Source organism: Arvicanthis niloticus, chromosome 7 (assembly GCF_011762505.2).
Source record: "Arvicanthis niloticus isolate mArvNil1 chromosome 7, mArvNil1.pat.X, whole genome shotgun sequence".
In the NCBI taxonomy this organism is placed as follows: domain Eukaryota; kingdom Metazoa; phylum Chordata; class Mammalia; order Rodentia; family Muridae; genus Arvicanthis; species Arvicanthis niloticus.
This window is the reverse complement of record NC_047664.1, coordinates 6482458-6554546: the sequence shown is the minus strand read 5'-3', so window position 1 is coordinate 6554546 and position 72089 is coordinate 6482458. Positions and strand designations below refer to the sequence as shown.

At 42.9% G+C, this 72089-nt stretch overlaps 1 protein-coding gene, 1 long non-coding RNA gene and 1 pseudogene across 5 annotated transcripts; 2 read left to right on the top strand and 1 right to left on the bottom strand.

The window, feature by feature from the left end:
- Positions 1 to 5370: 5370 nt before the first annotated feature.
- LOC117712354 (protein BEX4-like) lies at positions 5371 to 5722 on the top strand (annotated as a pseudogene).
- A 25603-nt stretch (positions 5723 to 31325) lies between these two features.
- On the bottom strand, positions 31326 to 40556 carry Rsl24d1 (ribosomal L24 domain containing 1). Its single transcript, XM_034509489.2, has 6 exons — positions 40399 to 40556; positions 38998 to 39111; positions 37552 to 37624; positions 36150 to 36213; positions 33492 to 33577; positions 31326 to 32445 (listed from the first exon to the last, which is right to left on the bottom strand). The coding sequence occupies exons 1-6, from the start codon at positions 40477 to 40479 to the stop codon at positions 32372 to 32374; spliced, it is 492 nt and encodes a 163-aa protein (XP_034365380.1). The 5' UTR covers positions 40480 to 40556; the 3' UTR covers positions 31326 to 32371.
- An 85-nt stretch (positions 40557 to 40641) lies between these two features.
- LOC143443005 (uncharacterized) lies at positions 40642 to 54693 on the top strand. Of its 4 annotated transcripts, none has more exons than XR_013111658.1 (5): positions 40642 to 40980; positions 41090 to 41269; positions 42512 to 42630; positions 45642 to 45747; positions 54283 to 54693. It is a non-coding gene; the product is annotated as an uncharacterized LOC143443005 (long non-coding RNA). The 4 variants fall into 4 exon arrangements; XR_013111661.1 differs by having other exon boundaries at positions 45642 to 46914; XR_013111660.1 differs by lacking the exon at positions 42512 to 42630.
- The last annotated feature ends 17396 nt before the right edge of the window (positions 54694 to 72089 follow it).

The following is a 72089-nucleotide window of genomic DNA, read 5'->3' as shown; positions in this document are numbered from 1 at the left end:
AGGGCTAGTACCTAACCCTGAGCAAGTAACAGGCCTGGCTTTATGCAAATTGGCATGTGATGATATGTTAAAGTGAATGTTTTGCTGAAAAGTATCTGGGTTTAAATTGGTGTGTACACACACACACACACACACACACACACACACACACACGTGTCTCAAGCTAGCTCTCTCCTGCCACCTTGTGTTATTCAGGTGCACAAACGTCTCTACTTGCTGAGCCATCTTACTGGCCTATATAGGGCTTTTAAAAAAATGTCTTCTGGGTTCTTATTACTATGACAGCATGGCCCGCAAACCAACAGCAGGAGCAGCAGCTTGCTGGCAGTTGTTCGGAATCTCAGACTCCACCCTAGACCTATCAATTACAGTCTTCATTGTAATAAGGTCCATGTGGCAATCCTTATGCATATTCAAGTTTAGAAACAATTTTACTATGCATGCATAGCATTAGTGTATAGCTATTTAAGTCCTTTCTCCTATGTTCTCATAAACATGCTATCCTCTCATGAAAACTACAGTGGAGCCTTGCTCCCCTGCTTCAGGGGCCTGAGCACATCTGCTCCAATATCTATATCCAATACCATTATAGGACCCTGCCTCAGGTTCTTGTCTCATGGTCTGAAACCTCCAACCTCAGACCCCCACAATTCAAAGCCTGATGGTTCACACTATTCAGCAAATAATAAATAATAATAAAATTCCCCCCTCATAGCACTGCTGAAATTGTTTTTCAAATTACATTATTTATTTACTATATGTATCTGTGTGTATGGTGATTATGTAATGGCCACTGTGTGGTGGCTAAATATATGGACACTATATGATGTTCACTGTGTGTTGGCTTCTATGTGATGGCCAACTGGGTAATGGCCACTGTATGTGGCCATTGTCTGTATGACAGTCACTGTGTGATGGCCACCATGTGATGGCTTCTGGTTGATGAGAAGTTTCATGGTCACTGTGTGATAGCCAATGTGATAGCCACTATATTATGGACACCATTTGATGGCCACTCCATGATGGCCATTGTGTAATGGCCACTGTGTCCTGGCCAAATGTGTGATGTGTATGTACATGTGTAATATATATATATATATGTGTGTGTGTCTATATGTGTATATGTATCTGTGTGTATGTGTATATGTCAGTGTCTGTATGTATATGTGTATATGTATCTCTGTTTGCATGTTCTATATATGTACATCTGTGTATATGAATGTCTGTACATCTGTTTGTTTTTGTTTATATGTATGTATATATGTTTGTGTCTATGTATATGCATGTATGTGTATTCTGTATGTGTGCATCTGTGTATATAAGCTATTTCACCAGCCTCTGAATTTGTTTTTTATGTGATGTTTCAAAGTGCCATGACACTTTCATTCTTGGCCAAATGGTATCTGACCCAGACTAAACACTTTGTAGTACCATGTAACCCAGCTTGACCACCTTAAATAAACAGGAGGATGCCAGATATTCAACTGATCATCATCCAATTGGTAGGTTATAAAATTTGTCATTCTGTAATACTGACTGCAGAAAACATACACTATTAATATGGATTTCTGGGCTGCATTGATTGAATAGGGCACTCATGGCTGGAGGTAGCTCAGCCTTCATTATCCGATTATTCTCAATGATAGATTCAATCATGACCATGTAAAATTAGGAAGCATAACTCTGAAGTAGACTAGCTAATCTTCCCCATAAAGAGTCTGGGTTGGCTTTGAGAACGAAGCTAGCTGGAGTGATGAATGAGAGAAGATTCTCTCCCAGATAAGCTCTGGACATTGTTGCTTTATTTTGCAAATAAATTGGGTTTTCTATAATGAATGCAGGTAGAAGGAATTGAATTGCACCCTTTTGTAATCCTCTGGCATTTATTATAGAACACCAAGTAGTCACACGTGCCTCCTTCTGTACACCACCCTATGTTCTGATATGCACCCCAGCACATTGCTGCAGGGCCCACTTGCTGGTTGGTCAGAATTTAGCCAGGCCTCCATGTGTTTTCTCACCCAAACTCCAAGTCTGCTCCATGGAAATGCTCACTCTCCTCCTAAGCCTCAGATCTTTCCCTGGAGAAGAACCTTTCCTGCTGCCTCCAACAACAAAGAGGTGGTCTCTCTCCTTTCAGGTTCCTTGGCAGCTGCAGGGGACACAGCAAACTCTCACACTGTGTCCTGACCACTCTGTCTGAGCTCATTCCCCAGGAGTAGACAGTCTCAGGAAACACAGGAGAGTTGGGGGCGGGGGTTATGGAGGCACGTGATCCTGCCTCCTGACCCTCATGGTAAAGAGCTAGAGAGTTACTGAAGGGTCCCCAATGGCTCTCTTTAGAGACTGTCTTAGCTTCAGAAGATGGCGGCCTTAATGTTGGGCCCCCTTCCAGGCCCTGGCCAATGAAAGGCTACTTGCTGTGGGTGATTGGCACCCATCCTCTTATGCCAACTCAGAATCACTCAGAGGGTGCGTCAGCTGTGGAGCCAGCAAGGAGGCAGCTGACCACCACTGTTTAGACTGCACTGAAGGCCAGTGCTTCCCGCCGCCATTCTCCAAGATCATTCAGAGTTCAGTCCTCAGCATCATCCTCCATTCCTCTCCATGTTTTGACACATCTCTCACTGAACCTGGAGCTCCCGGATTCAGCTAGGCTGGCTGGCCAGCAAGCTCCAGGGATCATGATGTCTCCCATATAAGTTCATACTGCCATGCTTTTTACATGGGCGCTGGGATCCCTAATGAGAGTTAGAACTTCTGGATTGGAACAGACTAATGTTCATCAGGAAGGCAAGACAGAAGCAAGATTAGGGGCTGGATAGATGCCTCAGTAGTAAGAGACTGGGTACCAAACGTCCACGTGGAGGCCCACAGTTGTCTGTAAACCCAGTTCTAGGAGCTTTAATGCTCTCTTCTGGCCTCTGTCGGCACTATACACATGTGTTGCACACATATACACACAGGCAAAACATCCATCCACACAAAATAAATTTTTAAAAACTTTTTTTTTTTTAAGAAGCAGGATTTTCTGGGCAATGGTGGCACACACCTTTAATCCAAGCTCTTAGCAGGCAGAGGCAGGTGAATCTCTGAGTTTGAGGCCAGCCCGGTCTACAGAGGGAGTTCCAGGACAGCCAGGGTTACAAAGACAAGGAGGAGGAAGAGGAGGAAGAGGAGGAGGAGGAGGAAGATGAAGAGGAGGAAGAGGAGGAAGATGAAGAGGAGGAGGAGGGTTAAAAGTGGACATTTGGTAGAGACAATTCTCCTGGAAGACATTGTTCTATGAAACCTTTCCCTCTCCTTAGGAAGTAGAGTGTCAGCGGTAAGCGGGCCCCAGGCTGGTTAGAGCCTAAGGGCTCTTGAAGCCTCCTTGCGACCCCTGCTGGTGCTCAGCAGAATAATAATTTCCTGCTTGGGCAAAAGCTGTTTCTTTACTGGTGGAATTCACACATGTGTGCACATGCACACACAAACACAAATGACTGTCCCAGAGCCCAGAGGAGTTTCATTCAAGGACAAACGACATGGTTTCCCCTTTGTAAAATCTCAGAGAAGAACGGAGGAAACCCCTGCCAGGAGTTTGGGCGCACACTGGCTTTCCTGGGGCTGTGGGAGGAAGGAGTCACTGACACCCAAACTAGAACCATGCTGTCAAGGTAGGCATGGGAAGTTCCATGGGAGGTCCTGTGAAGAGCCCATGGCTTGGACACCTGCCACCAGATGGCTGAGACTCCTTCCCCTCCTCCTTCTCTCAATCCCTCATCCCTATCAGGAGAGGGAAACAAAACAAAACACTTACTGAGAAAACTAAGGAGAGAGAAGTGCAAAGCAGAAGAAAAGAACATTTTCCTCCTTCAAGCAGCCTGGGATGCAAGACAGAAGAACGTAACAATGGTTCAAGGTTAGTCTGTATTTTCAGCTGTCAGGAATTTGAATTATTTCTTAGCATTAAGCTGAGGTGGTGGTTATCCTTACACATTTGTGCCACTTAGGAGTTACCAAGAGGGTGATGGGTTGGTCATCAGGGTTTCATCCAGTGACAGGCAAATACCACTCGCATCCAGCAAGTGTGTGTGTGTGTGTGTGTGTGTGTGTGTGTGTGTGTAGTGTGTATACACAGGTATGTGCAAGTGCATGCACCCACATTCATGCATAGAAGACAAATGAAGATGGCTGGTATCCTGCTCTATCTCTCTGCCTTATCCCCTTAACATGGGGTCTCTCACTGAACCTGGAGCTAAGCGTCAACCAGTGATTACAGACATCCTCCTGTCTCCACTTCCCAGCCCTGGGATGATAGAAGCATGTGGCCAGGTCTGACGTTTTACCTGGGTGCTAATGATTCAAAATTAGGTCAGCATGCTTAAGCAGCAAGTGTTTTTCACACTGCGCCATCTCCCAAGTACCCTCCTCAGAAAGATTTTTAAGGGAGATGAGAGACACCAATGAAGTTGGATCTACAACACAAACTACATCCCCTATGTGGTGCTAGGTCAGTTTATTACTTACATACCAACCTATAAAGTGTGAAAGGGACTGATTCCATTTCTTAAAGAAACAACTGCCAGTAAAATACTGTGAGAGGTGGGGCTGAAAAGACGACAGTCATGAGTATGGACCTGAGGTTCCCATCACCCACATCAGGCAGCACACAACCCATAACTTAAGTCCCAAGGGCCTCTTCTGGACTATGCACATACATGCACACACACACACACACACACACACACACACACACACACACACACACACACGTGTGTGTGTACCACATGCACACATAATTAAAATACAATAAATCTGAAGGTAAAGAGATGGCTCAGTGTTTAAGAGTGGTTGCTGCTCTTCCAGAGGTCCCAAGTTCAATTCTCAGCACCCACATCAAGCAGTTTACAACTGCTTATAACTCCAGGAGATTTAAGACCTATAACCTCTATGGGCAACTAGAGTTATGTACCCACACATACACATAAATAAAATGTAAACCAAAGCTGACTGTAGTGTCACACACCTTGAATCCCAGCACTCAGGAGGCAGACACGGGCAGATCTCTGAATTTGAAGCCAGCCTGATCTACATAGTGAAGTCCAGGCCAACCAGGGCTCATAGAAAGACATGGTCTAAAAATAAAAATTAAAAAATAAATCATTACAGAATATAAATAAATACTATGAAAGGTAACCTGGCTCTCCAGCCTGCCATCCCTGATGGAGGCACCTGTTCCTGGTGGCCCAGAGGTCACTGGCCCCACCCACCGGGTGCAGAAAGCAGGAGGAGGAGAAGAGCAGGGCAGGGCTGAGGAGCCGAAGCTTTGCAGCGCACCTGGTGGTGCATCGCTAGCAAGAGAAGGCAAGGAGAGGCCCAAGAGTAATGGCGTCCAAAGTCAAACAAGTCGTACTGGATCTCACGGTGGAGAAAGACAAAAAAGAAACAAAGGTCAGAAGGCCTCCAAACCAAGTGAAGAAGAATCCCACCATCAGGAAGAGGTTGAAAACAAGAAGCCTGGGGGAAATGTCAGAAGGAAAGTCAGGCGACTTGTGCCTAACTTTCTGTGGGCCATACCTAACAGACATGTTGATCACAATGAAGGGGAAGAGGATGTTGGGAGATTTGTAGGGCATGGGACGGAAGTCAAGAGAAAGAGTAAGGAGCAGCAGACGAGGCCTTACAGGCATTTCCGAACAGCGGAACCTGACATCATTCCTTTTGCCTCATACCTTGAAATCTAAGATTTTTTTTCTGGGCTCATAAAATGGCTACTGTTTTACAAGCTTGTATCTAAGTGGGGTATTTTTTTTTCTGTAAACTTTTGGTGTTTCCACTTAACGGTTTCTACATAAACACTGTTTAATTGTCGCATTTAATTCTCAACATTCCTGTCAGCATGGCAATTCCATGCATTTTAGAAAAAATTCTTTTTCACAATTTGAAATTAATAAAGCAATTTTAAAAGGAAAAAAAAAGAAAAAAAAAGGTAACATGGTTCCATTTCTAAATCTCATTTTCCTTCTTATATTAAAATCACACTTAGTCACTGTTTCTGTACATTGTTGGTAGTCTCAAATTACTTCAAGATATAGAAAATGGATAGAAGACCAAGGCAGAAAGACCAGATGAAGGCAGATGCTTCTCTCCTTGCCCAGGTCTCCAGGCTGTGAGAGATGCATGAGGTGCCACAAAACCTGCAGGGAAGAATCTGTTTCTTTCTCTCTCCTCAATCATCACACTGAGAATAGTCTCAAAAGTTCTTTCACAGTAAATTGTTTTTAATAAAAGAAGTTTTGTGGGTTTTTTTTTTTTTTTTCAGAACTGAATTTCCTGAATCACATGGAATTAAAGGTGACAAATGACAAGTCTGGTAGTGGTGGCACATGCCTTTAATTCTAGCACTTGGGAGGCAGAGGCAACCAAATCTCTGAGTTTAAGGCCACAGAGGGTTCCAGAACAGGCAGGGCTACGCAGAAAAACCCTATCAAAAAACCAAAAACCAGATGACAAAGAGCTGGTGAGAGCAGAAAAGTGAAGACTCAGAAGTCAGAGGACAAAGGTGAGCAAGATGGCTCAACAGGGAATGTGCATGCCATAAATCTGAGGACCTGAGCTTCATACCAGGCACACACACACACACACACACACACACACACACACACACACGCACGCACACAGAGTAAGTCAATTATTAACTAAAAAAGACAAAAGTGGGCTAGGAAGATAGCTCAGTTGGTAAGGGTTTGCCTGCAAGCTCAATAGCCTGAATTTGATCCTGAAAAGCTATGAAAAAAAAAAAAAAAAAAAAAAAAAAAAAAAAAACAGCAAAAAAGCAGGCTACAGTAGTTCATGGTATAACCTCAGAGCTGGCAAGCCAGCCAGCCAGGCCTTTGGATCTTGGTGACCAGTGAGTGTAACCTATCTGGTTCCCAGCACCCATCCCAGGCAGCTCCAAAATGGATGGCCCACCTTGGGATAGGAAGGCCCTGTGGATAAAGGTGTTTACTGCACAAGCCTGGTGACTGGAGTTCAATCCCTAAGACCCATAGAGAGGCGGAAAGAACACACACTCCACAAAGCTGTCCTTCATCCACCACATGTGTGCCATGGCATGCATGCCCTCACACAAATCATGTACACACGCAATGTCTTAGTTAGGGTCACCATTGCTGTGACAACTCACGCATGACCAAAAGCAAATTGGGGAGGAAAGGATTTATTTGGCTTACTCTTCCACAGAACTGTTCATTGAAAGAACTCAGGACAGGAACTCAAACAGGGCAGGAACCTGGAGGCAGGAGCTGATGCAGAGGTCATAGAAGGGTGCTGCTACTGGCTTGTTCTTCATGGTTTGCTCAGCCTGCTTTCTTAGAGAACCCAGGACCACAGTCCTGATTTTATGGAGGCATTGTCTTTAGCTTGTGTCAAGTTGACATAAAGCTATCCAGCATACACAATAATAATTTTTAAAAATTATTTAAAACAGCATAAACAGTGCATGAGGAACAGTACCTATGGGTATCCTCTGGGTTCCACATATTCAGACATACACATATATGCATGTATACACCCATGTGCACTACACACACACACACACACACACACACACACATGTACACACAGAATCAACTTATATTCAGGATTTTAAGAGGGGAAAATAAAATAGATATATAAACAGTTTTTGTGTGAATCTTTTGCCAGCATGTACAAACATGTCCAATGTGTGTACCTGGTGATCACAGGGGTCAGAAGAGGGCATCGGGTCCCTTTTGAATGGAGTTTTAGACAACTGTAAGCTGCCATATGGGTGCTGGGAACTGAACCCAAGTCCTTTAAAAGAGTAGCCAGTGCCCCTAACCACTGAGCTATCTCTCCAGCCTCAAAAGCAAACTGTAAATTTTTTCAACTGACTGCAAATTCCCTAAACTAGTACAGTATTCTAAAATGCCCACTCAGTGTAAGACCATGGTTCACAGCTCACCCACATTCTTCATCCTGGAAGGATGTTAGCCTGGAACTGCTAACAGAATCCATACAAGTTAAGTAATACCTGAGAGGCTTGCAGGTCTGAGCAATGGGGACAGCATGTTTGAGGTCACACTACAGAGAAATCCCTAATCTAATGACTCCAATAGACATTTTTGAGAATCTTTGTTATGGCACCGGCTCTTTGTCATGGTGAGAAGTGAAAGCTCACTTCTATGCCAACTCAACTGGGGGGCACCCACGCCTACCGCCAACCTTGTGGACTAGGCAAAGAGTAAAAATTACAGGCCAGGGAGAGGTAAGCAGTAGATGGCCCAAAGTTATGGAAATGTATGGTCTTCCAAATAAAGCCAGAGGCCAGCTCGTACATACATGGCTTTGTATTTTTATCTCACCTCTCAATCGCCTCTCCATTACAATATGTATTTGGGAAAAGACAAGTTAGACATATCTTGTTGCTTACAACAGCGGGAGAGGGTACAAGAGCCCACGGGCTGACAACAAATGGCATGTTTCAGTCTCCTAGCGTGCCATTCTGACTGTCAGGAAGCTGACCTTTGTTCCAGTCATTGTCCTATTCATTAAAAATGAGACGTGGGATGGAACTGGAGAGATGACTCCGTGGTTAAGAGCACCAACTGCTCTTCCAGAGGTCCCAAGTTCAATCCCCAGCAACCACATAGTGGCTCACAAATATCTGTAATGAGATCTGATGCCCTCTTCTGGTGTGTCTGAAGACAGGGACAGTGTACTCATACATAAAATAAACAAATAAATCTTTTTTTAAAAATTAAAAAAAAAAAAGAAAACAAGAAGTGGGGTGTAGGGTAGTGGTGGTGCACACCTTTAGTCCCAGTACTCAGGAGACAGAGGCAGGTGCATCTCTGTGAGTTCAAGGCCAGCCTGGTCTACAGAGCAAGTTCCAGGACAGCCAAATCTGTCACACAGAAAAACTCTGTCGTGGGGGGGGGGGAGGGACTGATTAGAGAGATTATAATAGGTAATAAAGATGAATTTGTTTGGGGGTTTTCTGTTTGTTTATTTGTTTGTTTGTTTGTTTGTTTGTTTGAGACAGGGTTTCTGTGTATAGCCCTGGCTGTCCTGGAACTCAATTTGTAGATCAGGCTAGCTTCAAACTCACAGAGATCCACCTGCCTCTGCCTCCTGAGTGCTAGGATTAAAGACATACACCACTATGCCCAGCTAATAAAAGTAATACTTTCATTTAGTATGTATATGTGTGCAGACACATGCACACATGCACATTCCATGGCACATGCATTGAAATCAGAGAACACCTTTTAGGAACTGGTTGAGGTCAGGTATTCCAGGCTAGGTGGTCTGTAGCTCCTAGGTGATTCTCCTAGCTCCACCTTGCATCTCTCTGCAGAAATGCTGGATTTGCACATCTGGCTTTTTTCAAATGGGTTCCAGGGATCAGACTTGGGTAGTCAGGTTTGTATGGCAAACAGGTTTATCTATTGAGCCAACTCACTTGCCCCTATTTTATATTTTAATTTCCCTAAGTGCTCAGCGAAGGGCTGGATAAATGGTAAGTAGTTAAGCACTCATACTGTTCTTGCAGAGGACCTAAGTTTGGTCCCTAATACCCATATCAGGTAATTAACAATTGCCTGTAACTCCAGTGCAAGAGACTGGACTCCACTGGTATGCACAGATATCTGCACTTGTAACTGGTCCTTTGCTAAATTGTGAGTTCTTCTTTCTTCCATCCTTCTCCACCAGTTTTTCTTCCCTTTCAACCTCCTAACACAGGATAGGAGAGAAAAAAAAGGATAGAGGGGAAAGGGGGCTGCATTATCGTTAGACTACTTATTACTGATTAGGGGCATCAAATTCTTTGGGGCAAGTTTGATCTTCACTGCCAGGATATCTAATTTATTCTTACTGTTGTTTCTTCTTGGAACACAACTACTTAACAAACTGCCATCGACAGCAACCAACCAACAACCCACCAACAGCAACAACAACAGCCCCTTCTCTCAGAGCCCTAGCATTTATATATCCCCTGAAAAGTCCCCAGAATTCCAGTGTCTCACAATCACAGAAACTATCTGTAGTTGGCAAAATCACACCCATGCTAGAGTGTGAGGCAAATCATAATCAGCTGCTGTGGACAATCTGAAGCAGCCCCATATCCCACATGGGGAATTAAAATGAAAACATATTCTCATAATATTTCTGTGCTTTTCAAAGAAACCAAAATTGTAACTACATGCACTTATGTATACAAACCCATACATAAACACATATGCATATAAAAAATTTTAAATTTTTGTAATAATAATGATAATAATTATTATTATTATAACCTCTCCAATGATAAAAGGTAAAACATTGTAAATATTGAAATACTGACTGAGTAAGAAAATTGCAGAGACACCTGGCTGGGCTATTCCCATGAAGACACCATATCCTGAACCTTCCTAGAGCAGCTGGTAAGACCCCCCCCCCCCACAACCCTATACCCCAGAACTGCATCTGGGAGCCTGGGGCACTCTGGACCCATCACCCACCCAAACCCCACCCCTCCAGAATACCACTCCCCTCCCACCCCTTGCTTGGTCCTTTTGGCTGGGGCAGACACCTAGCCTGGGTCTACTCCTGTGAAGACACCATATCCTGAACCATCTTAGAGCAGTGGTGGAACCACTGCACTCAGAGCAGCAGAGGAACCAGTGTACTCAGAGCAGGATTTCAGGATCACAGAAGAAGCCTGAGTACCAGGAGCTCAGGATCACAGGATCACAGAGACATCTGGACTATGAGGAGTTCTGACACAAGCAAGATAACTGGAAAGACAGTCTCCAGTCACAGACAGTGAGTGCAGGTAGCACGAGAGTTAACCAGATGGTGAAAGGCAAACACAAGAATATAAGCAACAGAAACCAAAGTTACCTGGCATCATCAAAACCCAGTTCTCCCACTATAGCAAGTCCTGAACACCCCATCACACAGGAAAAGCAGGATTCAAATATAAAATCATTTCTCATGAGGATTACAGAGGACTTTAAGAAGGATGTAAACAACTCCCTTAAAGAAATGCAGAACACAGGCAAACAGGTAGAAGCCCTTAAAGAACAAACACAAAAATCCCTTAAAGAACTGCAAGAAAGCACAACCAAACAGGTGAAGGAATTAAACAAAACTGTCCAGGATCTAAAAATGGAAATAGAAACAGTAAAGAAATCTCAAAGGGAGACTACCCTGGAGATAGAAAACCTAGGAAAGAGATCAGGAGTCATAGACACAAGCATCACCAACAGACTACAAGACATAGAAGAGAGAAACTCATGCTCAGAAGATACCATGGAAAACATTGACACAACAGTCAAAGAAAATTAAAAATGCAAAAAGCTCCTAACCCAAAACATCCAGGAAATCCAGGACACAATGAGAAGATGAAACCTAAGGATAATAGGTATAGATGAGAGTGAAGACTCCCAACTTAAAGGGCCAGTAAATACCTTCAACAAAATTATAGAAGAAAACTTTCCTAACCTAAAGAGATGCCCATGAACATACAAGAAGCCTACAGAACTCCAAATAGACTAGACCAGAAAAGAAATTCCTGCCATTACATGGTAATCAAAACATCAAATGCATAAAAGAAAGAAAAAAAACCCTAAAGGCAGTAGGAGAAAAAGGTAAAGTAACATATAAAGGCAGACCTATCAGAATTACACCAGACTTCTCACCAGAGACTATAAAAGCCAGAAGATCCTGGAGTGATATCATACAGACACTAAGAGAACACAGATGCCAGCCCAGACTACTATACCCAGCAAAACTCTCAATCACTATAGATGAAGAAACCAAGATATTCCATGACAAAACCAAATTTACACAATATCTTCCTACAAATCCAGCACTACAAAGGATAATAGATGGAAAACTGCAACAAGGAGAGAAACTAAAACCTAGAAAAAGCAAGAAAGTAATCTTCCAACAAACCCAAAAGACGATAGCTATACAAACATAATTATACCTTTAATAACTAAAATAACAAGAAGAAACAATCACTTTTCCTTAATATCTCTTAATATCAATGGACTCAATTCCCCAATAAAAAGACATAGACTAACAGACTGGATACATAAACAGGACCCAGAATTTTGCTGTATACAGGAAACGCACTTCAGTGGCAAAGACAAACACTACCTCAGAGTAAAGGGCTGGAAAACAATTTTCCAAGCAAATGGTTCCAAGAAACAAGCTGGAGTAGCCATTCTAATTTCAAATAAAATTGACTTTCAACCAAAAGTTATCAAAAAAGATAAGGAAAGACACTTCATACTTGTCAAAGGAAAAATCTACCAAGATGAACTCTCAATTCTGAACATCTATGCTCCAAATGCAAGGGCACCCACATTCATAAAAGAAACTTTACTAAAACTCAAAGCACACACTGCATCTCACACAATAATAGTGGGGGATTTCAACACCCCACTCTCAGCAATGGACAGATCATGAAAGCAGAAACTAAACAGAGACACAGTGAAATTAACAGAAGTTATGAACCAAATGGATTTAACAGATATCTATAGAATATTTCATCCTAAAACAAAAGATTATACCTTTTTCTCAGCACCTCATGGTACCTTCTCCAAAATAGACCATATAATTGGTCAAAAAGCAGGCCTCAAGAGATACAAAAAGACTGAAATAATCCCTTGCATCCTTTCAGATCACCACAGACTAACGCTGGTCTTCAGTAATAATAAAAACAATGGAAAGCCCACATATACATGGAAACTGAACAATGCTCTACTCAATGATGACTTGGTCAGGGAAGAAATAAAGAAAGAAATTAAAGACATTTTAGAATTTAATGAAAATGAAGGCTCATCATACCAAAACTTATGGGACACAATGAAAGCAGTGCTAAGGGGAAAACTCATAGCTCTAAGTGTCTACAAAAAGAAACTGGAGAGAGCATACAGTAGCAACTTGACAACACACCTGAAAGCTCTAAAACAAAAAGAAGCAAATACACCCAAGAGGAGTAGATGGCAGGAAATAATCAAACTCAGGGCTGAAATCAACAAAGTAGAAACAAAAAGAACTATACAAAGTATCAACAAAACAAGGAGCTGGTTCTTTGAGAAAATCAACAAGATAGATAAACCCTTAGCCAGACAAACCAGAGGGCACAGAGACAGTATCCAAATTAATAAAATCAAAACTGAAAGGGAGTCATAACAACAGAAACTGAGAAAACTAAAAAAAATCATCAGATCCTACTACAAAAGCTTATACTCAACAAAGCTGAAAAATCTGGATGAAATGGACAATTTTCTAGACAGATACCAGGTGCCAAAGTTAAATCAGGATCAGATAAACCAGCTAAACAGTCCCATAACCCCAAAAGAAATAGTAGCAGCCATTAAAAGTCTCCCCACCAATAAAAGCCCAGGACCAGATGGTTTTAGTGCAGAATTCTATCAGAACTTGAAGGAAGGTGTAATACCAATTCTCTTCAAACTATTCCACAAAATACAAACATAAGCAACACTACCCAATCCATTCTATGAAGCTACAATCACGCTCATACCTAAACCTCACAAAGACCCAACAAAGAAAGAGAACTTCAGACCAATCTTCCTTATGAATATCAATGCAAAAATACTCAATAAAATTCTGGCAAACAGAATCCAAGAACACATCAAAACAATCATCCATCATGATCAAGTAGGCTTTATCCCAGGAATGCAGGGATTATTCAATATTTGGAAATCCATCAATGATATACACTATATAAACAAACTCAAAGAAAAAAAAACATATGATCATCTCATTAGATGCTGAGAAAGCATTTGACAAAATTCAACATCCCTTCATGGTGAAAGTCTTGGAAAGATCAGGAATTCAAGGTCCATACCTAAACATAGTAAAAGCAATATACAGCAAGCCAGTAGCCAACATCAAACTAAATGGAGAGAAACTTGAAGCAATCCCATTAAGATCAGGGACTAGACAAGGCTGCCCACTCTCACCTTACCTATTCAATATAGTACTGGAAGTCCTAGCCAGAGCAATTAAACAACAAAAAGAAGTCAAAGGGATACAAATAGGAAAGGAAGAAGTCGAAATATCACTATTTGCAGATGATATGATAATATACATAAGTGACCTCAAAACTTCCACCTGAGAACTCCTAAACCTGATAAACAACTTCAGCAAAGTGGCTGGATATAAAATCAACTCAAATCAGTAGCCTTCCTCTACTCAAAAGACAAATAGGCTGAGAAAGAAATTAGGGAAATGATACCCTGTGGGGCGCTGAGCTGAGAGACAACCAGGCTGGTCGAATGAGCTTCTGAACTCTGGAAACCCTTTGGGACCTCAGGAGTTCATCTCTGTTCCTGGCCCCCTGGCTCTCTCAGCTTCCGCCCTTCACAGCCCCTCCCACAGAGAGGTTGAGAGGTCTACGACCATCGACCATCGAGTCACTAGGAATGGTGCCCCAGGCTCTCCTCACATGCATATGAGGCATCCCCAAAACCTCAGACTAAGCCAATGAGGTTACCTGCTGCTAAAACCTTCACCCACCCCGAACTGTATATATTGAGCTTAATTGAGAAGTAAAACACACACAAGAATCATCCTGTTGTCAGAGAGCTTCTGTCATGGACCCTCCCCTCTTCGCCAGCTAGCTAGCTCCAGAGCTGTTAACAATGGGCAAGGGATCTACCCTCTTTCCCTGCTACCTAGCCAGCACTTTCCAGCTTAGCAAAGAGCTGTAACACATCAGAACCCGAGGCTCTCCCGGAACCTGCCTGGGACACCAGGCTGCCTCCTTGCCAGCTAGCCGGCTCCTTATCGGCCCAGCCTGGGCCTGGACCTGTTCAGTGCAGAGAGACGGGGCAACACCTGGGAGAGACCGGTCAGCGACAGGGCACCAGAGGCAGCAGCAGGAGCAGGCAATCTCCCCTCCCGCTCGCATTCTGTGTCCTTTTGGCCTCGGCCTCCCCATCAGGCTGGGATGGAGATCTACAGACAGCCAAGACGCAGGCTGGAGTCAGCGTGGAGACAGTAGTGAGCCCTCCCTGCTCTCACCCTGTCCCCAGTTGGGAGATTGTCGTGGGACACCCTCCAGAACAAGGGCCCTACAATACCTTCACAATAGTCACAAATAATATAAAATATCTTGGAGTGTGTGAAGCAGCTTGGGGCAGTGCGGGCTCTAACAATTTAGCCCCCAAGGCTTTTGGCAGTGTGGGTTCCAACACTGACAGAGTGGCCCGTGACATTTTGGCCCTCAAGCATGGGGCATTGTGGTTCTCAACAAACGGTTGTCTCCACTCCTCAATATCTCATTGATGTAGAGCTAAAGATCTGACTCAGCAGCTAACAGCAGTGGTTTCTCTTCCAGAGGGCCCTAGTTCAATTCCCAACATTCACATGGCAACGGAAAACCATCTGTAACTCCAATTCCAAGAAATCCGACACCTCTTATAGCCTCCTCATGTACTGCATGTATGTGGTGCACAGACATACCATGCAGGCAAGCACTCATAAATATAAAAAATAAAATAAAAAATTTAAATCCCTATGATTTGTTACAAATTATTTTCTTTGATTCCAGGGACACTGGGGATGCAGAAAATGGAGCTGAGCCAGAGAGCTCACCAAAGCATGACCTCCACAATGCTGTCAAAGTCTTTTTTCACCAGAAAGACCAGAGGCTAGCTGCTCAGGATACAGATGGCAACCTTTCAGCCTTTGATGTGAGGGAAGATCTCTGATAGGGGACCCTGGGGATAGATTGAAACCAGTAATGTAAAGTACATGCTGCCTGCAGCTGGCCAGGTCAACGCCTTGCTGGCATTGACAGACCCTGCAAAGCCTAACATGTCCATAGGAAAGGATTTTCTGTGGCCACACTGGGTCAGCTTGAAGTAGACATCAAAAGCACAGAATACCATGACTGTACCTCACAAGGCCAGTCTGGGCTGCCACCTGATTTGGTCCATGCTAAGGGCCATCACTACTGTGAACAACAACTAGATGAGACTATAATAGCCAGAGCCAGAATGCTGTCCTTGCACTGCGTAGGAAGTCGGGAGAAGGATGAGGATGATAATTATGCCTGGAGCAATATTCAGTAAATGTTAATAAAGCCCCCCTCTACAGTGTATACTCTATAGGTTTGTATTCTGTGTCAATAATAATAATAATAATAATAATAATAATAATAATAATGGCAGACCTAGAGAGATAGCTATCAGTACACACTTGCCCTATGAACATGAGGGGCTGACTTACCTTCCCAGCATACACATAAAAGCCAGGCACAGTGGCACACACTCATAAGCCAGGTGACAGTAAAATGCAGACAGGAGATGTCTACAGCTTTCTAGGCAGCCTAGTCAAGCTGAGTCAAGGGAACTCTGGGTTTGGTGAGAGACCTTATCTCAAAAAATAAAGTGTAAAACCAGGATGGTGGTGCACACCTTTAATCCCATCACTTGAGAGACAATGGCAGGCGGATCTCTGTGAGAGGGTATCGAGCTTCATCCAAACCTCGTATGAAGCCACTGGGTCAAGTTACTTAAGCACAAACACCATACCTGTCATGGCGGTGCCACAAGAACAGTGCCTGTTATGTTCTAACACTGATGCAAAGCAAAGACTCAAAACGTAACCATACTCTGCAGCAGAATTACAGTTGTTCGCTTTCATGTAGACACGAATATCCTACAAATTGAAAGGAAAGCCATAAAGGAGGGCGCTTTGGCAAAGCAGTCCTGCGTTCTGTAACCACCACCATTTATATTAACTGTCTGTTGCCACACTACGTCCTTTTGGCACTTACTGAATTTTTACTAGGCAGGCACTTATACCAAATAAAATTCTGGAAAACATTCTGTTCCTGTGTCATAATTCCAGCTCAAGAATAACAAAAATCTACAGTGTGAAAAGCAAAGATGCCGATGGTGTAATTTAAATGATAGCAAAAGACAGAAAAAAGTGAGACCCAACGCCAGATGGCCTCCACTCAGCTCCTGCACACAGTCCCTGGATCTGTGTGTGCCCACCATGTGGTGGCCATCGCCAGTGCTACCCCCTGATCTTGCTTTTCAAGAGACCACTATCTGACTTGATTTTAATTTTAGAATCTCTCTCCCCCTCCTCTTCCCCTTCTCTCTGCCACATTCCCCCCCCCCCGTGTGTGTGTGTGTGTGTGTGTGCCACATGTGTGAAGGTGCCCTCAGAGGCATCATGCCCCTTGGAACTGGAGTTACACAGTTAAGAGCCACCTAACATGGGGTGTGATAACTGAACTCAGGTCCTTTGAAGGAACAGAAAGTGTTCTTAACTGCTGAGCCATCTCTTCACTTGTAGTATTTACCAATGCCTCTCTTCTTCCCACTTCCCTAACTCTCTTGAAAGAATTTCTTTGTTTCCTTGCTTTGAGACAGGGTCTCATGTATCTCAGGCTGCCCTTGAACTCACTATGTAGCCAAAGATGAAAGTGACCTCCTGATACATCTCCTAGAAATGCTGTAAATAACTCTAGCCTAAGAAAGCAGAAGCAGGGGCTCCCAGAGCAAGCTGGCTAGTGGGACTAGCCATATCACTGAGCCCTGGGTTTGATTCAGAGACCCTGACTCATGAATAAGATGGAAGAGTGGCCATGCATGCCAAACTTGAAGACCTGAATTTAATTCCCAGGACCAGGTTCCATTTCCAGAGCCGACAAGGCGGCTCACAACTGTCTGTGCTCCATCTCCAGGGGATCACAGCACCCTCACCTGGCTTCCGCCAGCACTAGGCATTCATATGATGAACATATATACACAAAGACAAACATAAAATGAAAATGTTTAAAAGTATTTTTAAAGAAATGTTTTCTACAAAAAAAAAAAAAAAAAAGCATCTTTAAACCTACTGTTTGAGACCTTTAGAAAGAGTCTCACTGCCTTAAACAACTTGGGGATTTTTCAACCTATATCCCTGTAACTCTATTGCTGTATTTTATCTCCAACAAGATGAATCAAGATATTCAGGTACCAAAATCACCAGGCAAATCCAACCATATTTGCTTCCCTGTGCCTACTGAGTGGGCTCCTTGAGTCACTGTCCTGATGCTAGGAACCAACAGTTGCTTCATTTGAACATCAACCACAGAGGTTTTAGTTCCTGAACTCAACTCTAGCATCGAGAGTGCTCAGTTGCACCTCCCTGAGGCCGCCCTAACAAGCCCACATCTGTCTCCATAAGCACAGGCCCATCGGCTGGTTTTCTGCTCCATCCTGATGGTGCGTGGCCACAGCAATGGCAGCAGATGCTCCAGAAACATCACCATCTCATAAAGAACAGGAGAGTGATCAGAAGTGCTCCTGGCTGAGTGCGGGAGGCACAGGGTATTCACACAGCCAGATGTTCTGTGTTTGCAATGACAGCTTGCCTTCCATCACTGGGTCCCTGGGGCTCCTGTCCAAAGTGGAGGGGTGGGGGCAGAATCAAAAGGTTCAGACTTATGTCAACTTCCAGTTGGCTGTCAGAAAAGGGAACCATCTTTAAATGGCTTCCTGGTGTGGCATCATTCATAATGTCTAACCCAGGTCCCCAGACATGTGCAGCATGTTCATGAGAAAAGGCATTATAGAAGCCCAGGTGTGGTTGTGCACATTTATAATCCCAGTACTTGAAAAACAAGGGGAGGTGGATCTCCAGGACTCCTGGCCTATGAGTTACAGGTCAGTGAGCAACCCTGTCTCAAAACACCAAGTGAATAATAGCACCTGAGGCTGCCTTCTGGCCTCCACATGCACACGCATGCGCATACATTAAAAAGAGAGCGAGAGAAGGGGATCTTATGAAGCTAAAAGAGTAAATCAAGCAAGGAAAGCATGTCTGCACACTGTGTCTACATACTAAGAGGTAAAGCGGGGTTCCCAGTGTAAAATGCTTTACAACGAAGACTTGGGGGCCAGGGTATTTTCTCATTTTAAGGCACTGACAAACTGGACTGAGAAGGAAACCAGAGGAAGGAAGGGCCGTGTTTCTGTGGCCTGAATCTAGATGCCAACCCAATACAGTTCTGGTGGCAATAATGAACTCCAAAGGGTTAGCCTGTCCCCCAGATCCTCAGAAGAGATGGCAGTTGCCAAAGCCCAGACCTCTCACTACACCAGGGCCTCTCACTACACTCACTATTGGAATCATAGTGGGAACCCTGCAGAGGACATGGGAGACACCTGCAGGCCAGGGAGAGAGATGCAGGCAACCCAGAGACCAAACTGCCCAGTCAAGACATGGAATGGTGATGCTTTTATTGCTATTTCTCATTTGCTAATCTTTCCCTTTTCATGTGTGAGAGCTTCAGAGTGCCATGTATGTGTTTATGTGTGTCTGTCTGTATGTGAATGGGTGGGAATGTGTGTGTCTGCATGTATGTGTCTGTGTGTACGTCTATATGAGTATGTGCATATCTATGTATATGTCTGTCTATATGTGTGGCTATGTGTCTGTATGTTTGTGTATGTCTGCCTGTATGTGTATGTACATCTGCTTATGTGTTTATGTGTGTGCTTGTGTGTATATATCTGTATCTGTATGTCTGTATATGTGTATAGCTGTATGTATATGTGTTCATGTATGTGTGTGTCTGTACACCACAGCACACTGACATATCGCAAATGTTTAGCATGAGTGCCAACATACTGATCCTTTCTGTGATTGGTTGGTTGGTTGTTGAGGTTTTTTTTTTTATCTATTTTCTTTTTTTCAAGATGTATATTATTTTATTTTCAGTTATGTGTGTCTGTGTGCAGGTGCCAATGGAGTTCAGAAGACAGCATCAGATCTTCTAGAGCTGATGTACAGGCAGTTGTGAGCCACCTGGCATAGGCACTGGAACCTGAATTTGGGTTCCCTGGAAGAGCAATACACACTGTCACACCCTAACACATTTTAAAGAAAGCATTTCTTCATTTGCGGTATATCCTTGGACCACATTACAGACTTTAAATTGATGTGCTTCTGAAAGTAGATTTTGTAGGAGGCTTTCTTCTTTCACTTAAGAGTGGGACCATGAAACAATTATCCACCATCCCAGAGATAGCTCCTGCCAGCTGCCCTCTGGTCTTTTTACTTATTTTTAAAGAAACTTTATTATTTAGAAATAAAACTTACACATAAATCAAAACATCAAATACCAAAATTAACCAGACCCAACATATACACAACTCCATGAGCAAGTAAACAGTTAGCGTTGGCATTCGGAATGGAAGCTATGGAACTTCATATGAAATATTACACTTTCACCATCAAATATATCTTATGCCCTTATCCACCACCAAACATAAAAAGTCCATGACAGAGTCAGAACTAGGAAAACAACCAGATTAATACCTGTGGCAGCACATGCCCATCAGCAAACTCAGTCCTCCTCCTTCCCTTATAACCGGCCATTCTGTTCTCTCTTCTTCATGTGCTCTTGTACCCACACATACATTTGTTTACATATACACGTGTATTACTGGCTATATCCCACATATGTAAACATGCAGTTCATTTCTTTCTGAAATTGTGTCACCTTGCTTAATATTATACAGTCTAAGTCCATCCATTTTTCCTTAAAAAAAAAATTGACTTAATTTTTCTTTAGGAAATCAGCAGTATTCCATTTTTCATATATACCAGATTTTCATTATACATTCGCCTGTTGATAAAAATCCCAGTTAATTCCAATCCCTTACGGTAGTGATTAAAGGAGCTATAAATGTGGGGTGTAAATATCTCTATGTTAGGGTGTGGAGTTCTCATATGTGCCAAAAAGAGAAGTAGCTGGGTCGTGTGGCTGTTCCAGAACAGCCACAGTATGGAAGCGACCCTAAGTATCCTCAGATGGGGCCACATGAAAATAAAAAGGGGTTGTCCAGCAAAGGAAACAATTTGCAGGGTGCACAGACAATCCACGAAGTTCAAGAAAAGCTTTACCAGCTACACTTCGGACAATGGGCTAACATCCAGAAGTTGCAAAGAATCACAGAAACTAAATACCAAGGGAATAGAACAGTCAATCAACAAATGGGCAAATGAACCTGTGCTGGCTAGTTTTAATGCAACTGGACACAAACTAGAGTCATTGGAGAAGAGGGAGCCTTTACTGAGAAAGTGTCTCCATAAGATTGAGCTGTACAGAAACCTGTAGGGCATTTTCTGAATTAGTGATAAATCAGGGAGGACCCAGTTCACTGTGGGTGGGAGCACCCCTGGGCTGGTGGTTCTGGGTTCTAAAGAAAGCCAGCTGAGCAAGTCACAGGGAACAATCAGGAAAGCAGCACTCCTCTACGGCCTCTGCATCAGCTCCTACCCTGACTTCCTCCAATGGTGAAGAGTGATACAGAAAAATAAGCCAAATAAGTAATTTCCTCCCCAATTTGTTTGGTCATGGTGTTTCATCACAGCAATAGTAACCCTAAGACACAAATGAATAAACAGTTTTCAAAAACAGAAATGCAAATGGTCAAGAACTTATTTGGTTTCCAAGACAGGGTTTCTCTGGGTAGCCCTCGCTGTCCTGGAACTCAATTACTAGGATTAAAGGTGTGAACCACCACCACCTAGCAACTATTTTTTAAAGTGTTCAATATCCCTAGCCATCAGGGGCGTACACATAAGGAAGAGACATCGCCAAACTGATCTCCGTAATGGCTGTATTGACTTTCATCCCCTGCCAGCAGTGCACAAGGGTCCCTTTCTCCACATCCTCTCCTGCCTTTGTTGTCAGGTTTGTTGCTGAAGCCATTCTGACGGGGGTGAGGTGGCATCTCAAAGTACTTTTAATTTTCATGGCTTATATTTTTTCCAGTAAGTTTACTGCTAAAGAAAAGATAAATTTTCTTATTAAAACACAATTCATCTTCTATCCAGTCTGAGGAAGGTCTCATCATCCCCAAACTTTCTGACCCTCAAAGTTGTAGTCAATCGCCTGAAAATCACTAGCTGTGTCTTTTTTACTTTCAAAGGCAAAATACTCCACATGTTCTGTGGGCAGTTGATCAGCCCTTCCTGGCTCACTGCGTTCTCTGCAGTAAACTTCCAGCTCAAGGTTCTAGAGTCCTGGATAAGGACTCCAGAATAACCTTTCCTTGGCCAAGTCAGACATTTCGGGAAGATCACCCCATTGTTTCCTTTTGAGCAAAAACTCCAGCCAAGCAGATTCATAATTGGAGATATGGACCAAAGACCTGCTTGTGGGCAAACATTTACCACTTTACTCTGAATTCCTGACTCTCAAAAGAACAGCAACTTCCTCCTCACTAGAGTCTCAGGAGGCCAGTCAGCCAGGAACAATTCTTAGCATGTATCACCAAGCTGCTCTTTTCTGTTCTGTAGCATAGAAAAGCCCAGACCAGGTCAGCTTCTCCATCCCTAGCCCTTCTTGTCCTGGGATTGGGTTTCTGCAGGCATCAATGAGAAAAACTTTCTCTGGTCTTCACTGTTTACAAGAAAAGAGCAAATATTTTACAATGTATCAGGATAAGCTGTGAAAAGTACCATACTTTCACACAGTCTTTACTGAAATCTCACAGCCTGAAAAGGCTTCCAAGCAGCCAATGACTGGTTCAAGGGTTCTGAGTCATCCCTTCCCACACCAGTCAGTCTCCTCTTCCTGTTGTTAAAGAAGGCCATCTTTCACCAAGTCAGAAAGGTGTGAGTTCAGGACCCCACTTAACCTCTTTCCCTGTATCTGACAACTGCACTGAGACCTGGGCCCCACACCTGTGCACAGCCCACACCTGACCTTTCCAATTGAATCTGGAAAGTGCTTTCTTCCCACACAGTGGGGGAGGTGGGTTTCTTTCCCTAGAAACCCACTAGAGCAGTTAGTAAATGCATACTGGGAAGCCCTTAACTTGTGGACCTTTGCTTAACCTTAGTTCCAGTTTCGAAGGAACAAAACCAGCCAGCTTGGTTCTTAAACCAGTTTCCAGACAAATGCCAGCCTCAGCTGTTTCCTGTTTTCTGGGGTGCTCAACTATCCCAGGAGACCATGCACTGCAAAAGCAACAGCTTAGGGGAGGTGAGTGAGACACAGAGAGGCAGCCACTAAATATTGAACTTTCTACCTAGACAAGTCTGGGGAGAAATGATTTTCTGAGCAAGCTAATGATTCAAGTTAAACGGAGCGTGACAGGGACTGCCTCCAGGATGCTGTCTGTGGGAGACAGACATGGACTGAGACACTCTAAAGTGATTAACGCTGAGTGATTTGTCCTGCAGTTGTGGTATTGAGACAGTGCTTACACAGGATTTGTCCCACACATTTATCAGCATCTCCCGACCCATCTGTGCTTCTGCAATGAGCTTTGCAAAGCTAAAATCCTGAGGTCACTTCCACTCGCTCCTCTGTAATTATGCAAAGCACTGTACTTTGGTCCCCCCAATCCCGGGTCTCCTTAAGCACTCACTAATGTCATATCATTGCAGATGAGGTTATCATAAACAAGCACTCACTCCTGAAAACCAACCATGTACTGATAAATTGTTCTCCTTATTGCAGGGAGAATGTTAGATGTAACCAACTAGAGAACACAAGCATTCATGGACACCAATATAATGTGTTGTGAGATATGAGTTGAGTTCACTGAAGAGGTCTGAAACATAGGCCCACAGGCTCTACCTAGAAAACAACACTCTAGCAGTCCTACCTACTGGCTCTGCCAAGGAAATGTCATTTCTATCTTTCTTCGTTTGTTTGGCTGCTTTTTAAGACTTGTTTTCTCTACACGATCTTTGCCTGTGGGTTTGTGTGTGCCTGAAGAAGTCAGAAGGTGCTGGATGCCCTGGAACTCAGGGTCAAGAGTTTCAGATGGTTTTTACCCACCAAGTACAAAGTGAGTCCTCTGGAAGAGCATCAAGTACTCTTAATCTCTGAACCATTGCTCCAGTCTGAAATGTTACTTTTTTTTTTTAAATGTACATTGGTGTTTTGCCTGCATTTATGTCTGTGTGAGGGTGTCAGGTCCCCTGGAACTGGGGTTATAGACAGTTGTGAGCTGCCATGTGCCATGTGAGTGCTGGAAATTGAACCCAGATCTCTTGGAAGAATAACCAGTGCTCTTAACTGCTAAGCCATCTCTCCATCCCCCTGAAATCTGACTTCTATTCAGAGAATGGAAAGGTTCTCTTCCCTGAAAGATAAGCCACATTGAATATCATAAAAAAATTTCAATGGTCACCAAGAGTTTGTGCAGTGACCACAGGTCTTCCAAAAACTGACATCATATAAGTGGCTCTGAATTCTGTGCAGATAAACGCAGGGACTTCTGACAGTGTCTTATGACTAGTCTGTTTCCAGTATGAGCTTGAGGAAGTAATATATCAGAAGTCCATTGAGAGGGGCTACATGGCTGCTCAGCTGGTAAAATGTTTGCTGTACAAGCACACAAAAAGGTAAGGTTGATCCCTAGAACCCATCACCAGACGTGTTGATGGTGGTGATGTGGCCTGGGAATCCCAGTGCTGAGAGGTGAAGACTAGAGGGTCCCTGATGCTCCGTGGCTCTGGACTCCAGATGCACATGCTCCCCTGGCTTCTTCAGACTAGAACCCACGCTTCTAAGAGCTATTCAAAGTGGACAAGAGAAGGCTCATCTAGATGTTTGAAACTCATAATTAAGCAGCAAGGACTCTGATCCACATTAGGGAGAGAACCAAGACCGGGCACAGCCAGAGCTGTTAGCACATATACATCACAGACCCAGAAATGCAGTTGTGCATACTTGAGAAGCAACGCAAGTAAAGGGAAAAAGTGCCAAGCTGTTTCAGAAGAGAAGTCTCAGTCAGAGCTTCGTTTAAAATGAAATTTGAGGGCTGGAGTGATGACTAACAATTAAGAGCACTTGCTGCTCTTGCAAAGTACCCAGGTTCAGTTCCCAGCATCTATGCTGGACAGTTCCCAACTGCATGTAACTCAAGTTCCAGAAGGATCTGATGCCACTGGCCTCTGTGGGCACTTACCCCCATTTGAACATACCTACATACATACAATAATTAAAAACAAAAGTAAATCTTAAAAAAATATTACAAAGAGAAAAACCTGAATAAACTAAGAATGAGCAATTTAACACCCATCCCCCAATCTCATTCAGGATTGTCCACCTTTATTTACAACATCTTATCTAACAGATTCCATCTGATCTGTTCCCCAGCGTCCCCAGTGTCTAGTTATGCCTCGATGTAGTATGCATGGCTGTAGCTCAGTAGTATTTCTGAACAGATGGATGGTGAAATGAAGACTAATGAACAAAAATCCAAATGCCCTGCAAATTGCTAGAGTGTTATAACTTACTTTATCCAAGAAATAAATATATTCTACCTCCCTAAAACAAGGAAGAGTATTTAAAAAAGGTAACAGAAGCTAAAGGATAGCTCTGAGGTCAAGAACACTGGCTGCTCTTCCTGAGGACTTGGGGTTTCCTTTCTAGTACCAACTTGGAAGCTCACCACTGCACGTTACTTCAACTCTAGGTATTCTGACACCCTTTTCTAGCTTCCAAGGACACTGCAATCACGTACATGTACATGTGCATGCGCACGCGCACACACACGCGAACACACACACACACACACACACAGATGATGTAAAAGGCCCAAGGTCTGCACACATCAGCGCAGTGCAGTTAACAGGAAGAGGCTTTGGTAGCAGAGGGGAAGGAAGCACTGGGTTGCTTGTTGGGTAGTTATGGGGCTGTGCAGGAAGACAGTACCAACTACTGCCCTCAGGGTTATACAGCAAAGAGAAGAAGGCTGCTTTGATGATCACCTCAAGACAAAGATTCAGCTCGCTCTTGTTTGACTAATTGAGGTTCTGTGGAGACTATCTGACCTGAGGCTGAATCGTTTATCTGAATTCACTCTGTCCAACCAGTTATAATTAGTAAACTGCAAATCCCAGTGTCCTTTTGAAAAGCATGCTGAGGTAACAAAATGGGTCTGAGACTGTTCCCTGTGCTCTCTGCTATTGCTCAGCTGCAGGAGACGCAAGGCTCTTCTAGGTATAAACCATTGTGCCTTCCACACACATATCCACCTCACCTCTCCTTGGAATTGGGTAAGTTTGTTGTGTATATGACAAGCTATAACCATGACAGGCCCATCAACAGGAAGTCAGGGCTGTGGCCAATGTTCAAGTGGGTGTTTTAACCAGGCCTTTCAGAAACAAGAGAATTAAAGATGAAATATTCAGAATCCAACAAATGGACCACAAAATCCTGCTAACATCCATGACCACATCTGCCCAGACAGAATACTAATCAAACCCCAATAAAAAATAGATATGATTGCCTTTGGACCACAATTCATCCTAAAAGACAAGAAACATTCATCAGCCTCCCTGGTGGAGTCAGCAGAAAAATTACATAAACATTATTATCCCAGCAGCATGCAAAAACTCTTCCCATTATTCCAGTGAGCCACTTGACAATGCAAAGAAACAAAGTCCTTAGCAAGGAGCCTTCTAAGAAAGCACTGTTCCCATGAATTACGTAAACTAGAAATTTCCAATGCTCTCTTTCCCGGGAAGGCATCAGAATCACTTGGTAGCTGCTTGAAACACACTAACTCCTGGGCTCCAGTTACAGACACACCTACTGCACGGCTCTAGTAGACAGGCCCAGGCTCTAGTGATAGAAATCTGTGCCAAGCAGTTCCAATGTGCAATCAACCAACTGCAGCTTCAAGGCCGCTCTAACACCACTGTATGTAGAGCAGTCTCAACTGTTTGGACCCAAGTTTCTGGGCTGTCATTGAAGACCCCCATACTCGGGAGACCCTTCCTCAAGTCTCAGGAAATCACGACCACCCAAAGATCACAAGAAACCATACCTGGATACAATCAGCAGAGGTTTATTAGGGAAGAAACCTGGCAGGAGTGGGGTTCGACTCCAACATCCAGTCCGTGGAGGATTTTAAAGAGAAAAACCACAAACCAGAGGAGTGGGGAGGGGGTGAGGGGTTGCCAAGGATACATAACATAAGAATAGCGAAACATTCCAGAGAAACCCACCCTGAATGGTTAGTGTCATGTGGAAATCACCCTGCATTCTTCTCAAAAATGTGTTTTTTTTCCATGCCATTGTGTCCTATCCTGCCATTTACCAACTACTTCAGATTAACTATCTTCACTTCTTCCTGCTATAGCCCCACCTAGGTGGCTTGCATCTTTTATCTGTGGTCAGGAATACCTTCCTGCCTTGGGCCTTTTCCACCCATAGGCGGGCCTACTGCCTGAGCTTTGATTCAGGGAATAATGTTCTCCACCTGGAATGTGTCCCAGGGAAAGTGAAGGCCTGAAATCTTATTTTCAGTTCCTCGTTGTGGAATCTGCACTTTTCTGACCAGGTCTAAGGGCAAAGAAATCTACACATATTTCATAAAATGGCCTTTATAATTTTTCACTCGACATCACAGTGAACTTTATGCTACTGTTAACAGGATGCCTGAGAAAGAATCGTTTATAAAGAACATGTAACTGCTTTACAGATCTGGAAGCTGGGAAGTTTGCAGATCAAAGAGTTGCCTGCATTCACCGTCTACATGCTGCACCTTACCACAGCTGAATGTGAGAGGGCAAGAGCTCAAACACCGGCTGCAAACAACTCCAGCTAAGCCCTGCCTTTTACACTGGCTGCTACTGGTTCACAGCACGGACTTTTGGGGAGGATACACTTGAAACCATAACAAATCTTTAACCTCTAATGACTTCCCATCCGTTCCAAGGGTTATATTAGGGTTCTCCATGGAACACAATAAAGGGCATGAATATGTATGTTATTGAAGAGGTCAGCTCAAGAACTTTGGAAAGGTCATGGGACACTTGCTGGATATGAGAGGCTAATTAAGATTCCTTGGTCAGAGGACACTTGCTGGATTAACATTCCTTGGTCAGAGGAGGAAGGGAGAGGCTGATTAACATTCCTCAGACCACAAGGAAGGGAACCCACCTGCAGGTGGGGGAAGGCCCAGAGCACCATAGACACATTCAGCAGGATGGACCACCCCTTGCCACCTGCAGACAAAGGAAGACCCTGCCACCTCATTTTTTAGAGACCAATTAGTTTAAAAGTCACACTGTTCCACCAATCATATTGTGTCTAGTCACTGTTTCTCTAGTCCACCCCTTAAACTGTATAAAAACTGACCAAATGGGTTGCCTGGGGTCACAACTCCACCTTTGGGTGCAGGATGACCCCAATACATTGGATCATTAAAATTCCTCTTGCTCTTTGTATCAACTCATGTCTCCGCATGGTTCACTCAGGGAGTCCCCAGTAACCTAAGGCTCCCAAGAGTCTTACATTATAAGGAGGCTTATTAAATTGGCTTACACTATAGTCCAGGCATCCCAACACTAGCTGTCTCACATTAGAGGCCAAAACCCTGGTTGTTCAGCCCATGAGGCAGGATGTCTCAGCAGTCTGACCTGGGCACTGGGAGATTCCTGGAGAGCTCTGGTCTAATGCTGCAACAACACAATGACCTTGCCAGAAGTGAAGGCAAGAAGAAAAAGTTTCTTCCCCCACATCCTTCCTCTGATATGGGTTGCCATGGTGGGTCTTCCCACTTCAAATCCTCAAACAAGTCTCTCATAGGAGGGCCTCGAAGCTTGTGTTGTAGATTTAAATTGTCCTGAAAGACATGAACTACAGCCTGGAGGTGGTGGTGCATGCCTTTAATCCCAGCACTTGGGAGGCAGAAGCAGCTGGGTCTGGATAAATTCCAGGCCAGCCTGGTCTACAGAGTGAGTTCCAGGACAGCCAGGGTTATACAGAGAAACACTGTCTTGAAAACATCAGAGGGGGCGGGAGACATGAACTCTAGCTAGCATACCTTCCAGTGACTTTCTTAGCTTCAACAAACCAGGGCAAACACAATCTTAGACACAGCACACCAGCAAACATTCCTAAATTAATGAGTGCTGAATTCAAACTGCTCAATGACTGTTGAGAAAATCCAGAATTCTCCAGATACCTAGATCAGCCTTCATCTCCAGGCTGTGGAAACCATTCCGGCAGTGCTGACACCATAACTTGGTGCTGGCTTTCCAAAGCCTTTACTTCACTGTATGTGCTGCCTCAGAGCAACAATCACAGATGACCACCACCCTCCAAGTGTCCACCCTCATCAAGAACTTCAACTTTGTCAAAACATCCAGCCATCCCCCTGTGCTGTTGAGGACAGAGCTCAAAGCTACATGCTAGTACTTACCAGATCAAAGTTCTTTTTCTCAGGTGCCGGGAGAGATGGCTCAGTAGTTAGAGCACTGGCTGCCTACCCAGACAATAGAGGGTTTGTTGATTCCCCAGTTCTAGGGATCTGATGCCCTCTTCTGTCTTCTGTGGGTACTGCATGTATGTGGTACACAGACATACATGCAGGCAAAACATCTATACACATAAAAATCTTTTAAAAAATACAAAAATAATTTTTTGAAAGAAATACTTTATGTGAAATGTTTTTCACTGATTACCTTTCAGTTCTGTTCAGTTTCTCCAAACTGATTGCTCTCAAAGCAAAGTAGCAGGCTCTCAAGTTAGCAAGGTAGAAAACTTGGTGCCACCATTTTAAAAACACACTCATATTAAACAAAAGCACAGCATGTCCTGAAAAAAATGCTTTCTCCTCACAGACCACTGCCCTTATTCACATTAATGGCAATCAGAAACACCCCATATCTTATCAATAACACAAAAGCAGGGCTGCAGAGGGATCTTCAGTTAAAAGTACTTGCTATTCATGCAGAGCACCCAGTTTTGATTCCCAGCACCCACATGGCAGTCCACCAGCCTGTACCTCTAGTTCCAGGGGTTCCAGCACCCTCTTCTAGCACAGATGGTGGTACACATACATGTATATAAATCCCTTAAAAATAAAACACAAAAGAGTGTTTGAGGTAGTTTCTAGTGAACATTTCTGAACTACTCGAGTGTTTGCTTTCTTATGTTTACAACTCTCCATCGCTGGAAACCTTGAATTTACAGTTCAACTTACTAATCAAGAGTGAGGGCCAAGCAGTGGTGGTGCATTTTCTCCAGACACAGGCTCTCCAGAGGCAGAACAGGGAAGCCTTGCTAAGAGTCTCCCATTTTGCACGGAGCCCAGAAACCATCCAGACATGTGGACTGCTACCTTATAGTGAGGTTCCCCAACTGTGGATAAAAGGCAGCTTCACAGCAGCTATGATTTGCCTCGTGCTCTGGCAGGGGCATGGTTTGCCAGCTACAGATAGTTCCTGTGACTGTGTGACATTTGGAAATCTGGGAACTTTTGAAGGGGTATAAATGCCAGAGCCTGGAGAGGGGTGGGGCACTCCAAGGAGGATACTGGTCCTGCTTCCTGTGGCTGCAGTTTGTAGAGTGGTCATGTGTTGCAACCAGCTCCACTCTACCTGGCTTGAGACAAAAGACTTAACAAGCCTGAATAGTTACTATGTTGCGGCCTGCTCAGCTCTGCCTGGCTTCAAACTGCCACTCTGGTCTTCGGGTCAGGGTCTACAGGGAGAGAGTGAGGATAAGGAGAAAAGACACAAGGAATGGAGACAAGACAGACGTTCTGATCAAGTCTCTATTTGAAGGGAAATCTAGGGTATTTATACTTTTGCCACACCCCTTGAAGGCGCATGGATATGACATAAGCCTTGGAGGCGTGGCTAGCATGTGGATAGCTGCTTTCTAGCCGATTTCTGCTAAAGGTCAGCTCCCAACATGAGCAAAGAGTTGAGAAGAAATTAAAGGTAACCTTCTTTCTCTACCTAGTGTTAGGGATTTGGAAGGAAGGTAGAAGGGTAAGAACCCAATAAAATAGCCCAAAAAGTACACCTACAAAAACAAACAAAACAACAAAACGCAACCAACCAACCAAAAACACACACACACACACAAGAAAAAGTATATTACTTTATCCTAAAAATGTTTAATTTATTCTAAATGCCCTCACACAAGCTTAAACTGGGGGAGAGGGGTTCAAGACAAGGATCCTGTTGTGTAGCTCTGGCTCCAGCTCTAGATGTTTTCCAACCCCTACCCCACAGGGTTTCACTGTGTAGCCATGGCTGTCCTGGAACTCAATCTGTAGACCAGGTGAATCCTCAACTCAGAGCTCCTCCAGCCTCTGCCTCTCCAGTGCTGGCCACCACCTATACTAAGCTTAACATTCTTAATGTAATCATAATATAAAAACTACCAAGAAGTATGAAGCACATATTTCCCTTTAACTAACTATACCTACTACTCAGAATGTGTGCAGAAGCTTTGTCAAAGGATCAGACATGTACTTTTGTTCAGGACTTATAAATACGAGATATGTAGGCACTTACTTTAGAAAGGGCTTTATTATGTACAAATAATAGTTAACATTCTATCCATAAATTCTTCTTTCCAGAAGCCAGAGTTTCTTTTTGGTTATTTCTTTAAGGTTTAAAAAATAAAAAATGCTGGATATGATGGTGCACAGCTTTAATCCCAGAACTTGGAAGGTAGGGGCAGGTGGATCTTTGTGAGTTCCAGGTAGCCTGGTCTACAGAGTTTCAGGATAGCCAGAGCTACACAAAGAGATTCTGAGCCCCCCTGCTCCCCCCCCATCCAGAGAGAGAGAGAGAGAGAGAGAGAGAGGGAGAGAGAAGAGAAGAGAAGAGAAGAGAAGAGAAGAGAAGAGAAGAGAAGAGAAGAGAAGAGAAGAACACACTAAACTTTGAAAAGCACCAAGATTGTTCTGCTTCTAGATCACTGCTGGGCTGGAAGAGGACAATCTTTTGGGACAGATGTCACAACTTGGAACTGAGCATTCTCCAAAGCAAAAATAGTAAGATGCCATTCAGGTAAAGTTCAACCCAACCCAGCCTACCTCCAACATCACAGCTGCCTACTAGAATGGCTGACGCAGGTCAGACGGCCCAACATAATTAATCTGTGTTGTATGTTGCCATTATACAACTCTAAGAAGTTACAAAACATACTAGACCAAAACAAAAGAGACTCAGGTAGACATGAGAACAGTCGGTTCCTTGTGCGATCTCCATTTCAATAACCCTAATAAACGGACTATTCCAATGCAAGGAAAATATTACATCATTTCAAATTTCACACTGGAAGATGAATGGCTCAACCATGTTATGCCCACAGTTCATGTCTTCATCTATACACAAACTTTCCTGTTTGTGCAAGCATAACACAATGAGGCACAATGTGGAGCTGAGACCTAACACCCACTAGGGGATGCTTTTACAGGCTGCAATGTTTAAGAGGGAAGCACATTGAATCACCCTTGTCTGGGGGACCTTATGGAACCCATCAATAACTTAGTGGCTGAGAGGCTCCACTTTACTTCAGTGTGCACAGAGCTGGTTGCAGGCAGCACCGTTAGGACGTTTCCTCCATGTCCACATCCTCCTGTAACTGCTGTACCATTTTTTCCTCCAGCTGCTTTCCTTTGCCTTTAAAAGATGCAGAAGATGCAATGTAAATGCAGTGCTCATGTGTAAGATTCTCAAAAACAAACTCAAACTTAAATAGGAGAAAAATGTAAACACAGGAACATAAATATGACTCTGCAGAACTGATTCCAGCATTCTACAGCGCATCCCGACTGCCCTACAGTAGTAGCCATTCCTAAAACGTTAGCAATACTAACCAAACTCACACAGGTATTGGGAATGCATAAAGCATTCTACAAATGCATCATCTCAAACTTCTGCAAACCCTACTGAACCGTGAGAAACCACAGACAGACCCATATGCCTACATCACTCAACTAGTGAGTTCATAACCCTCAGCTGGGATGAAACTCTCAGCTACCTGGGTACAGGGTCCACCTGACCAGGAGAGGGCTAAAGGAAGCAGGGTCTCTGCTCTTTCTGGGCTCTGCATCATGTACATCAGAAACAAATACCCCAGGGGTTGGTCTACTTGTTTTGATAGAATTAGGTACAAACCTGACAGAGGTAGTCCCTTCATACAAACCCAATCAAGACCTAATTACAGAGTTTGCCTTTACTAAAATTTAGTCAATTTCTCTCTCCCTTTAAGTAATCTGCATTAAGAATCAATTCTGTACAAGATTGTATGTGGCTACATGAAAGACTAGAGAAATCCTGTGCCCAGGTAAGTGTGACAAACCAAAGGCTTTGTTATAGAGTGCCCCAGGATCACCTGGAGAGCTAGAGGACCTTGGCTTTTGTGTTTAAACTTGAAGTTCCCCAGATTATCCCAAAACAAACCAAAGGTTGAGAGTTAGTAACATGAAGTGTCTTTTAAGGCAAACATCATATATGCAATTATTGTACAAATAATTTTGTTTTTAAAAAGGCATTTGTGGAAGAATGGAGGGAAGAGAGACCATAAACCACAGCCTGTCCACAACGGGGAGACACTGAGTGAGCAGCACTTTATAGACAGACCATACCACCACAGCATATTTAGAGCACAAGCTGGGGCCCAATCACACACAACCACATAGGTGCACTCCTGTCTCTCTACTCACCTGCAAGAGGAGCCCGGATAAGATGGATGTTCTGCTTGACTTCTTTGATGTCCTGAACCTTCTGAAGCTCTTTGTTTTTCTTCAACCTGTGATATAATGCATCAAAGCCACACTTCAGTGACAAAACTTCTGAGACTTAACTCCCTACCACAGCTTCTGCATTCACTAACGAAACTGGCTGCACGGGGCACAGGTGGGGATGCAAAGGGCTGGCCTTCTGCTCCTCCCTATTCTCCTGCCTCCCACTCAGTAACAACTGCTGCAGGTCAACAAGGAATCAGCTGATTCCCAAACCGTATGTTTATCCCTAAGTCAAGGCAAAGTCACCTGGAGCCCTTACCAATAGATATCCTCTTCCCTAGTCTATGTCAAAACTATGTTCAACTTCCTAATTAACAGGGTTCGTATCCTAGCAGCCTGTTCACTACACCCACTGTGTCTAGTGTGGTACAATGGGAGCTCAATTCATATCTGCTAACAGAACAAGCATCTGACTGAGGACTCAGTACATGTCAGAGACCATTTCCATGGCAAAGACACAAAACTCGATCACACAAGGCAGTCTCCCAATTGCCAGTGTGTGTGTCCTTCTTCCTCAGAGAGCCTAATCTCCATGCCGTGTAGCTTTGTTAGTTCTTCAGCCATTACAGGAGTGTAAAAGACACAACATTCACCAGAAGCACTGAGCTGTCCTCAAAACTTCCATGCTCTCCTGAAATGTCAGAAAGCTGCCACAGCACGCTTCTGTACTAATACTTCCACTGTGGCTAGGTTAAGGCTATTTTTATTTTGCCAGTGGCATATGGCTCAGTGGGTAGAGGCACTTGCCACCAAGCCCAACTATCTGAGTTCAGTCCGTTGGGCCCACATAATGTAAAGAACCAACTCCTTCATGATGTCCTCTGAACATGCCACTCACTCACCATGGCATGTACACACACATCATCACACACACACACAGGTTCGGTGTGGGGCACTCTTTTATTCCCAGCACTCAAAAAAGTAGAGGCAGCTGAATCTCTGAGTTTCAGGTCACAGAGAGCTATGTAGTAAGACCCTGTCGAAAGACAGAAAGACAGAAAGACAGAAAGACAGACAGACAGACAGACAGACAGAAAGAAAGAAAGAAAACAAAACAAAACAAAAAAGAGAGAGAGAGAGAAGTCTGGAGAAATGGCTCAGTGGTTAAAAGCTCTTACAGACAGCCTGGGCTCTCCCAGGGCCCACATGGTGGCTCACAACTGTCTGTGACTCTAGTTCCAGATTTGATGCCTTTTCCTGATTCTGCAGGCAGTGCACACTCATATATGGGAAAAAAACAAAAAACAAACAAAAAAAAAAACTTTTTTTTTTTTTAAAAGAGTTAATAAACAGATAAAATTGAATTTCTCCGCTCTAAAGGCAGAGCTCATCCCTGGCCAGAACAGAGAAAGCGTGTGCTGCCCATGAGACAACAAAGAACTAAAAGAATGACAATGACTTGTCTCCCATAGTAGGAGAATCCGAGGGACTCCACTGGGCAGAAGTGGGCCACAAAGAACATCAGAACCGAGGGACTCCACTGGGCAGAAGTGGGCCACAAAGAACATCAGAACAAACAGCAATATGAACCATACCCTCCAAATACCACTGGAGTCCAGAAACAGACCCAGTATGCTGATAATAAAGAAGACTCGGAAAGTAGAGACAGGGAAAGCCGTTTCCCACATGGGAACACTTCACACTGACTGAGGCCAGACTCCCTGATGGAGGCTGAACACAAGAACAAGTCTGAGGGATTACAAGCTCTTTCCAGAATCTTCTCCATTAGCAATTACCAAGGACAAAATAAGTCTAAATTTGTTTAGGATTGTAACCAAAGAATCAAAGTTAACGGGGACAAGACACATGAGCAACGTCACCATGATGACCAGGCACTCCTTCCAATGTACCTAGGTAAACCTAGCCACCAGGAAAAGCAGATAAACCATCAAGTGAAGAAATGTTCTATACAACTGGTATACAAGAGTACAACTTGACTGGTATGTACTCTTCAAAACTGTTTACACCTGTAAGACAAAGCAAGACAGGCCCTGTCCATGTGTAGGGAGCCCATAGAGCTAGGACCGGATCACTATTCGAAAGCAGAAGCAGCCTCTGCTGGCCACATAACTCCTGTACCATGTCCGTTTCCTGTGTTTAAGTAAGGAAAGATTCTTATGTGGGATGGACAACCCGAGCCAGACAGAGCAGGAAGGGCACCACCGTTCAGTTCACCATACGGTGACAGTGGAAAATTCAAAGACAGAAGTGTTCCTCAAACTATTCTTAGGTATTTTGAAAATATGAAATTATGTCAAAATACAAAGGGTTTTAAAAAATTCCAATTCCTCTAGAAATCTCGTAATTCAGCAGTGGTGGCGCACGCCTTTAATCCCAGCAGAGAGGCAGAGGCAGGCGGATTTCTGAGTTCAAGGCCAGCCTGGTCTACAGAGTGAGTTCCAGGACAGCCAGAGCTACAGAGAAACCCTGACTTGAAAAACCAAAAACAAAACAAACAAACAACAACAAACAAACAAACAAAAAAACACCAAAAAAAAAAAAAAAAAAAAAAAAAACCCAAAAACAACAAAAAAACCCAACCCTCATAATTATTCCTCTACACATAGACATACCTACCTGTTCATTATAAATTTAGCCTGGCGCTTCTGTTTGATCTCTTCAACTCTCTTCATTGCATCAACTACAAAAAAAATTAAAGTCAGCAAATGTACACATTCAACCAATATGATTGTAACAAGCACTTTAAATACTTCACTACAAACTACTGACAAAGCTAAAGGTATGAGACGTTAGATGTACTCACTAGCCAGGTTTAGTAACTGCATAAACCAGTTTAGGGAACAATGTTAAACTCCCATGCTGTCTACATGAAATAAAAAGTCTGTCTTTAGGATTCAATACAAAAGATTAACAGAATCCATGCAGGAAGAAAAGTAGTACAGCACTGCTTCTTAACAGCACTTTGTGATGTGGGAATGAGTTTGTGAATACCTGAACCAGTCAACAAGGAATAAAAACCGGGGACTACTCAATGTAGGGCAGGGACTGAATATGATCTGCAAGCTTAAGGCTGCATGAAAGCAGCCATGGGTGTGAGAATGCACAGAGGGGACCTGTCACACACAAAAATACTGCAACCTAAGAGTTCACATAGCAGACACCTATAATACCAGCACTCAGAAAGACAAGGCTGCGAGTTCAAGGCCAGCCATGGCTTCACAGAAGATCCTCTTAAAAGTGAAAAAAGGAGCTGGGCGGTGGTGGCGCACGCCTTTAATCCCAGCACTTGGGAGGCAGAGGCAGGTGGATTTCTGAGTTGGAGGCCAGCCTGGTCTGCAGAGTGAGTTCCAGGACAGCCAGGGCTACACATAGAAAACCTGTCTCGAAAAACAAACAAACAAACAAACAAACAAACAGAAAAGTGAAAAAAGGAACTAAGTTCTATAACACCTTTCCTCCCCACCAACATCCCTGACTACTTGGGGGAAAAGGGGGAGGGAAGCGTTGCACACACAAGTGCTGAACACTGCTGTTTTCAAATTTTGGGCCTCTTAAGTTCATATTAACCCAAACAAGCACTTAGATGTACCCTTAAAATTTGTACCAATCGCCTTAAGTACAGCATCTTTTCATCTTACTGTGCAAGGAACACAGCAGACGCCTAACCCCCCCAGAGCAGCCCGTCTAGCATACTGGGTCTTGTCTACTTCCTAACCAGGTCTTACCTCACACACCAAAACATTCTCCTCATGTATTCTTTCGGAATTTGTGGTTTGTACTGTGGGTGGGCTTCAAGCTTAATAATTAATTATTTGTATATGGATGCACCAGCCAATTTCTGAGGAATCCAAAAATCAGCCAAATTCTAAAAAGAACCTTGACTGACTCACAATTAAAGACACAAACCATCAGGACCCTTCACATGAGATGAAGAAGAGCCAAGCAATGAACTAAGTTTGTTATTTACACAACAAGCCAGCAGTTAAAGTCCCACAGTCCCTGCTACCCCAGAACTTACTAGTTTTATTCCACAGCTCTCGCTGATATTTCACAGGCTCATTTCTACGTTTTTCAAATTCAAATGAGTTGTCCTATAAGACAGAATATAGGGTTGACAAGAAAGATAGTAAGCAAGCATTGTTTAAAATGGTCTCCTTTGCACAAAAATCCTAAGTGGACACACATTAAGACACTGTCCTCTTTATACTGGAGAATACTAGCTTTCAACTAGCTGAAAACAGCTCTTTTCTGAGGGATTCTCAGAGGGAAAGGCACATCCATCCCTCCCTCCTTCCCTTAGTCTGAGGCTGTCCAGCAACTGAGAGAATTAGAGACAAACTGAAAAGCTTCCCCAATTTCTGAGCTCCAGATGAGAATCACAGGCAGAAATTCCATTATATGAACCACTTTTCATAGATCAAATCAAATACAAAGAATTAATATTGTTTAATACAGTGAACAGTTATGAAACCACACACCTGCAGAGATAACCTGTGTGGTGCTGGGTCCTCCAAATTTGGGTATTTTGATAGTTAATGGGCATTAATCTGAAGACATGCAAAACAATCTGAAAAAGCTGCAGGTGCTCCTTTGCTTTCAAATGTAGCTAACAGAAGATAAAGAATATCAACTCTTCATTTACAAATATGAGATTCTCATTAGCTCTGGCCCCAGCAGTAAGGCAGCTGGGGTTGGGGAGGAGCAGGACTGGCACCCTCTCCTTCGGACATTAAAGATACCCTGCTGCCTCACCTACTCAAGATTATTTTTCAAGAGTAAGTGTGCCTTGGCCTCCCATCCTCCTCAGCATGCAGCTGTGTTCACTAGACAGCCCTGGGACAGGGAACCAGGGATGGGCTTATAGATGGTACCTGTAAGTGACAGGAAGGAGGTAGTTTGCAGATTTAGGGGGAAGGGACAACCACAGAGGGACACAACTTAAAACCTCTTCCTGCAGCAAAGGACAGCTGTGGCTTCTGCCATCTCCCTCTTCAGACACCAAGCACCCCCTCAGCCCTTAGCTTGCCCTTATACCAACACTACTAGCTTTTGCTCTCAGACTGAGTCCTACCAAGGACATGCAGGAACCAATCTATGTCTGTTACACACCTCACCTGAGCCTGGGCGCTACTCGGCTCATGTCCTAACCTCCTCCCAGGTCTTAAAGACCAAGTCCCCACTTCGCCCAATCCACTTAAATGATTTTCCTTTGTCAAAACCAAAAACAGTTCTGTGGAAAAGAAAGAGAGACGGGGGTGGGGGTGGGGGGAAGAGACAAAAGAAAGAAGGGAGGAAAAAAAAAGACCTGAATGAACTTCTTCATACTGGGGTAAGCAGTTTTTCCCTTTTTGGAAGTCTACAGAACAATGGATTTTAGCATCATGTGAGATTGAGACTTTCCATAGCCAAATCAAAAAGCAGACAGGACCCACACTCAGGCCGGGACACCACCAACTGTACTCACCACTGTGAGTTCTTTGCCAGATGCTTTACGGAAGGCTTTAGTCCACCTGACCTTGCGTGGGTTTCTCTTCTTCTTAAAGTTTTTATGACACTTGGACTTGCAGAATCGGAACACCTACAGGATACTCAAGTTAAAATGCTGAAGAATCAACAATAAAAATGTTTCTATCGTGGAATACAACCAAAAAAAAAAAAAAAAAAAAAAGGCTACTGTAGAGCCTTAGTAAAGGGGCATTCACACAGTGCTCCTATGGACAACAGGACTGTTTGTAAGTGTCACACACCATCCCTACCAGGCTAAGAACCCTGAAACAAGCCATCACTAATCTAATCACTTTAGATAATAATACCTTACACTGGCTTTAAGTGAAGTAGTATTCTAAGAAAAGCTCCTTAAAGACCTTCTCCATTTGTTTACTCCTCAAAACCACTTTCCTATATCCCTAGTGAGAATGAGTTTTGAGCTACACGGGAATCCTCTTTGCTTCCTTCTATCATTCTGGCTGAAAGCAAAAATTTCAAAAATAAAACTGCTAATAGGACACTCTTCTTTTCATTTCTGGTGTCTATTTTATCATTAACAAATAGTTACAGTGGACCGATTTTTTTTTGTCGTTGCTCTGAAACAGTCCTACAGTGTAGTCCAGGATGTCCTGCAACTCGGAATGCAGCCTTGGCCTTCTACTTACCTGGATTACAGACGTTTGCTTCCGTGCTGTGTGCTGGACATGTTTTTAAAGATCATATTCACAGATCTCTGTCTTTACTATTTTTATTCCCCAAAGCGGCAGCAACTTTTAAATTACTAACACTTAAGTGTGTTCTTGGAATGAACACTAAGGCTTTTACAAATCTAAAACTGCATTACTTTGTTACCTATAATGCCATCTCTGTGTCACCGGAAGAAACATAAAAAGGGTAATGGGTGCTAGCAGAGAAAGCTGAGTATCGTAACGAAAATGTGTGAGCCAGTCAAAAACCTAAACTAAGAAAGCCTGTGCACGCGGCACAAATCATAACGCTTTTGCTTCCATCATTCCATGAGAACCTGCAAGAAGTGGGAGAGTGAAGGCTGCCGACGAAGCCAGCTCCCCAAAGAACCTCCACGCTGCCCTCTCTCCTAGCTCACCTCCCATTAGGCCCAGGCACCACGTCCATTAACGTCTAGAAATTCCCACCTCCCACTGGTCCCTGTACGTCAGCATGAAGCCTCCTTAAGCATGAATTCCACCGACTTCCTGACCATGCGGCAGCCTAGGTGGCCTGCGAATGGGATGTGCGTCTGAGAGCGACGAGGAGACCTCGCCGGCAGTGAACCGAGGCCGGGTCCAGCCCAGGCCACTCTACGGCGCGCGCTCCAGTCCCCCAGCCGTCTGCAGCGTGCAGCCCACGGCCGCCTCACCTTGCAGTCGTTGCGGACGAACATCATGCCGTGGCCTGGGTAGATCGGCCCGGAGCAGAAATAACACTTCTCGATCCTCATGTCGACCCCGCGTGGGACCCACCTTCCAGACGCGGAGCGTGAGAGGAAGCACGTCACTTCCTAGTCGCCGGAAGCAAGTCACTGACCCGACCCGGAAGTGGTATCTAGAATGCCAGCTGAGCGTAAAGGCACCGCCCAACCCACGTGTGAGCAGCCGCAGCAGCCACGCCTCGCGCAGACTCAGAGGCTATAGACTGCCTCCGGTAGTTTGGCTATGTGCTTCTGCGAGACCTTGTGTACAGATGCTCCGCAATTTCCCCCTGTACACTCATTTCATAGCGTTACTGCGGTGTTTGTGCTTTAGCACGAGTACGCTGCTCACACCGGATTTTGGCCAAAGTCTGCTTTGCCCCAGGCTAGCCTTCCCCCTAAGGACTTGGCTGGAGTACACAACTAGAACCGTCCACCCTGGTCTTAGGAGAGCAACCTACTAAAAGCCAGGACAGCTTGGACGAGTTGGTCTTCTCCTCTCACCATGTGGTTCCCAGGGATTGATCACAGGTCACTTATCCTGATTTTGTATTTTGAAAGAGGGTCTCATTTTCTTGAACTGGCTGTGTAAACCAAACTGACCTCAAACTAATAGTTCTCCCTGACTCTGCCTCCCTAGTACTGTGATTAAAGGGTCTACTACGGGGTGCTTGAGAAAATAGCCCTGGGGTTAAGAGCACAGGCCGTTCTTCCAGAGGACCCACGTTGACAGCCATCTGTAACTTCAGTTCCCAGGGATCTGATGGCCTTTTCTGGCCTCTGCAGGCACCAGGCACACACACAGTATCCTGACATACAGGTAAGCAAACTTCCTACACATATAAAATTATAAAGAGGGGAAGGGCGTTGGAGTGATGAGCACTGGCTGCTCTTCTAAAGGACCTGGGTCCAAAGGGCATGTAGGCAAAACACCAATGCACGTGAAAATAAAAATAAATAAAAATTTAAAAAAGGTAGGGGGTGTACCACCATGGCTTGCTAGCTATTTTTAATATCATATTCTTTTGTGTGTTTTACTTGTTTAGTATGTGCACAGTGTGTGTGTGCTGTGCTGGCCAAGGTCAGAAGATGGCATAGGGTCCCCTGGAACCGGAGTTATAGATAGGGATGTGTCTCCATGTGGATCCTGGGATTGGACCCAAGTTCTCTGGAGGAGCAGCAAGTGCTCTTGGCCTCTGAGTCATCTCTCCTGCACCTCATTCTGCTTTTGAGGTTTCCATCTCAAGTTTTGAGGCCAGGGTTCCCTGGAAATCATGATCCTTCTGCTTCTGTGCTGATATCGTAGAGATATGCAACCATACTGGCTCAATATTTACCTATTGATTACATACTGGGATATTTAAAGTATGCCACACCTATTCCATCTTGGCACCGGCCTCCATGTTAAAAGAAAAAAAAAAAAAAAACAAAAAAACTGAGAACTTAGCCCACAGCTGAAACCAAGCTGCACCCAAGTACCAGGAAGGACCCACAATTTATCCTCAGCCAGACTTACTCCCTAGCTACTTCCTAACAACAGTTAATCAGAGATTAGTCTAATTGTTTCACATGTCCTTTCAGACCCTTGGTGATTGTATACAATCTTGTTTCAGAGCACCCACCTGTCTCCTGTTGGCATACAATAGGTTTTCAATTAGATACTTGCCAGGCTAAACTCACTTCGGTTGCTCGTTCTACTCCTGAGTGGTGCACTTAGTCTCAGCATTCAAGAGGCAGAGGCAAGCAAACCTTCAAGAGGCCCAGGACAGCCAAGGCTATACCCTGTCTTGAAAAAAAACAAAACAAAACAAAAAAAAAAAAAACGATGTTAAATTTTTGGCTAAGACTGCATGCCCTTAACACCAGCATTCAGGATGCTGGATGCAAAGGTAGGGCGGCCTCTGTGAGTTAGTTCTATGCAAGCCTGGTTTATGTAGCAAGTTTCAGGTCAGCCAGAACTACTTATTGAGGTTTTATCAAAGGAAGAGTGAGAAGAGAGTTTTGTGGCTACCAGAAAAGTGAAAATGACATATACCCTGTATTGTGTATCTCATAATGCTAGACAAAGCTGCTCGGCAGGATTGCCAACCCTTCTGTGTGACTGGCCTGTGTATCATCTTGATGAAACATTACCACTTTTCCTGTGTGCTGGGATCAAACCCAAGGTCTTGAGCATTATAGGCAAGTACTCTACCACTAACTACACCCTCAAACCCCAAAGCTATACAATTCTATTCCTGAGTTGACCTCACCGAACAGATTACTCAAAATACCAGAGCTTGGTGATGCATAGACTGCCTCTCTTTTGGAAGCCATTCATAAATACACCTTTCCCTCAATTTTATATAATTTTGTATACACATGCACGTGCATGTGTGGAAATTGGCTCTTTCCTTCCCCCTTGTGGGTTCCAGGGATTGAACTCAGGCCCTCAGCCTGAGTAGCAGGGACCCTTACCTACTGAGTCATCACTCTGGCCACTCAAGAAATTTTCTATGTATTTTGATAAGGAAATTCATCTATAAAGATAGTAATAATGATGACCAATAAATCTAGTTTAACAGTGAGAGTAAATGTACCTTCTCAGATATACACAGTTGACAAAGGTGGGTAATGAAAAAAGGGTAGAGCGTAAAAGCCAGTAGAAAAGCTATACACATGGACAAACTAAATTGGCAGCATTGAGTCTAAATAAGTGAAATTAGCTGCCTAACGCTGGGGGCGGGGGAGATGATCAATTCGTACATCAATCATTTTTAGAAGTGTTCGGTATTATAATAAATTTTAAAGTGCTTATTCTACAACACATTTCGACCTAAAAGTTGTGCAGAGACACTATGAGGAAAGGTACCAATAAAATTAGTAAGCAATTTCTTTTCATAGCCCTGAGGGCACATCTGCTCCCTTTGAATGTCCTTCTCAATTTCTCTCCTTTTGAAGCCGTGGAAAACCCCAGCTATCTACCTACAGAGCAGGGGGATGGCTGCTTTTTTCTAATGTTCACTCTGCTTTTAATACAGACTAGCCAAGAACAATGTGTGTTCAGCCACACTGCCCAGTTGCTTTAGGAGATTCCTGATTTTTTTTTTTTTTTTTTTTTTTTTTTTATTAGATGATGAACTGAGCTGGTCTGGCTGGCTGGTTCCCTCTCTCTTGCCCAGTGTTAAAATGACACAGCAGCCACAGGGAAGTCAGGAGGGCTGGAAAGATACATGGAAACAACTAAACTCACAGGAACCTCGAGGCATAGGGTACGCCTGAACTTCAGGTTGTGAGAAGAGGGCTGAAGACCAAACTGTCTCTGCCTGGCATGGAAGCCAATGCACATTCTTGTGGAGTGACTAGTCCAAAGCCAGCCATGTTTGTAAATATAAAATGGTTCCAAGCAGGGCCAAAAAAAGAAAAAAAAAAGGCAAAGTATTTTTTCCCATGTTCATCTCTTTTTTCATTAATTTTATCTTGAGACAGGGTCTCATGTAGCCCAAGCTGCCCTCAAATTTGCTATGTAGCTGAGAATAACCTTGAGCTATTAATCTATCCACTCTGTAATCAGCCTGCCTGTCAAGAATGGGGCTAAAGAGACCCTTTGTTCCTCCACTTAGCTATCAGACTAGTGAAACAGTGGACCCCAAGAAATTATAAGTTCCCTAAGAATTTCTTCCTGACCAAAGGAAAGGATGAGGCCAAAGGGACAAGCAGAGGAACTGGTCTAATACCTACCAGAGGATGCAGGTTGACTCTATGGAAATGCTCGCAGGGTGGGACACAATTTTACATAACTTCTGCATCTGTGACTATGGCATCTGAGGTTGCTCTGGGAACTAAGCCTGTGGAGACAGGGAGGAACTACTGTGTAGTCACACTGTGAGTTAGGATTTTGGCATGTGAATTTGGGGAAAATAGAATTCAGTTCATAACGTATTGGAATTAATTTAATCTATTATTTTCCCCTTCACAAGAGCTACAAAGTCAATATAATTGAGAATATATGTTTTATTTTGAGTAGATTTTCTTTTGTTTTTATTTTTCTCCCCACTGGTTCTCATTCATTTAGAAACAATTCTACTTTTAAAAATATTTTATTTTTATTTTTGTGTATGTATCTGTAGAGTATATGACAAATATGGGCAGGTACCCAAAGTTTCAGAAGAGGGTGTTGGATCTTCTGGAGATGAGTTTATAGGCAATTGTAAAGGGCCTGAAGTGGGTACCAAACTTTTGCTGTCTGTAAGAGTATATGTGCTCTTAACCACTGACTAACCTGTCCAGCACCCTTACCTATTTCTTCTTAAAACTTTAATTAAGATGTAAGTATATATTTTCCTTCCTACCCTTCCCATGTGTGGCTCTGTCTTCTTCCTCCTTGTTACATTATACATAAATGAATCAACATTTAATACAACCTCCTGAGTCTATTCACCATTGCTTGCATGTATGTTTCTAGGGTTGCCCACTTGAAATCATGGGGCCTTCTCCTGGGAAAGACTAATTCTTCGTCTCAGCAGTTATCAATTGCCTATGGGTCTTCATCTAGGGGTGGGGTCTCATGGGATCTCCCCCATCTATATTAGGGTGTCAATGACTGTTGGAATTATTCAGGTCTTGTTTTAGATAGTCCTCTTGTTGAGATTTCATGGGTGTAGCTTTCCTGGCATAACTAGGTAGGCACAATTTCACAGCAGACTTCCTGGTCCTTTGGAGCTTACAATTTCCCCACCCCCTCTTCTTCAATGTTGCCTGTACCTTCCATGTAGGGGTTGTGTTGTAGATACCTCAGCTGGGACTGACTGGATGTCACAGTCAGCTGTTCTCTGCATTTTGATTAGTAGAGGCTGCCTGTAATTGTCTCCTTCTGCTACAAAAGCTTTTCTGATGAGTGCTGTGGGAATAAGACAAGCATTTAGAATGCAGTTGGAAGTTATATTGGTTTAGAAAAGAGGCTGTGTTCAGTTCTCTATTATCCATGGCCTCAACAGCCATGAGTAGTTGGCTATGTTTATAGTACCAGGCATAATTTCCCTCCTATTAATCCAGCCTTGAGTCGAGTTAAAGAGCTGTTGGTTACTGCCAAGATGTAAGTGCCACTGTTACATTTTTACAGATATCCTAAAAGATGTGATTATTAGAAAATTTAAAATTACACACATGGCTTACATTAGATGTGTTGTTGTTGTTGTTATCTTTTGATACAGGATCTCAAGTATCTTGGCCTTGAACTTGCTTTGCAGTTGATGATGGCCATGGATTTCTGATTCTCCTGATCCTTTCTGCTCTACCTCCTGAGGACTGGAACCCCTGGCAAGTGCCTCGTGCCTGAGCTTGTGTGGTGCTGGAGTCTTAAACAGCAGGGAAACATGACACACACTCTACTTTCTTAGCCACATCCCAGCCCCATTCCAGTAGATTTCTGTTAGACACACTAGGGAATCCTGTGGAAGGTCACATTTCCTGGTGCAATATTATGGATGAATTTTCTGGTAACTTGAGCACCAGCCACAGACACATACTTAGTTTTCCTTGTTGGATGTGAATTGAATGGGTCTCATGGACAGTGGGCAGGTGTCCAGGGAATGTTAGGTGCTGATATTTAGTAAATTCTTTGTCCTTGTCCTGTCCCCCCACCTTCTGACAGCATTTCTCTGTGTAGCTCTGACTGTCTTAGAACTCTCTCTGTAGACCAGGCTAGCCTTGAACTCAGAGAGCCACCTGTCTCTGCCTCCTGAGTGCTGGGATTAAAGGTCCGAGTCACCTGACTCTTATCTTGGTTTACACCTAAGTGGTGAGTAGCTGATCCTGTTCACTTTGAAGTAAAGAAGCATAGACATTGTGGCAACTGGATAACCTTGAACGTAGGCAAGACTGGCTAGGGCAGGGGACATTCACAGTAGGTGCCAACATACCAGGTGCCCTTCAAGTCTTCTCTGCACCCTAGTGCCTTTTCTGCCTTTAAATTCAGATGTCAAATTGGAGGAGAGAGGCAGAGCTTGAGGGATACAGACAGCAAGACTAGATAAGTACTATAACTTACAGTCTTCCTCATAAAAATGGTTTAAGAAGACAGCTAGTTAATATTTTGAAAATGAGTTGAACTGGATTTATTGAGATTATTTAAGACTATAAAACCATGAAAGAATGAAGGTGTCCTAGTTTCCATTCTGTTGCTGTGATAAAACACCAACAAATACAACTTAGTCAGAAAAAGATTTATCCACCTTATAATCCTAGCTTACAACCTACCATTGTGGGGAAAGTCAAGGCAGGAACTTGAGACAGCTTGTTATGTTATATGTACAACCCACTGCAGAGAGAAATAAATACATGTGTGCCACTTGTGCTCAGCATCCTCTCTACACTTACAAAGTCCAGGATCCCCTACCTAGGGAATGGTGCTGCCCACAGTGGGCTGGGCTCTCTGATATCAATTAACAACCAAGAAGACCTCGCTGCCACCAGTCATGCTCATAGGTGAGCCCAATCTTGATAGTCCCTCATTGGAACTCTTTTCCTGGGTGATTCTTGATTGTGCAAGTTTACAAAATTACCTGTTACAAATGGGAGCATTGCAATTTGGAATGGTAGTCAGACATCCTCTCCTGTATCTGAGTCTCCTGAAGTATTAGACTAAGATGGTTTCATGGGAAAGGTGTATCAAATTTTCAAGCAAAGAAAGATTCATGTTTCATATAAATTTTAACAATAAAGAGGAAAAGCTTCCCAACTCATTTTACAAAAACAGAATAAGCTTAATGCCAGATAAAAATGGAAAAGGGAAGCAAAGGTACTTATAGGTCCATTTCGCTTAAGAGCTGCATGTGAAAAAAAGCCTAAACTACATGTTATGTAACAAAATCCATAAGTGCATTATAAATATCATTAAGTGATGATGGCTTTAGCCTTAGGAGTTCTGGCCATGTAATTCTCTGAATTAAGTGGCCAAGCATGAACCTTTTCATATTTATCCTAACCAACAAAACAAAAGCTTTTGATGCATTTCAGCTTCCATTAATGATGAAGAAGAAACACTGGTGTGCCTGCCAGTTGAGCTGCATGATTCCCAGGAGTCTATTGTGTTCCATGTTGTTGGATCAGTGGTACTTGCTGTTACAATTATGTAACATAGCTAAACACTGTATGAACTGAAGCATCAAAGGAGAATGGTTTCTCTGAGCATTCAGTCTAATGCTTTGGAAAGACTTGCAAGAGGCAATCCACTCTTAACACTGCGATTCAGTGACAATTTTATTATTTTAAAATCAAAGACCTTGCTGGGTGTGGAGTTGCACACTATCAGTGCCAGCACTTGGGAGGCAGACAATGGTGGATCTCCATGAATCAATCCCAGGCCAAACAGGGCTACATAGTGAGACCATGGCTCAAAAAACCAAAAACCAAACCAAACCAAACCAAACCAAACCAAACCAAACCAAACCAAACCAAATGCTAATGAATATAGGCCTATGTGTTGAAAATTGAAGTGGAACTGTACTGATCTTATTTCTTCCCATTCCTTACTGCTTAGGTTATCTACTAACTGACTCCAGTTATGCAGCCTACGAGGGATATCATTAATAACTTTTGAAATCATAGGATCCTTCCTGAATTCCTGGAACTAGATCTTTTATTTTCTTTCCTCTCGTTTGGCTTGAACAGGAAGAACTGGCCTTCTGTAGGACCCCAAAGGGCTGCTCTGCCCTGGCTGAGACTTTCAGTGTGCTGCTGTCTGCAAAGTAACATTCTGTGGTTTTTCTAAGAACAAACATCCTGTTGAGGGATGACGTCCCAGGAAGGGAATTTACACTTGACATCCTGTCCCCCCCTCCCCCCCCCCAGTTGAGTTCCTGTTTTTTCCTGAGTTTGCATTTTTTCTTCCCTGGCTTGGTGTAAAGGCATTGACATTCTCTCACAACATATGACCCGAGTCTGAGACTTTATTTAATCCCCCAAACCTACATCTGAGTTTGGGATTGCAGGCAGTGCTGGAGCTGTCAGCCTGCATTCATCCTGCCCAGCCAGCTGAGCCACAACAGGACTGGGAGGGATGTGTAAACTGTTAGTCCGTGTCCCCCCCCCCCCCCCCCCCCGTGTCTGTCTTCATTTCCCCTTCTCTGTTTTCTCTCATTCTCCCTTCTTTTCTTTCCTCTTCAGTTAGTTAAATCTAGAAGAGGGCAGAGATTTAGGGACTCTAATTGCTCCCAATTCTTCTTGGTCATTTTGGAAATTCTCCCGAGTCTGACAATGAGATGTTTTAAAAGTTAGTTTTTTTCTGTTGTTGTTGTTTTTGTGGGGGCAGGGATGCTGTGCTGTGCTTCATGACCAAGACATTATAGGCAATAAACAAACTCTGATCATATTCCTAAGATACATCCCAACCCCCCTGAGCTATAATATTTAAATTTTTCTCACTTCCTCTTCCCTAGATCTTAGCTACTAAAACTATTTTTTAAATGACTTGTTTTTATTTTATTTTTTTCTTTTTTCTTTCTTTTTTTATTAGATATTTTATTTACACTTCAGATGCCATCCCCTTTTCTCATTCCCCCCCTTAGAAAACCCCTATCCCATGCCCCCTTTTCCTTTTTGCATTTATATATATTTTTAAAAATGTTAATCATAGGCTTTATAAGGTTGGTATTGTTCAATCAGAGGTGTAACCCAACCTAGATATAACAGCTATCTTTGACTGGTGGAGATACATGAACATCTGCCTCCCTGTCTCCCCCCTCTTTCTCTCTTTCATCACCTAGCTTCTGCTCTCCTTCTTCTCCTCCTCTTCTTACTCCTTCTCTTCCTCTCAGTACTCCTCCCATCTTAGCTCCTCCTACATATCACCCTTCCTGTTAAAATGAAACTTTTCTCTCAAAATACAATTAGAGCATAATTATGCCAATTTATACCAGTGAGGTACAAGATAGTCCTAATACCCAGTCCATCATTTTGTTGACTAACCAGCACCTCTGTTGTCTATCCTAACTAAAACATTTAGTTCTGAACCTGGCTTTAGGATGAATGTCAGCTGACAACCATCCACTCAAATCTTTTCTCTCAAGGTAAATAGCTATAAGATTTCAACCCCGTCAGAAATCCAGAATGACTGAGTTAACTATAATTGTGGGAAGCACAAAGCATAGCTTCTAAAACTTAGCCAGTTTATAGAGACCTCTGAACACCTGGACACTCGCTCTACTTCAAAACGTTGGAGCATCTGTTCTTCCGCCTTCTGGCCCAGGATCATCTGACAGACCTTAGTGCTGCAGAATTATTAAGGGCTGATTACTCTGTCTAGGCAGATATAATCAGTCGACTATTCTGCAAGTGTGCCCTTTTCTGGACAGTAATTTGTCTGTAGAAGGAAAGAGGCAATTTTTGCCTAGTGGCTGTCTCACCACAACTGGAGTAACTCCAAGGATGCTCAATTTCTTCTTAGAATTCAATATAGGAAGCTGTCCGGAGCAGACAGGTCTCTAATGAAAATGAACACTAATACAGAAATGTTTGTCATGTCAATTCTATGGATTTCTGATGTTTTGAAAACCAACTATCCATGTAAGGTAATCTGGACTGTTGCCTGTTAACTCTACTCAGCTATTTCTACATAAAACATAGAGAACACCCTTATAATAAACTCCAAGCCATGAATTTGCTATAGTCCCTTAACTCACAGGCTGACCATCTCAAATCAGTTAAAAAAGTTAAAGAAGGACTGGGTCTAAGCCTTGTATTCCTAAATGTGTTATACTGGTACAATGCCTATGAGAGTAACAATATTCATCTCACTCTTATATCAATCAATAAGAAGCTCATGCCAATGAAAACCTTAAAATTTGTAATTAAAGTAAATTGGTGCCATTTAAGAATTTATATCTTCATCTTGATACTAATCATACAGATTTCTACTAATAGGTTATGGCTATGCAATTAACCCCTAGCTAATCCTCTCTATTCCCACAAAACCACAACTTTTCCCTAGAAAGACAGTCCAACATTTACCACCTTAGTCCCCAAGCCCAGGGAATAGGGGCGCTGACACTTCATTAGCTTCTTCAAGCTGATTATGAGCATTGAGATATTAGAAGATGTGTGGGGGGAAGAGCAAATTGACAATCCTCTGATGCTGTGTCTTCACTGCCTCCAGATGGAATTCCTGGACCTCAGAGGTTTGAGCAGGTCTGCCCAGCTTGCTTGTTGAGTAGATACACCAAGGCTGATCATTCTGCAACATACAATTCTTAAAACAAATTTTAGTGTCAAGATAGTTTTTTTTTTTTTAAGAGGGCTGACATTTTATTAAGGATGTTGGTTCTAACTGCTTTTCTTTTTTTCCCTTCTTTTATTGGATATAATATTTACATTTCAAATTTTATCCCCTTACCACATTTCCCCCCACCACCCAGGAACCCCTTATCCCATCCCCCCTCCTCCTGCTTCTATGAGTGTGTGCACCCACCTACCCCCAACCCCCTCTCCCCCTCAGATCCGCCCCCTACCTCAGTGCTCAGCCTTCAAGGTACCAATGACCTTGTCTCCCACCTATGCCCAACAAGGCTATCCTCCCCTACATATACAGCTGGAGTCATGTGTCTCTCCATATGTGCTCCTAGGCTGGTGGTTTAGACCCTAGGGAGCTCTGGCTGGTTGGTATTGTTGCTCTCCTCATGGGGCCACCAACCCTTAAGGCTTCTTCAGTTTACTCTCCATTCAGTTTACTCTCCTCCATTGGGAACCTTTGATCAGATTAATGGATAGCTGCGAGTATCTGTCTCTGGGTATGTCAGACTCTGGGGGACCTTTAAGGAGACAGTCTTATCAGGCTGCTGTCAGCTTTCCCATCCTGACATCCATAGCAAGACCGAATGTTAAAAAGAAATCTCTCATAAATGACCTCAACTCACTGATAAGGAGATGTAGATGGGCTGACCAGATTAAAAAAGCTCAGAGCCAACTATCTGTCCTCTTCAAGAAATACACCTAAGAGGCCAGAGGTGTCTGGTTCCCCTGAGCTAGAGTTACAGGTGATTGTGTGCTACCTGGCATGGGTGCTGGAAATTCAACTCAGGCCCTCTAGCAAAGTGGTATGCATTATTAATTGCAGAGTCAATCTTTCTAGCTTTTAATTTAAAGATTTGTATAAAAAGAAAAAAAAACATGCAGAGGTTAAAAAAATGACAGCAAGTAGTGAGACATATAGACTATGTGGATGATAGGGACCATTTAAAACTTATTCTAGTATTAATAGAAAAGGGTCGTGCATGGCATGGTTTGGGGAAGGTCAGAAGGAAGTAATGCTTTCCAGCATTCATGAAAAGGGAACAGAGTGTTACCTCTTTCCTTCACAGGGCAGAGATAGGGAAAAAGGCAGTCTACCTATCTCTGCAATAAAGCCTTGGCTACAGGTGAATTAGTGGGGTTTTAGAATCAGTCTTGACAAGTGTAAAGGGATTCACACTTAGGATAATATTTTCAAAAATATTCACTCAGTTACAAAATGCTTGGGCAGGATTGAACTAAGATGTTTATCTGTAGTTATAAGCATTCTTCACAGTGTCTGCTTTGTATTCTTCACGTGAAGTAATACTAAAAAATTCTGTATCCAAGGCCTAGAGAGATGGCTCGTTAGTTAAGAGCGCTGGCTGCTCTTGCAGAGGACCTGGGTTTGGTTTTCAGAACTCACATGGCAGCTCACAACTGACTCTATTTCCAGTTCCAGGAGATCTGATGTCCTCATCTGGGATCCATAGGTGCCTGACACATAGTAGTGTACAGACACACATACAGTAAAAGCATCCATAAATATAAAAATAATAAATTAAAAAATTCTGTATCTGTTCTATGAACTGTATTAGAATTGTTTTTAAGTTTTTATTTTATGTGTATGAGCATTTTGCCTGCATGCAGTGCCCACAGAGGCCAAAAGAGGGCGTTGGATACCCTGGAAGCAGAGCTACAGATGACTATGAGCTACCTCCTGGGGGCTGGGAAATGAATGTTAGCCCTCTGCTTTTAATTGCTAAGCCATCACCCCTGACCTGCAATTTATTCTTTCAAGACAACTTCTTCAGATTTGGTCACTTTTGTATCTCATATTGGACTTTTTTCATCTCGTAAGAAATCTCAAAACCGTGCTGTGTCTGTAGCTCAGTTGAGTAGTAATAGATATTTTAATAAATATCCCAGTGTGAACTCTTTCCTGCCTTTGACCATTTATGTTCCCAGATGAAAAACACACACACAGCCTTTATATTTTATTTATTCATATTTATATGAATAAATTTAGCAGTGCCATAGCTGGACCACTGCCTAACCTCCATGCTGTTAGAATCCACTCTCCTAGCCATGACTCTGAGTTACTACTTACTAATTTCTATGTTCCATCTTGGCTGCTCTTGACCCAATTGAGCAGCCATCTGGCCCATGTTCTCCTGGCCCTTTTACATGGCAGCTCTCCTTCTCACTCCTGCATATTCTTCTTTCATGATGGCTCTGTCTCCTGAATGTTCCTACCCTTCTGTGGCTTTCCTGTCTCCTTTCTCCTTCCTCCCCCCCCCTTCCTATCCTCCTCCTCTTCCTTTTTCTCCTCATGGTCTCTAATCCCAGAAACCTAAACCTATGCCCATGTCTCTTCTCCCACAGCTATTGGTTGCTAACATTTTTATTTACCAATCAGAATTAACTGGGGGCAGGTTTCCAGAAGCTACTTGCAGACTCTAGATCTTGGGGGCCAGCACTCACCATTACAATAAACAGCAGAAGGCAAAACCTGTGGGGTAATTTGCTTGCAGACAGGAAATCCTGCTTTGATCTCCTATACTAAGTAAACCAGGTATGGTGTTGCACACCTGTAGTCCTAGCATTTAGGAGGCAGAGACAGGAATCAGTTCATGGCTGTTCTTGATTACTTAGAGAGCTGGAGGCTGGCTTGGAATAATTGAGACTAGTTTAAAATCAACAAAGTTTCCTAATACCTAAAATATATAAAGGCTACTAGGCTTGGTTTGACTGACAAAAGCACCTTGCATGGGGAAGAGGAAAAAAGTGTGTGTGGGAGGTGGGGTGGATGTAGGGGTGGGGGTGGAGAGGTGAGTGGAAACCACCTGATGCTTCACACATAAATTGAAAAACTATCAGTGTTAGGTGACTTAAAACTCAGATGTGTCACCACAGGTGTACTGGAGTCAGAGGCAGGCTGAAGGGCTGGGGCGTGACACTCAACGTAGTTGCTGTCATAATATTCCCAAGGCTTAGAGCAACAACAGCTAATGGTTTGTTCAAGGGCTTATGCAATTGAACAACATTGTATGAATCTCTGTGCTTTTCCTAGGATCCAGTCTTAATGTGGGACTTAAGCTGAGGGACTTTGTACAAACCCTCTAAACCATGTGGAAATGTGTCTTTATGTGACATCAGATCCTCAGGTTTCATTGCATGAGACAAGACTGATTAACATTGAAAGAAACAGAACCTAAGCATGTTTAATAAGCAGCAAAGACATATGTGTGTTACTTGACTAGAAAGACTATTTCTTCTAGTAGAGTCCAAGTGATTGTCCATTTTAAGTGGAGGAAGTAGATGTTATTAGGTTATTTATTATAGATACTGTAAATCACTCAGACACAATGCAAGCCCTCATTTGACACTGGCAAGAGACAAGCAATGACTCAAAATTAATCTACTGCTTTTGTCAGATCAATAACAAAGGGACATGGAGCAGGAGCCTGGTCTTAAAGAAAGCCATATTTTGTGAATGATGGTGATTTGGGGTATTCTTCAATGGTACGTCTTTTTGATGCCTTCATAGTTAAAGTCTAAACAATCTTCAAAATGTGATTTGTTTTTCAGTCAACTGTGATGATCTCAACACTGTTACAAGTTTAGAAGAAAGAGAAACTGTTAACTGGGAATTGCCAACATTCCTTTTTGGTGAGGATGCTTGACCATCATGCATGATGGTGTTTTTCCTTCTATGTCTTTACTTTGACAATATTTCTAATGCCAGAAAAGCTGAATGAACTTACAAGGAGCACCTGTTTGTTTCTACCTGTGTTCAACGGTGTTCTTGTTTTGTTGTAGCTCCTATACAACCATGTCTGATGTTTGGTAGGATCACATGAGGATAAGATTTTGCCTTCAAGAACTGTACCTATAACCATCAGTATATATCCTTTTAAGAGAAGGAACATTTTTTCATTAGTTATTAATTTTTTAAAAAAATCTTGTATGTGCATGCATGTAATAAAGGTCAGAAGTGAATCTTGGTGTCATCTCTTTGATTTTAAAAATGATTTATTTTCATCATTTTTAATTTTGTGTCTGTGTGATATGTGTGTGCGTGCCTGTTGGGGCCAGAAGAGGACATTGGACCTCCTAGAGTGAGAGTTACATGTGCTTATGAGCCCTCTGACTTGGGTGCTTGGAATAAAACTTGGGTCCTCGGCAAGAGTAGAAAGCACTCAGAACAACTGAGGTATTTCTCCAGCCTCAACCTTGATTTATGATATGGTGTCTCCCACAGTTCTAAGCATGTCAGCCAGCTGGCAGGCCCTGGGGATCTACCTTTCTCATGTTTCTCAGGGCTGGGATTACAAGAGCATGTCATCAGACCTATCATCTTTAAGTAGGTTCTGGGAATCTTGCTCAAGACCCCACCAATTCTTGCAAGGCAAGCACTTTATAGCTAGAGCCCTGCTTCTCAGCCTGTGGGTTGTGACCCTGTTGGAGATTGCATATCAGATAACCTGCATATCAGATATTTATGTTGCAATTTATAGCAGTAGCAACATCAGTGTTATGAAGTAGCAATGAAATAATTTGATGGCTGGAGAGTGTCATCACGACATTAGGGATTGTATTAAAGAGTCACAGCATTAGGAATATTGAGAACCACTGTCCTAGAATAATCATTTAAAAGTATCCTAAGCTGTTATTTAAATTAATAACTATGTTTCTTCTTAATTTCTAATCTTATATTCAAATTTCTCTAATTGTCCTCCAAACACCTAGATATGTATTTTTACTTTATGTATAGTGGTGTTTTGCCTGTATGTATAACCGTGCACCCTGAGAATTCCTTGAGTAGATCAAAAGAGGGCTTCAGATCCCCTGGTATTAGAATTACAGAGAGTTGTAAACTGTCAGGTGAGGTCTGGGAATCAAACTTGGGTCCTCTGGAAGAGCAGCCAGTGCTCTTAAACTCTGAGCGGTCCATCGAGCCCTTATGTCTTTATTCTTTTGAACCATGGTGCAACCCAGGTTCTCACATTGTGCTGATTGTAGTTTTCAGTATCTGCCAATCTGGCACTCACACCTGACTGATTTGTGTTCTGGCTTTAGAGTCTCAGGCAGCTGTTATGCGAACTATGCACATTCTGCCTTCTCTGGTTACCTTTTCCTGTTGTTTGGTTAATTACTCTCCTATAAATCAACAATGATGTCTATAGGCTTGGTTAGATTCAGCTGAAACCTTTGCAATGGTGTTTCACACAGGTTGTGTTTTATGTCCCATTACATATGGGACACTAGGAACTGAATGTTTGTCACGTGACTCTAGGGTGATACAGGTATGCTCCACTGAGAGGTGATCTTCTTTCCCTGTATCTGTAAGTTATCAGGAGAAAGAGACTCTCCATCTGATATTCAAACATCCATTTAGGATTTTTGCTTTAAGTAATATTTCCACTTGGAGGAGAAGCATGGTGGATTCCTAATATTCCTATTACATTAGCACTTACTCTAAAGCAAGAACATTCACTCTTCTCTGGCTTTCTCCTCTTCATTACCTTTGAGTTTGAGTTTCCTTATAGGCCCAGAGATGTTAAATAATTCAGAGCCTTTTATGATTCTGGTCATTACTTGTTTGGACGTGTACATCAATCACGGAGGCCAGTGGGAGTAAGTACCTTCAGGTTGTCTTCTGGGGTCCTCTCAGCATAGTTCTATTCATCTCTGAGTGGCCCTGTTTTGTGACTTAAGATGTCCTTGCTTCAACTTGTACTGTTCCCAAAACCAGCTTTGCTTTTCAATGACCCTGTCTGTGCGTGGGTACTCATTCTGTGGAAGTCTAGAGAGGGTCTGGGTACTTGGTGTCCTTGCTCTTATTATATGGTAAATACCTCTTTTAGACAGAGTAAGAAATGTGTATTTTAAAGAATAGTGTGTTCACGTGGACTTTTGTAATTAAAACACAACACACAGCATTTCCTTTATTTTTTAACCATGTTCTGTTAAGCACTAAACATCTTCCTTTGTAATAACTTTAATGTTTTCTGATTGGCTTTACCTAAAATACTACACAAAATAGTTTCAAAGCTACAATGCCAATATGCCCACTAGCAATAAACTCACATGCTGTATTTACTGGTTATTTGAAATAACTATTTTCTCTAGGTGGAGTTTTACCAACTTGAAGTACAGTTTGGATCACTTGGTCAAACTTTTAGCACTTTTAAGGCTAAATTGGAGTTTGTTAGAAAATAGTTTTATTATAGATTTAAGTGTGGGTGGAGAGAGAGAAAAAGGGGGAGGGAGTGTATTCCTACCTGACAGCGGGGGTGTGTGTGTGTGTGTGTGGATATTTCAAGAGAGTGTATTTGTATTACAGAGTGCTATTTCTTTCTCTCTCTCTCTCTGTCTCTTTGTCTCTCTGTCTCTGTCTGTCTGTCTGCCTCTCTCTTTTTTCTGTCTCTTTTTCTCTGCTGTAACTTTATATATAAAATATTTACATGTTTTAAATGTAAAAAGTTGTATAATAACAAGTATATATGAATAAACATGCAGAAATATGACCCTCATTAGTCTCTTTCAGCTTTTGCCTGGCTTTTGTTTTGTGCCTTTTTGTAAAGGCAAGAGTCACATTTATGTGTTACAACACATCAACACATCAATACTTTTGATAGTCTGGGTGCTCTGCCAACCCAAGTGACAATGCTGCTGCCCTAAGGTGGCATAATACAGGCTGGCATGGACAGGGAATGGACTGACTGGCCTCATGTAACAAGGTCAGTCCCTACAGCCTGAAAGCTGACTGTGAGTCTTTAGAAGGCATCTGTATAAGGTTCTCAGGGTAATGGTTGAACTCTATAAAGAGAGATGGTCTTAGCATGGAATAGTTCGTGAATGAATAGAAGAATAAAAGTTTTCCAATATAGCATGGTTTTATGAGAAAAAAAAGTGCTTTGTCTTATTTCATGATCTTGAGGCTAGTGAGGCTAAGGTCTCCCTAGAGATGAACCTAGGACAGGATTTGTGTGCAAGTGATCTATCATGGGGAAGGCAGTAGGATAGGGGAGGGGCAGGGCCCATTCATGGTGTGGTTTTGCCCAAATTCCACAGGAAGAGGCTTCATAGACCATATGTTGGGGGAGGGGGCTGTTAACTGTGGCAGGAGCTGTCACCCTCCTATTTGTCTTGTCAACTTTTATACCCTCTACACACAACAGAAATTGGTCAAGCCTTCTCCAGAGGAAAGAACAGAGCAAGCATCAGGCATATCAGGGACTCTCTGCCACAAGTTATTGTTGGGGCTTAAACTAGAGTTGATTTAAAACCAACATTTTCCTAAAATAGCCATTGAATTGGTCAACTAGAGATACTAGCTCCCTGTTTAGTGAAAGTTTCTGAAACTGGTTAAGCCACATTACCATTTAGTCACATATCATAGAGGATGTCTTCGCTGCATGAAATGCCCAGCACTGCTTTCTAGTTCTTGCTTTATTATTACAGCTGCAGATCCGAATTTAACTGTTTAAGGTCGTGCTGTTCATAACGGGCTCTCTTTACGAATTCTTTTTTGCAGATAGAGGAGGGATTTAGGAAACCCCGACAGAATTGAGAAACCAATTCAGAAGTTTCTGCCCACCTGTCCTGGGATCACAGTTGATATCCCTGTGGACAGCGGTGGGCTGTGTTCATTTTCTCTGTGGGTTCTCCTAGATTGCCCTGGATTGCATTTGCTTCAATAGCTATCTTAGCCCCTGCAGCCTCCCTGGGTGTTCAGCATGATCTTCACATGTCCATCTTTAATTTACATGAGTCAAATGATTTACATAGATTTTCTTTCTTTCTCTGCTCCCACCATGTCCCATTGCTTCCAGACATAAACACATGAAAACTGTAGGCGAATTTAGCTGCTAAATCTCTAGTCTAAAACTTTTAGTTTCAGGTACAAACTCTGTCTTCCAGTTCATCATGGAGGCCCTCTGTTCTTTAAAGAACAGAAGTAAGTGTTGAAGCAGGTTCCTGTCTACACAACATGGTTTGGTTTATTTTCCCCAGTGAGTCCTGGTCTTTGAAATGGAAAGGGAGGATTGGGGTAAGGCCCTGAGCCTCCTATCAGGAAGCTAGTGGTCTGAAATCCACTAAATCCATTTGTAGTATTATCTGGGGGTACCAACTACCCACTCTGCACATACATATCAATGGCATCTAACATATTGTTGAGTGGGGGAATTTGGAGGAACTATTGTGACTCAGGATAAGAGTGGGTTTGGTGGAGGGGAAGAACTTAAAGTTTGATTAATAAGAGGTTTTGTTCTTATGGCTCAGCAGGTACAAAGAATCAGGTTAGTTAATGATTTATGAAGAGAACGTAATTTTTGAGGGCGTCTTTGTTATAGTTTCTATTGCTGTGAAGAGACACCATGACCATGACAACTCTTACAAAGGAAAACATTTAATTGAGGCTGGCTTAAAGTTTCAGACGTTCAGTCTATCATAGGCATGGTTAGAAGCATGGCAGCCTGCAGGCAATCATGGTGGAGAAGGAGCTGAGAACTCTACAGCTTGATCCATAGGCTACAGAAAGAGATTGTGAGCCACACCAGGCCTACCTCGAGCACATGAGACTTCAAAGCCCATTCCCACAGTGACATACTTCTTCTAACAAAGCCACACCTCTTAATAGTACCCTCCCTATTGGCTAAGCATTCAAACACATGAGTCTATGGTGGGGCAGTCTTATTCAAACTACCACAGAGGGTCTTTATCAGACCTTGACATAGGTGGACAAGGGGAATCCAACTGTTGACCTTGTGACATGATGTTGTCATCTACAAAGTTCATGCTTGAGCATAATGGGGTTACCAAAACAAAACAGAAGCAAGACTGAGGAGTGATTGACCCTAAATGGAACATCTGTGTTATCCTCCTTTCGTCCAAGGCTCAGGAATCATCTGAAAAAAAGGGCAAACAGTCTGTAAGAGCCAGAGTTAGAAAGACTGGGGTAATACAATGTCTTTTGGACATTAGAGGATGGCTGCACTCATCAGCTCACGGCTTGTCTACATGTGGTTCCAGCAGGGATGGGGGGAGGCTCACAGGCCCTACTCCTAGATGGGGTGCTATTGGTGATGAGGAGGGAGTCAGTTCTTTTTAGGGATGTGGTCCAGCATAGGCTTCCATGTGACAGGTCCTATTCCTGTGGTCATACTGATAGCATTAAGTAAACTCAATGGGCTTAAGGAGAAGGCACATGACATTGAGAGATAATGGCTGTGGGGTGTTGGGCCTAACATGAGGTGTAATCTCCATTCCACCTTCACCCTTCAGTCACATATGCAGGTGGAGGGGCGAACAGGCCCTAGAGAGATTTACATACTAATGAGGTACCTGAAGGCCAGAGGTGGAGCCATTAAACATTCCTCCCCAGCCCCTCCCCTCTTCTTCCCTCCCCTTTTAACTCAGGTTGATCCTGGGTTTATGGGGGTATGCATCCAGATCCATCCACCATCTGCCATGTGAATAAACCAGTTTTGGAAACCCAAGAGCTTCCTCGTGTGTTGGGGCCGCAACGCTATGAGCCAGGGAGAGGCTTTTAGTTAATGAGCAGCCGGGCCCAACTTCCAGCTGGGGGAACCCAGAGCGTTCCCAGCTGAGTACCCACAGCATGGTGGGAGGAACCCTGGGATCCCCAGCCTTATATTCTTATTCCCAACAGTGGGGGAGGGGGATTGGGAAGAAGTTGGAGGAGCACAATGGAGGATGAGGAGGTAGATTTGATAATTTATATAAATTTATATAAAACAAATAATTTTTGCTTGTATTAAAAAATACAAGCAAATAAGGGATGGAGGGATGCTTCAATAATTAAGAGCACTGACTGCTCTTCCAGGGGACCTGTGTTCTGTTCCCAGCTCACAATCCTCTGTAACTCCAGTTTCAGGGGAATCTGATGTCCTCTTCTAGCCTCTGTGAGCACTGCATAATGTGGTGCACTCACATACATGCAGGCAAAACACTCATACGTATAAAACAAAAATAAATAAAAACCACATATGTCAGGAGCCATAATGGGACAAGCTAATAAGTAGCAGATGATCATCCTGAAATGCTTGCCTCAGATTATTATACAATCTGTGATGAGTGTCCTCCATCCAGCAAGGCTGTGGAGACATAATTTTAGGAAAGATTCCTGCTGTTAATAAGCTTTTTCTATTATTTCTATTTTAGACATATGTAACAATCACTAAGCAATAGCACACCCCTTTGGAGCAGATTTCTGCAGATCCACGAAGATGTACTGTCTTGTCGTGATATTATATAGACAAATAGATGACTTCTTAAGTCTTAATGATGATCCTATAAGAATTCCTAAAATTATATCAATGATTATTAAGCTCTTTTATAACAGGACTGCTATTAAGTCCCTCAGCCATAGTCAAAACTGCAATGAGAATTCTGCCAGTCTCCGGAGTGTTATCAGTTAATTGCCCAGAGAGAGATAGTAACTAGACCTTCTCCTGCTCAGAGCACATTCCAAGAAGTTGTAAAACAATTAACCAAAGTCACTAAAAAAAGGAATTCACAATTTATTATAGGTTCCAGGACAGAAGAGAAAATATTGCCTGGGTTTATTTATACAAAACTTCACTAACTTCTTAAGTTTATAGTTTTAAACTTTCAGTGAACCTGTAGAGCTAGACAGGTGATAAATGTCTAGTTTGATATTTACTCCTAATGGATATGCATGTAAAAATTCTGTGTTGTAAACTTCTATTTCAATTTATGATTTGAATTTTGGTGTGAACTTGTGATGAACTTTTTAACATGTGATCATGAACTCTGAATGATGTATAAATGAAGACAAAAACAAAGAAGGGAGTTAGTTAGTGAGTTAGGGAGTTAGGAACCGGTCATCCTTTCCTTTTCTTTTCCCCCTGTCTGGAATTTTTACTTTGTTAGAATCTTTTCTTCTTCCCCACTCAGGACCATTCCACTTTTCCCCTCAGATAGCTTTCATAGGATGCTTTTTTACACTTAATAAACTCTATAGCAACTTTTCTAAACATCTTTTCTTCTTGCAACTGAGATAAAACAAAGGCCACATTGCCTAATCCTCTGCTGTTAGGCTACAGGCGTTAATCAACTAAACCTGCAGTTTCTTACCCTCAGAAGAGGTTTTTAGGATAACACAAGGCTATCTACTTAACCCCTTGCTGGTCTTAGGGCTGGGATGCAAGTGCCAGTTTCTGGCCACAGGATCACTGACTGCAGGTCAGCTACAGCAGCATAGGGCTGCTTCAAGAGGAACCAACAGGAGGAGAATAAAGAAGAAGCAGCTTCTCCCCGTTTACTCACGCCAGGGCAAGCACCTGGCACACATAAGAAAAACAAATATTGGGCTGGAAAGATGTCTCAGTCATTAAGAGCACTGAGTGTTCTTCCAGAGGTCCTGAGTTCAATTCCCAGCAACCACATGGTAGCTCACAACCAGCTGAAATGGGATTCAATGCCCTCTTCTGTTGTGTCTAAAGATAGCTATAGTGTACTCATTTATAAAAAAAAATAAGTAAATCTTAAAAAAAGAAAAACAAATATAAAAACAGTTCTGTAAAATATTGCAAAAAGTCACCTCATGATGTTTTGAGTAGGTTCAGAGTTTTATGTTCAGTAATGTGTCTGGTTTTATTTTTAATTTTATATTTATTTTTAGCTTTTATTGTAAACAGCATACTCTTTTTAGAACACAAAAGAGTGTGTGTGTGGGGGGGGTACATTTCATTAGATAACTGTGTTCCTCAGGCACACAGAGCTTAGGTAAAAGTTCATTATAAAATTGCACTAGGGGATTAAAGTCTTTATATAGTGATACCATTTGTTATAATTGGTCAACCAATTGTTCAGACTTTATTTTTTTTAAAGAGCTATTACTTTTATTTTTATTTTATGTGTATGAGTGTTTTGCCTACACATATGTATGTGCATTGCACATGTGCCTGGTGCCCACGGAGGCCTGAAGAGGGAGCTGGATCCCTTGGAATCAGAGTTTGGGATGGTTCTGAGCTGCAGTGTGGGTGCTGGGAATCGAAGTCGAGTATTAGGAAGAGCAGTGTGTGCTCTTCACCGCTGAGCCGTCTCTCCAGTGCCCTGTATTTGAAACAATAATAATCAATTTAACATTTAACTCCATATATTGAAGGTAATGGAATACATGTTTTAAAAGTGTTATCCCAAATCTATAAACCTAAATAGGTATAAAAGAAATGTAGGCTTCCTGTGAGTTGAGGCACAGCATGAACATCCTGGTGGGGAAGTGGGAGCTGAGGACAGAGGAATCCTGAAAGTGACAGTTTCCAGAAAAGAACAGAAATAGTCAGAAAAGCCTGGTGGTTTTTCTGTGGAAAACTGTGAAGTTGTTTCCAGCAGAGGCTGCAGGGGGAGCAGATGTCTGAGTTCAAGGGCACCAGAGGCTGAGGGTAAAGGTTGAGGAAACAGTTGGAGTTGGAGCCTGGCATCCAGAAAACCTGGGAAGCAGATCTGCAGGGCAGGAGGCCAGGGAAGGGGCTGGGGTTTGGCTTCTGATGCCTGTCACCCCTCCCCCACCTCTGGAGCCTTTGTGACTTAAGAGACTTAAGACTATAAGAGTTCTGGGATACAGGCTTGGGCTTACTTTAACTGAGTTACCACCAGACGGACCCATTGTCACCTGGCAGCCTAGAGATCTCCCCTGAGCAGGACAGGGACTGAGAACATCTGTGGGGGATTTCACACAGATGTAACCGGCTGAGACTGGAGCCGATGCTGTCAGGTATATGGGCTAGAACACGGACCATACATGCTGGCCTCTGTGTCAGGGAATCTCGCCTATACTTTAGCCTCAACTGCTTCCTTTCCCAGCTGGCCTCTGTTCCCCTGGTTCCTCCGGACTCCAAGGCGGATGGTACTGCCAAATTCCTGGAGTACTTCCTCAGAAAGACCCATCAGAGAGAGAAGTTAAGGATAATGCCAGTTGCCATGTTGGAGAGTCTTTCCCTTATCCATTCTGGAGAGGGTACTCGGTGTGATAGCCATGGGCCCTCAGAGCCCCACCTAAGCTGCACAAGATGGCTGTCTCCCTCTCAGCTTCCCTTACTGTCTCCTGGGCAGGGGATGAGGACTGCCTTAGGGACCCAGAAGGCAGCCCATTGTCAAACTGAAGTCCAGTAGTATCTGGGGATGAACCATGGGAGATGAGTAGAGGGCGGGGGTGGGGGTGGATCCTCCAGAGTGCCCTATGGTAATGAGACAATTCTGGAGGTTCAAACAGGCTTCACTGGCCAGAGAGATCATAGAGGCAGTTCAGGTGGAACACAGACACCCAGCATGGGAGGTGATGCCTGATGATGCTCTCCTGGTCTCTGAGGCTGGGATCTTCAGGGGTCTCTGAGGCTGAATCCAAGTATGAAAGAAAGCTCAGGTGGTTAGTGAGGTTGACGTCACCGCAGAGGTCTAGTCTGAAAAGCAGCTTCTGGAACATGCTGCTTATGTCCTTCCAGACCGCCACACTACCACCTTCCTACCTTAGCCAGGACTTGAACCTAGGTCTGCAATTGTGCTAGGCAAGCACTCTATCTCTATATAACCACAGCCCTCATTTCTTTTCCTTTGTCTGTCTGTCTGTCTGTCTGTCTGTCTCTCTCTCTCTGTCTCTGTCTCTCTCTCTCTCTCTCTTTCTTTCTTTCTTTCTTTCTTTCTTTCTTTCTTTCTTTCTTTCTTTCTTTCTTTCTTTCTTTGTAGTATAAGACTCTTGAGGGCATATCATTCTTAAGTCATCTGTGGCTGTTTGTCTTTTTCAAAGAATTTGTCCTGGTAACCGCACATTGTAAATTTATTAGTATGAAGCCATTCGAGTCCCAGTATCTTTCTAAGGTTACTATCAGATCAGTACTGTATCCTTCCTCTTCTGGTTAGGATAGCTAGAACTTGACCAGTTTGATTTTACTCATTTTTCTCTGTGCTTTATATTTTATTGACATCCTTTCCAATAGTTGGTATTTTTTTTCTAGCTTGGAGTTTAACTACTTCCTTTGCCAGTTCCTTCAAGTAAAGGCTGCAATAACTGGTTAAGATCCCTGTGTTCTGGCCCTGGGACTTAGTATGAGGAAATCCTCACTTCCCTGTTGCTTGCTGGACTCCAGGCCTTATAATAAGTAGCATTTTCATTTCTATTAATTTAACTTATTTTGTAATGTCACTTTTAATGTCTTCTTTGGCCTGTAGTGCTAACACTTGAACATGGGTCCTTATTCTCAGCCTTTCTACAGACTGATCTGCTTTCAAAGTGTTATCCTGCACCCACACATGGTTTTGGTGTCAATATAAAATCTGTAGGATATTTGTCTCTTTGAGTCAACTTAAGATGGTGTTTGCTTGCATTTTTTTTCTGCAAACTGCACAATTTCAATCTTTTTAAGGCTGAATAAAGTTCTATTGTATACACAGTCTTCATTTCCTTCATCCATTCTTCCGTTGGCAGATACCTTGGTTGGGTCCATAGCTTTGCTACTGTGAATATTACTGCAGTGAACATGGATGTGAACACGGATGTGGCTTAGAAGCTTTTAGGAATATGCCCAAGAGTAGCACATCTGGTACACTGCATACTGCACATCATGGCATATATGTCAAGGATTGTCACAGCTGACTCACTGCACATTGTACACTACAGTGTATATGCCTAGAAGTAGCACAGTTGGTACACTGCATACTGTGTACTGCATACCACGGTATATATGCTCAGAAATAGCAGAGCTGGCACACTGAACACCATGGTATATATGCCCAGGAATAGCATAGCTGGGACACTGCACACTGAACACTATGATATATACACCCAGGTGTAGCACAGCTGGCACACTGCGCATTGTATACTACAATCTGGTAGTTCTTTTCAGTCTTTTGAGGAGCCTCCACACAGATTTCCACAGCGGCTGGATTAATTTACACTTCTCCCAGCAGGATGTCAGGCTCCTTTCTACCCCCTGCATCCTTGACAGCATTTATTTGTTTTCTTAATATCAGCCATTTTGACTGGGATCAGGTGGAATTTCAATATAGCTTTAATTTTCATTTCCCTGGCAAACAGTATTGAGCATATTTCATAATTTAAAATTGTGTGCAGGTGTGTGCATGTGTGTATGTGTGTGGCTGTGATGTGTGTTCAAGCCATGGCATACCTCTGGCAGCCAGAGAACAACTCAGGACAGTCATTTCTTTCCTTCTACCATGTGGACCCTGAGGATCAAACTCACATCATCAGGCTTAGAACCAGTTCTGTTCTGTATTGGTTGGTAAAAGCTTATCGTACTTGACTTGTACACACATTAGTTACAACATCTGTTTATGTACATGCTTTATCATGTACAACACTTTACAGATGTTTCCAGATGGAAATCTTGTGAAGTTGTTTGGTACAAGCGGGAATAATTCTTTTTAAAAAATGTATTTGTTTTTTACTTACCCACTTTATATTCTGCTCACTGACCCACTCCATGTTACCCCCTCCCACAATCCTTCCCCCATCCCTCCCTGTTACAAGCAGAAGTAATTCTTGAGAGATGAGGCACATAGAAATTAAATGGTGTGACCAGTTACCTTAATAACTGAGAATTAATGACTCAGAATCAGGTTCCAGTCAACTTCGTACTGCATCCAACAGTGACAGTGATGCATTAAGAATATAGCCGGGGCAAAAAAAGTGACTCAGTGGTTAAGATCACCCAGAAGAGCTGGGTTTGAACACTCACTTTGAGCCTCAAAACCACCTGTAATTCCAGTTTCAGGAGATCTCATGCACTCTTCTGGCCTCCTCAGACACCAGGCATACAAGTTGTGTGCAGATACACATGCAGGCAGAACACCCATACATAGTAAAAAGAAAAAGGAGAAGAGAACAGTTGCGTTCTGGAATAGATATGGATTTTAAAAAGATTTGCATTTGCTTCTGTAGTATATACAGCTTACATGGAGAGTTGAGGCAGATGTGGGCTGAGTTGATTCCACTCTATAGAGAAGAATCCATCCATCCATCCATCCATCCATCCATCCATCTATATATCCATCCATCCATATATCCATCCATCCATATATCCATCCATCCATATATCCATCTATCCATATATCCATCCATCCATATATCCATCCATATATATTCATCCATCCATCCATCCATCCATCCATCCATCCATCCATCCATCTGTAATACATATAAATCATTACTATGTAGTTTCTTAAGACACTGACTGGTCTGATATAAGTTGAGGAAAGTGTTTGCTTCCTATCTCCCCTCTTAATTTCCACTCCCATTTGTCTCTAGAATTTGTCTCCAGTATAAATCTGGGTCTCAGCTAAAGCCCCTAACATATAATTTCATGACCTCCTCTTGTCCTTTATTTTTAAAAATATTTTACTTTACTTTTTTTTTTTTTGCTAATTTCTATGTATGGGCATTTTGTATGTGTGTATGTCTGTACACCATATGTATGCCTGGTACCTATAGACCAGAAGCGAGCATCAGAGCTGGGACTGGAGTTACAGATAGTTGTGAGCCACCATGTGGGAGCTGGCAACTGAACTCAGGTCCTGAGCAAGAGCTGCCAGTGCTCTTAACAGTGGAGACATTGTCTCTTCAGCTCTTTCTTGTCTTTTTTAAGCATAAGGAAATACATTTCTTGTATTTTTGAGGAAACACCTGACTCCTTAAAAAGTCTACCTTAAAATTGGTGTTATAAAACATCACTAAGATGAAGTAACTTCTAGCCTTCCTGGTGGGGACATAGATAAGACAGTGGCTCAGGCTCTTTATACCTGAGTTCTTCTTATGTCTATTTCATGGTGTCTGTCTTTCTGACAGCCATGCAGCTTTTATCACTCTAGGTTGTCTCAGAATGTTGGCTTTGAGCCAGGCAGGACAGGAGGACAGGAGGGGGCTTGTGGTGCTCTGTGTTTAACACAGACTCCTGCATCACTGAGAGCATTTTGAGGAAGGGATGTCTTTCATTGATGTTGAATCTCTCTCTCTCTCTCTCTCTCTCTCTCTCTCTCTCTCTCTCTCTCTCACACACACACACACACACACACACACAATTCTAACTTAGCAGCTGGCTCCTCAGACATGTAAACAGGCATTGTGAAATCTCCACAGGCTTACAGGGTGGCAAGAGCTTTGCCCCTCTCGATGTATTAGCAGAAATGGCAGATGGTAGCTTTCTCCCCTAATAATCACCAGATGGCATAAAGTTATGCCCTGTGGTGCAGGAAGGAAGAAACTGGGTTGAGCATGCATTTCTACCCTTAATCTCTTCTTACTTGATTGAAATATGTCGGCCACTGGTCCTATGCCTGTATTAGAAGTTAAAAGTGACCAGAACTTTATGATGATGACAGAACACTGGTTTTAACATCATTACATTTGCTTTATCCATTGGTTTTAATTTCATCAAGTTTGGTGTATTTGCCAGTTAATGACTTGCTCGTATTCTTAACAGACACACAGATTTCTGTCTATTCCCGAGAAACCATCTCTTTGTACCCCAATCTGGTCCCTTATAAACCCCTCTATCATTTTTTTTTAAGAACCAAAGAGTGTTCAGGGAATTGAAGTTTAGTCTTTTGTGTAGCAGTAGTACTGTAAAGCTTAAAATGCACTGTATTAGTTATTTTTCTATTGCTGTGATTAAAAAAGAAAACACAATGACAAGGGCAACTTACAGAAGAATTTATTTGGGCTAGCATCCATCCATGATGATAAGATGGCAGGCACTATAGCTCGTGGGGCTTTCTGTAAGCATCACAGTTGCCAGGGAAACAATTCTGGTGAGGTCAAATGAAACTCAGGTCAGCTTGACTTAGGTAGCTGGTGCTGGGTCAAAACTTCTAGAGTCTGATACCAAGTGCTTTTCTCTCTCTTTCTCTCTCTTTCTTTCTTTCTTTCTTTCTTTCTTTCTTTCTTCCTTCCTTCCTTCCTTCCTTCCTCCCTTCCTTCCTTCCTTCCTTTCTTCCTTTCTCTCTTTCTCTTTTCCTTTCTTTCTTACATATTTAAACATAGTAAAGCTTGGGGGATGGTGATTGGGGTCGGGTGTTTAGAAGGTTGGATGTACCTTGTGACAATTATCACAACAAAGCTTTAGACACAGCTTCATAGAAACTTCCTTGCTAAGTACATCTCTTTAGCAAAGCACCTGTGAACTTTTCCAGGAGATGAGTTCTCCTGGCTGGTAAACAGTGCTCAGGATAAGGGCCTAGGGAGGACGGTTTGTAATAAGCATAAGGATGGGTTCTATTAACTGAGAAACAGTGCCCAGGAGTCTGAGCATAGGGAGGAAGTGTTTATAATAAGCATAATACCGAATTGTTTTGCAAAACACCTGAGAAGCTTTCATGGCTGAGAGACAATTTTCCCCACTGAGAAACAGTGCTCAGAATTTTGGGTCATCCAATGAGGACTGGCTTTACAGAATAGTAAAAATTACCAGGTATTAACACATCCATTCTTAACCTTCTAAGGGTCAGTTTGAAGAAAAAGCTTTCATGCTTAACAATTCTGGTTTCCTTAGTGCTTATCTGTGAGCTTCTGTCCCCTATGGTAGATGGAACAACAGAATGCTGAGGGCTGAGCTGACATCTCAACCATGAACTCAAAGCAGAAGAAACTAGAAAGGATACAATTCTGAACTCTCTAGCCTGTCTCAGTGACATACTTATCTCAACAAAGCCACACCTCCTAAACTCTCCAAATTGTGCTATCAAGTGGGGACCAAGTGTTCAAATACAGGAGAATATGGGAGACATTCTCATTCACACCACTATACAGTCCTTCTTAGCTTGTTGTGGTGGTATAAATCTATTATTCCAGCTACTTGAAGGCTGGGACATAGGAATCATAAGTACAAGACTAACCTGGTCACCTTAATAAGGCCTTGTACTAAAATAAAAAAAAAAAAACAACCCTCAGGTTGGGATCATGAATTCGAACTCTCATCTACCAGCACATTCTGAGTTTAGTCCCCATGACTGGAAAAACAAAAACAAACAAACAAACAAACAAACAAAAAAACCAAAAAAAACCCCCTAAATCAAGTCTTTGTAAAAACTGTATATACACCTTTAGTTGGTGGTATTATCAATAGTACTTAACATTTCCTGTGGAAACACTCATCAATTGGGACAGGTACAGGGAAACCAATGAGATCAGAGGAAGCATAAGTCTTAATCCTCCAGATTAACTCTTTTTAAAGATTTATTTATGTATGTGAGTACTCTGCGCCTTTGATCCCATTAAGTATGGTTGTGAGCCACAATGTGGTGGCTGAGAGTTGAACTCAGGACTCCTGGAAGAAAACACAGTGCTCCTAACCACTGAGCCATCTCTCTAGCCACTGTAAGACTCTTGCAAGCCTCAGCTTACTGGAGACCTGCTGAGTGAACCACAGATGTGAATCAATGCAAAATGCAAGAGGAATTTTAATGATCCAACTCATTGGGGTCATCCTACACCAAAGGTGGAGTGGTTACCCTGGGCAGCCTGTTTGGTCAATTTTTATACATCTTATGGGATAGACTAGAGAAACAGTGACTAGGCACAGTATGATTGGCACAACAGTGTGACTTTTAAACTGATTCGTCTTTAAGGAATGAAGTGGCAGCGTCTTCCCTTGTCTGCAGGTGGCAAGGGTTGGTCCCTCCAGTGGAATGTGTCTATGGTGCTCTGGGCCTTCCCCATCTGCAGGTGGGTTCCCTCCCCTGTGGTCTGAGGAAGTTAATCAGCCTCTCCCACCCAGCAAGTGTCCCATGCCCTTTCCAAAGTTCTGGAGCTGACCAGGAATGTTAACTAGCCTCTCCCTTCTGGGGGTTGGGGGCACACAAGTGTTCCAGAGTTCCTGAGCTGACCTCTTCACCACCTCCATCCCCCACATCATTTTAATCAAACTGCTCATTTTGCAGTGAAAGTACTTGCCATTATTAAAGACATCCAGGCAAGTCTCCTTTTAACATGCATGTTCAACAAGCTGCTCAGTAGGGTGCTGGAACTGAACTGTGGTCCTCTGGGTGAGCAGTAAGTGCTGGACTGCTGACTCACCTAGCCAGTCTTATCTTGATTTTTCCTTTTAATAGTTGTAAATTTAGTGAATATAAATTTTATACCTTAATATCATGTTGGTTAGATAGGCAAAAATATTGTGTACTAAACGAATGAGGCCCTTGTGATGACATGGAGAGGGGTATGTGTGTTTTCATGTGTCTGTGTCTATAAAACGCTGGATATACTATTTCAAGTGAAGACCCCCATACTCAGGAGACCCTTCCTCAAGCCTCCGGAATCGCGACCACCCAAAGATCACAAGAAACCATACCTGGATGCAATCAGCAGAGGTTTATTAAGGAAAGAGCTGGCAGCCAGCGGTCTGACCAGGTACTCACGCTGGAGTCAAGGTCCGACCCCCTCGGCCAGTCCTTGGAGGGTTTTAAAGGGAAAAACCACAAACCAGGGGAGTGGGATGGGGTTGTTAAAGATACAAAACATGAAAACAGTGGAACAATTCAGAGGTATTCACTCTAAATGATTAGTGTCATGTGGAAATCGCCCTGCATTCTTCTCAAAAATGTGGTTTTTACCATGCCATTGTGCCCTATCCGGCCATTTCAGATTGCTATCTTTACTTTTTCCGGCTATAGGGCTAGGGCCCCACCTAGGTGGTAGCATCTTTATCTGTAATCAGGAATGCCTTCCTGCCTTGGGCGAGGCTTGAGGAATGTAATCCAGCAAGTGTCCTTCACCTGGAATGTGAAGGCCTGAAATCTTATTTTCAGTTCTGTAAGGCAAAAAAATCTACACATATTTCATAAAATGGCCTTTATAATTTTTCACTCTACATTCCTCACTTTTTCCGATTTGGCTATGTTTTTAATCATAAAAACTCAATTATTAATAAGTCTATTCTCACCCCACTTTTTCCGATTAGGATCTTTAGAAAAGTTTAAACTCCAGTGTCATCATAATTACCATTTTCTTGACCCAAAGTCTTATATTGGTGGCGCAACACAAAAAGCTGAACAGCATTTATCCTTTCTCTAACAAAAGTTACTAATCTATTTTAAATGTAGGGGCCTATGGTTAAGAGCAAAAGTAAAATCACAAGGGGTCCAGCAAGGGAGGATTGAACCAACTCTCGAATCAAAGTTGCGGTGCATCTCTATCTTGTCTCTGGTCTAACTTTTTTTTCTGAATTTACTCTCTGGTCACTCTTGAATGGTCTACATAATAGTAACATTTTTTCTTAGAGCAGCCCACAGACTTTCTCCTTTAAGAAACAGCAAGTCTAGTAACAACTTAACTTTGTTACTGACTGTTCTAGGGCTCTCAAATCCACATCAGTGGCAGCCCTCAGCTGATGAAA

Excerpts from the sequence above, each read along its gene's own strand:
- Rsl24d1 (XM_034509489.2), bottom strand. The coding sequence starts at position 40,479 with ATGAGGATCGAGAAGTGTTATTTCTGCTCCGGGCCGATCTACCCAGGC. Across the intron at positions 33,578-36,149 it reads GCTAAATTTATAATGAACAG|GTTGAAGAAAAACAAAGAGC; the intron begins GTAGGTATGTCT and ends ATTATATCACAG. Across the intron at positions 32,446-33,491 it reads TATCCGGGCTCCTCTTGCAG|GCAAAGGAAAGCAGCTGGAG; the intron begins GTGAGTAGAGAG and ends CATCTTTTAAAG.